Source organism: Gordionus sp. m RMFG-2023, chromosome 1, assembly GCF_954871325.1.
Source record: "Gordionus sp. m RMFG-2023 chromosome 1, tfGorSpeb1-WG-v2, whole genome shotgun sequence".
Classification (NCBI taxonomy): Eukaryota; Metazoa; Nematomorpha; class Gordioida; order Chordodea; family Parachordodidae; genus Gordionus; species Gordionus sp. m RMFG-2023.
The window spans coordinates 83,879,121-83,939,507 of record NC_088775.1 but is presented as its reverse complement, the minus strand read 5'-3'; the positions used below and the strand labels follow the sequence as shown (position 1 = coordinate 83,939,507).

Genomic DNA, 60,387 nt, shown 5'->3' with positions numbered 1-60,387 from the left:
TCTTACATTTTTTTTTAATTTTAATGGGTAAATATTTTATCAATAAATTTATATTTAATTTATTTCTACTAATAATTATTATTAGGACAGAATTTGCTATTAAGAATTATTTCTGAGACTTCCTGAACTACAAGAAAAAAGAAACTGATAAATAAGCGTAACAGAGTTTTTGCATCTAAAAGATATTTTGATCTCCATTTAAAAAATATCAGAATAACTTGAACCAAATATTTCATCGAAGCTGATATATTATTAGGTTCAATAAGACAGCCGATTTCTTTAGCATTGGAATGTATTTATAATTTACACAACAATTTTATGCAATATTTTTAAAAAAATGATTTGGCTTTAGGTGAGGTTATGAGAATTGCCAGATTATTATATTAAACTTAGAAAATTAATAAATAATATAGGCCAAGATTTTACGAGATTTGTGTGGTTGTTGAGGTGAACGACTTGCGCCCAGACAAACAAATCGTTCCAGCATTAATGCATACTAAATTAAGTATTAGTATAAAATAATCGTTATTATTCCACTTTAGGACACATTTTTCAAACCAATCATTTGTGAATCATAAAATGACTCCATTCAATTTACAAATACTATTATACCTATAAATCCATCTGAGGATTAAATATTTAGTACAATTTTATTCAAGGATATATATATGTATCTGAAGGCGGATTAATTTTAGAACTTAAATCTTGGTGTAAAAGATTAATATATCTTCCAAGAACCATGGAATCATTTTTGTCAAAAATGCCAAGTAGTATAAACATATATGAGAGAACCTTTTCTTCATTATGCAGAATAAAAACAACAACTTATCTCAGAAGTATGACATCAGAAAATCTTGAATGGACTAGTTCTGCTTAATGTACATATAGATATAATACCTAATACTGAGTAAATTTTGAAAAATTGTCACAATCGCTTAGAAATAGAAGAATAAATTTCCATTTATGACCGATAATTTGATTACCTTCTCGTATCAAAATTTAATATCTAATTCTAAATTTTTTGTAATTTACTTAAGGTTTTATATAGCTATAATATTTAAAATATTATATTAGCTCTAAAATATTATTTATTTTCCAATATTTTATTATTTTGTGTTCGAAATTGTCATTTTTTAAAATATTGTCTATAATAAATTTAATATAGTGAATATTTCTAATAAATTTCCAATGTTCTAACTATTTTAATATAAAAAAATTACTCCTCCCCCCCCCCTTCCCGAAACTTCTGACTACGCGCCTGATTCTTTTAAATTAAAAGGTAAGTCTAATTATAATAATTATTTTATAAAAGCCCTTTTCAAGAAAACACTTTTACACAACAAAAACCAAATTATATTGAATTTAAATCAAAAGGTACATCTAAAAAATTGATAGAAATTTTTTTTAAATTTATTAACACCATTTAACATCCTCTTTTATAAAAATCTAGGAACCCCCTTGTAATATATCTGATTCAGGTGAAATACTTGGTTCACATTTTTCAATATATTTCTAAGCAGAGTCAAAAACATTTATTAAAAGAATAGAATCTTTTTGAAAAGAGATAGTTTCCAATTAATAAAAACTTTAAATACTATCTCTTCAAAAATATTAAAAAAATTAATTTTGCCCCCTCCTTCGGCTATATGCCTGATTTTTATAATATTCAGCGACAAATCCAACATATAACTATGCCCTCCCCTTCTATTTTTACCGTTACTACCTAAAGTGTTTAAATAGATGTGAACCATCAATTCTTTTATTAATTAGCATGGAAAATATTCAAAAATATAAAATTGATTATTTTGGATATTGTTATGCAGGTATAGTGTTAACTGGAGGCATTGCAGGATATCTTAAAGCTGGTATCAAAAATTATTGAAATGTTTTCAGATTATTGATTAGGTAGTCCAGTATCGTTAGCAGCAGGTATATTATTTGGAAGTGTTTTAACTTATGGGGCTTACCTTGCTTCTAAAAATCCATCTAATTATCAATTGATATTTGGTAAGTTATTTAATTAAATTATTTCTTATTACTCTTTTTAGGTACTTCTGTAGCACTTACAGCTTTAATGGGTCACAGATTTTATAAAACAGGAAAATTTATGCCAGCTGGATTAATTGCTGGAATGAGGTACAGATATTATTGAGTTTGATAAACTAATTTGTATATATAGCATAGCAATGGCTTTGAGATATGGACTTAGATTAATGAACAACAACAAATGAATTTGTTTTATATATTTAAATCATGATACTGCAATTATTGTAACTTACAATTATATTGTTATATAAAAATAAATATAACATTCCTTTTTTGAAATAATAACTTATAAGAAATTTCTAAAAGGTTTTAATTAATATGCTATGGGTAATAAATATGTCATTTAAATGTATACAATTGCAATTGGTATGTTAAAACATTTTTAATATTATTATATAGTGACATAATATTTCTTCTATAATATCTTATTCTTCAGAAAGAAGATTTAATTAGAAGTGGAAAAAAAACGTTTATTTGGATAAAAACAAATTTCTTATTTTAACAATCATTTATATAAAATAAATTTAACAATAGCATGATGTTGATATTAGAAGTAAAATATCATAAATTTCTGCTTGAGCCTTTGTCATTCTTATACACTTTATATTATTATTTGTTAGTTTGCTTCTATTTGAAGGAGAAATGTGTTTTTAGTAAAATTTATATTCATAAATTCTAAATTTCTCATTTCCTCCAGCAAAAAAAGTTATAATATATTAGTGCTGTGCAGATATTGAATATCGGATTGGCACAAATATTTAGTGTTTTCCAAAAATATTGGATTGGGCCTATACTTTAAAAAAACTGATCCTATCTTTTACTTTTCTTTTTTTTTAATTTTTTTTTAAACAATGCAATTGCACAACACCCTCTAAATTTTATCTCTTTTTTAAAAATAGATTTATAGTATTTTAAAAGTTTTTTTATAAAAATAGAAAGGAACACCTATATTTTATTTATTTAAAAAAATTTTAAATGTGGTATCTGAATTATAGAAATATTTTATAAAAGACAAAGATGATTTTGCAAAATGATTATCTGTGGAATCATCTGAGTCTACCTTCAGTATGGCAGGGGATAAAGATAGTCCATATTATAGAAGCTTATTGCCAGAAAATCTAGAGACTCATATTAAAAAATCTAATATATTATAATTTTGTATATTAAATTTTATAATTCATACCAACATAAATTGGATATATTATTAAATATATATTTTTTAATTATAGTCATAATTGTATAAATAAAAAAATTAAATTCATAATTCATTTTTTGCATAAAAAATATTGATTTTTTTGGTTCAATGGGGGGTGGTGAAAATTCAGCATAAAAATCAGATCAGTTTTGAGGCAAAATTAGATCTGATCAGTGAAAAATATGTAGATTGGCACAGCCCTATAATATATATGATGATATTTTTATTGCAGTATCTTAATTTAAAGATTAAATATCAAATTAAGTGATATATTTGTTATATTATTAAAGAAAATTAATAAAATTTCAGGGTTCCATGTAAATTCTGTGAATGTTTATTATAGTGAATCCATATTAACAAATACTATTCCACAAAGACAATATCATGAATTTTTTAAAGCGAAATCCTTAGGATAAACCCTTTAGAAATCATTATTGTGAAAACCCAGCTAAGACTATGTAGAGAAACATATAACAAAGTCAATATTGCGATATTTGCTAATAGTGACTATTTTATTTTTAAACATTTATTTTTAAGACCATATAAATCACATAATAGTTTGAAAAATTGATTCAATGGAGTTTTTAATTATCTTTTAACCTTAATAAATTTATCTACTGGTAAAATTTATTATTGGAATATAATTTTTTTACCCTGCCCTATACTTTGCTCATAATCTATCAAGGACTTAATGGGATGATTTAGCAATGAAATTTTTTTTATTATCTTTCATTTGATATTATTACCTATATAGGTCCCTTATGCTAAAAATTAGGCCTAAGTATAAATTTTAAGAATGCATAAGAAGGTTAAATAAATTTTAAAAAATTAACAATCTATTACCCCCATACACCTATATAGAAAATTTAAGATTATGATGCTCGACCTGGCAAGATATTTTGCAAAAGTTCCTCACCCCCATCTGTTAAATTTTTTATCTAGCTCATTAAAAATTTACAAAATATCAAACACTACAATTTAAAAGTCTGACAACCCAACTTATTTGTAAGAATTTTTCTGTACCTTTTTAATATCTAATTTTCTCCCAATGTTAATTAAGGCATCCCTCTCTATGGTTATCTATTTTTACAACAACCGTTTTATAAATCACCCTGTTTGATATCTGTATTAGTATTCTGCACTGAGCCTAATTTCCCAATCCCGTCCAGAAAATTTTTATTTGTCCTGAAAAGCCCGACCCGAAATAAAAACTAGTTGCTGGCCCGGCCCAAATTTATTTAAAAATAGAAAATTTTAATATCTTGATTGTATAAAAAAAATATTCTACAAATAAAAAATATTGCCACCTTATTTCTTGCAAAATCTTAAAATATATTAATTTATCAAAATGTAATGATATCAAATTAAAAATTTAAGCCCGACCTGGTCAGTCCGAAATTTTTAAAAAGATATTAGGCCCGACCCAGCAAGAACCTAAATTATTATTTATAGACCTCCCGAAACTCGTTTGGGCTGGGATGAGTACAGGCCAGGTCGTGAATTATGCATAGCCTTAGATTAATATAGACTAGAAGTGGGCTCGGGCAGTGAAATTACGCTTGACACGATGGGCCACGGCTTGATTGTGTTATTAGGCGCGACGGGCCTTCCCAAAATTTCTGCCGGGCGTGAACATAAATTTCCCGTGAATTACGGAAATTTTAATTTTTAAAATTGTTTTTTTTTATGAATATAAATTTGCAATATTATATAATTAGTATATATTTTCTAATTTAATTTAGTTCTTTTTAAAGAAGAATAATTTTTGAAAACAAAAAAACTTCCTCATTTTATCCGTAAAATTTCAATTGAATGAAAAATAATAAATCTTTCAACTCTTGTTCAGTAATGGAAATTTGGTATTTAATAAATTTAATTTAAATATGTTTTATTTTATCTTTACTAAAAATTTTATCAATATTCAAAGAATGGTCGGATAATCTGATCTCAGATTCTCGTGCCACAATAAATGAAATTTATTTATGGAAAACAAAATTAGTTAATTTCTTCAACCTTCTGAAGGTGATAACAATAATAATTAAAACCCTAAAAACCGGACAATATTTCTTTAAAGGAGAGATTTATTATGCAGCCACTACATAAGGTAGGAGAATAGATAAATTACAAAATGAAAGAAAAATAGCCCCATATAATTCATGAAAACAAAAGTTTATTATTAAAAAAATAGAAAATATTGATATAATGAAGAAAAAAAAATATTGGCCTAAAACTTATATTTTTAATTAACTTATTTATCATATTTGTATTTAAATCTAATCTTTCTTTTCTCTTAAAATGATGATATAAAATGTTTTTATATATACGAACTATTTTTTCCCCTTTTTTAAAAATTTTTTCCATTTATTTTGTTGTTGAAAAACATGTTTGTTTTGATTTTTTCTATCCCTAGGACCTAGGTTTAATTGTCAGTATTAAGAAATAAGAATTTTTAATATGTCAATATTGGCCAAAACCAAATTTTATAATCAAACAATTTATTTTTTTAAAAAAAATATAGCATACTAATTTGTAATTTTTATGTTATTTTAAGTCAAATTGTAAATTAGAGTTAACCTTGATTAAATTATTTAGTAGATGCTTGATGGAACCATAAAAAGTTTTTATTTCAGTGTAATAATTAAATTTTATATTAGGATTAAATATTGGTAGGGGACAGGGATGGGCAAAAAGTAGCGCTTTGCCAATCCATAAATTATTTTCCAATTATTTGATATTCATACAAACCCGATTCGATATTTATATTGAATCTATCTTTGGAGATGCAATAAAAATTTCAACATTTTCTATGTGAACGAATAAGAAGCTAACTTTGGGACGAAACAAAAACACTTTGAAACTTTCCTTTTCCCGTAAATAGACCCTTATGCTAAATTTAATACGAAGTGAACACTATTTCTCAAAATTTTTTACATGCGAGACTTAAAGCTGATTTACGGAGGAAACGTCGTGCTCTTCCTACCCTACAAAAGCATTACACATAGCTAAACGCTCTTGTTCATGTCCATTATTCCAAAATATTGTTAATAGGTTTTTTAAAATAAAGCCATATGTAAAACAACTATATAAAAGCAATAATTAAAATTTCGCTTATACACTTGATTTTAGTCGTAAACATAGCCTTATAAAAAAAAATGAAATTTGCTGCCAATTTTTTTATAATAGGTTATTTTTTGTAAAAAAATTAGAACAAAAAATATTTGTATTTAAGTATAAAAATCAAAACAAGTGAAATTTTGATCACCGAGGTCATTATTATTTTCTATAAAAAAAGCTGCTATTCAAATAATTGGGTATTAAATTAAAATTTTGGAAAAATATAATTAATTTTTATTTTACCATATCTATTTCATATCCAGTCTTGGCTATTAAAGGTTTTCTCCCCTAATTTCATTTTGGACACGTAACATTGGTCCCGTGAGAAAATTTATAGCGAATCTCATTGAACTAATGAAGACTATTATTCAGAAAATGACTGTATTGACGACGCTATGCCCAAGCTTGCTAGTATATTATTTTTTTACAGCTCTTAGCCACTACCTATCCTCAACCAGATTGTTCATAGATATAAATTAGATTCTCTAAAATCTATCTAAATTTAACAAAAATAAAGGTACATTTAATATATTATAAAAAAATTAAAAATTTTCCGAGGGCTTCTCCAAGGTTACAAGGAGCTTGAGCCCTTTCCTTTAAAAAAAATTGTTTTCTTTGACTTGTCCAAAACTCGTAGAAGAAAAAACGACTAAACTCTCGAACTTTGTAAATTTAACAAATTTTTTAATAGACTATTAGAATTAAATGAATGTTAAAAGTTTCAAGGAAAGTTGGAAATTTTTTTAAGTTTGCTAAAAAGAAAATACAAAATAGGTGTTATTGTTAAAATAAAAAAAAATATATACAAAATCTTTCAGAAACAAAACGATATAAAAAATTTTTCAATTTTTATTCCGATCCTAAAAATTTTAAAATCGTGCCGATCTAACCTAGTCCAAAGGAATGGTCAGTTCGGGTAGTTGGTAAGGATCTGATTTTGATACCGATAACCCGATTTTAAGAGTTGGTAAGGGACATGGCTGGATATTTTTAAACAAATATTAATAAATAAAATTTATGACTACGAGATGTGATAAAATGAATTTTATTTTTCTATTTGCTTTGTTTTTGAGAAATGTCAGCGATGCGTATCACTTGAAGGACAGGCGTTTACTATAAATTAGGTTAAAGTTATTTAATTCTGTGGCATAGAGTAATTCTTAATTATTCATTTGATAAGAGGTTGCCTAGGTTACAATAATGCCGTCAACCATTATTTAACCACTCTTACAATTTCTAATATTAGGTTGATAATTAAATGTCAGATTAAAACTACTTTCTGGTTATTGTAAATGGCAAGTTGTAATATAATGCTATAAAAATAATAGGAGCTCCTGCCATCAAAGATAAAAGTTAATAGGTAGAAATCTAAGTCTATTAATTTAGATGGTGTTTGGAAGAAATGTCACTTAAATTCTTCAAGTTTAATATAAAATGCTTTCTAATATTATTTTTTTAAATTTTGTGAAAACGATGAATAATTTGAAAAAAGAATGAGGAACTAAAAAATATCTAAAATTTTAAATGAAAACAATTTTTTTTAACCCTTACTTAATAGCATAATCGAAACTATGCAGAACCCAGTAATTAAAAACGTTATTACTCAAAATTTTTCGATATTTTTGACTGGATCTTTTAGTTACTTAATATTTTTAGGTAAAGTATATATGTATCGTCCTGTAGTTCATGGCTATAACGGTGGTTGGAGGGTAAGCATAGACCACCTGGGTAACTTATTTTCATATGTTTTGGCATGAATAAATTATACATAATTTTTTTAATTAAAAATTATATTCATTTGACCCTTAGATAAAAGCACTACATCATCAATTTTATATAAATATTTTTTTTTATATCAATGACATTAAAATAATTTGTAACTTTTTTGACTCTCCTATTTGATATACATGTTTAAAATACGAAAGCTATGAGTAAATTTAATTCTAAAATATAATATATTAGTTCATGCTTAGCGTTGTTAAACGGCTAGATTCTGAATCAAGATTTTAGCCAAAATAATATTACGCCTAGAGGTTTTGTTACTAGATGTCCAAACCAATGAGCAACCAGTCTTTCGAACCAAACTGATAATTTTCTGATGGTTAGTGTTAAACAAAAATTAAGATTTTAACCAAAATAAAATTACACAAGCTTCGAGGTTTCGTTAATAGATGTCAGATATCCAAACCTATGAGCAAAATCTCCAATCTTGCATTTATCTAAAAACTAGTATAACAAAACTACATATTTTTAATATATAAGTCCAAATTTTATAGGATATTATGGCAATATATTTTGTTCTTATTCAAGATATGCATATAATCTAAGGGCAATATTTTTTTAAAAAAAAAATCAATTATTGTCAAATTTTTTATAAATAAAATATCAATTTATCATAATTAAATTGGAATTACAAAAAGTTTAACTGAATCCTGAACCTAGGTTGACATGGTATAAATTTTTTTTATAGGATAACAGCAATGGAATAAACCCGTTAACTAGAATCGGAAAGGAAGCATTATACCATACGGTTCGAATCGTATTAAATACTTTTCCATAAATTTCTCAAATGAGAAAATAATCTTTCCTTATCATTTTAAAACCCAACACTTATGAAGGGATGGGGGGAGGGGGGTGCTAAGTTGAGAAACAACATGTATTATATGTTCTCTAAATTTAAAAGGGGAGAGTTAAACCATTGATTGTAGTGTTGTGTAGAGTCAACTATGCCATACTTGAAATAAATCATAAGCTGAATAATTTGCTCTTCAAATATTTCACTTAAAAAAATATATCATTACATTTCAGTTGATGTTGATTCAAAAAATTGTAAACATTTTATTTTACTCGAAATATTGATACATTTATATAAATTTATATTTTGATAAAAATTTCATTGATTGACAAAAAAAATGGGTGTGATATTCATAATTCTATGGTAGATCAGTTTTTTTTTTGAATTGTTGATTATAATACTATAGCTTTTTGTGAATAACAATAAAAGATAATAACGTGAGATGGGTTTGTAGAAAGTTGAAATTAACGCAAAAAATTATGGTTATAAAATTCAATTTTTGATAAGATAATAAATGAGAAATACACATATTTTAGATAAGAATTGACGAAGAATAATCAAAAAAGGTTTGCAAAGATTTCTTCTACGAAATAAAAATGGCAGATTTTGAATGTCTAAATGTTTTTTGATAAGCCTACAATATGATTTTGAGATACAAGGTAAATTTTATATAGGGAATCTTATTTTTTTTTAAAAATGAATTTGTATTCTAGTCTAATAAATATTTAATTTTTTTTTCTTAATACAACCATAAAAATACTTAAAAGGATCTAGTCACATAAATAATAATGAGGCAAGTAAACTTTCTTATATTTGAAAAAAGGAATAAAAAAAACAACAATGATAAATACTATGTGGGAAAAGTTTACACTTTAATCGCCGCTGTTTTTGTTTACACAATTATTTCGATCAATAAATATATTTCAAAAAAATATTTAATATTTTTTTTAAATTTCCTCACATTATAAAAACAAATAATAATGCATTTTGTGGGGCTAATAAAATACGCGGGATAAACATGATTTTGGTTTATAAATTATAATTTAGAGCTAAAAAAAAATTTGTTTAAGTGATTATAATAAATTAGTTATTTATATAATATTAATTTTTTATTAAAAAAAGAGCATAAATAAATTGCATCGTATTTTTGTGTCATGAAGAGAAAGAAAAAAGGCTAAAAAACTGGTTGTGCTTACTCCTTCTTAATGTAGACTTGGAAGAACGAATGTTTAAATGTATGATTTTTTAAACCGCAAAGTCTATCGTTAACGTCTAGAATTAAGAAATTATTTCCTCCTTCATAAAAAGTTTCCTGTCTACTACTGATTCGCACAAAATAGGTAGTTATAACTTTTAAAAACATATTCTTAACCCGTTTTTACATATATTTTTTTATTTATTAATTCTTTCCGTAAATATTTCTTTATTTTCGAGATATTGGATATCCATCTATAAAGCATTTGCAAATGGAATAGTTCATTTTCCAATTTTTTCATTTGCAGTGAAAAATTCCAAGAAATTTTATTATTTACAATGATGTTTTTTTAAGCATCAAAAAATAATTAGTTGTTTGATTACATATATTATAGGAATTTTTTTGACAAACTATTATTGGCAATGTAAAGCACTTCTTAATACACAGGGGTTATCGATAAAATCGTAATTCTTTTAGTTTCTATTACCATGTTACATGAGTGGAACAGTGAGCAAAATGGGTTAAATAAAAACGTGTAAGAATTAACAATTTCTGGTCTGAGGGAGTGAGAAAATGACAAGGATAGAATAAATACATATAATTGGGGTTCAATTTTTGGATAAATGGGAAATTATGCTATTTTTATAATAAATATAAATTCAGGCAAAGTACATGACTTTGTTGGTATCGACGTGGACGGCTATGGGACGAGTAAACCCCATTTCCGAGGCTTGTTGGCATGCTTCGGCTCTGCAAATATTATTTTAATATACAAATGTGTATATTTAAATTATATGCAATAAATAGAATAAACTTAAAATCAATTTTAAAAAATTGCAACAAGATATAAGGGTACCCCTTCCCTTTAGCTCCTTTCTCGTTAACTAAAAAAGTTGTGTTTTTTAAAAATTACAATTCGTGGTCCTTGTCAATGAGATGGTACCGAGCCCTAAAGGCTACCAAATGGGCGTAATAAGCTGGGGCGGGTATGCTCACACTACGAGTGCACCTCACGTAAGTGTGACACAATTGGTAGGTCAATTGTTGGAGTTCGTCCGAGTTGAACAGGTTGTCGTCCCACAAGACGTGGTAGTGGGATGGTCGACTCGTGCCCTTGTATTTTTTTTAAATAATAAAAAGTAACATTAGGTATAAGAGATAGATGGAAAAAAATGGCTTTCGTCCTGAATTTATTGTTAAAACAAGTGGTAGTAAACTATAATACGATTTTTAACACTTTAAAGTCCTGTGAGCTAATTTGACATCATCATATTGAGTGTTATTTTTTAACGTTTAAAACCACTCAATGATTTAATTTAACATTTTTAAATAAATATAGAATGTATTCAATGGTATTTCATCTATAATCAAAAAAAAATATGCTTTTGTTTATATTTTATTATCATGTAAATTTTGACTATATTTCCTTTTCGATTTTTTCTGAATCACTTGATTTTACATATTATTTAAATATATTTTAATTGAAAAATTTTGAAAACTGTTTATTTTATAAAGAAGACAAATATATTTTTAAAATAATTATTTTTGTAAATATAATTTTAAAATTATGATGCCAAATTAACTCATTGGGAATTCAATAAGTTATTACATTAAATAAATTTTATTTTTATGTATGTCAAGTAAAATAATTATAATTGAAGGTGATATTTCGGAAACAGATATTGATAATAGTGAAGATAATTTTAATTATCCTATTGACAATATAGATATAGATTCGCCCACAAATGCACTCCACATAGAACTTTATAATATTCATGAAGGTCCTAGTTTTCCTAATCTCATTAATAATTGGGTATTAAAAATATTGAATCATTTGGTACAACATTTTCTAAAAAAAATTCTAATCCCCCAAATAATATTCCAACACCATATTACTTCGAATAATATTTCATTTGATGGATACCTGCATTGTGAATGCATGGTTATTGTATCGAAGACATTACTTCAAAAAAATGAAAAATCTTTTATAAAATGTATAACAATTAAATCTCAAATAGTTCCTGCCTTGTTAATTGGCAGGTAAAATTAGTAAAAGAAAAATAGGGAGACCATCAAATGAAACTCCTAAAATACAAAAAGGATCTAAGTTACCTCAGAAAATAACTGACGTTAGATATGATAATTTAGGGCATTGGCCAGAAGCTTCTAAGACTCGAAAAAGGTGTAAATTATGTTTTATCGCATATTCAAAGACTATGTGTGAAAAAATTTATGCTATAACTAGGAAATAAATTTTAAAAAATTTTTCATAATAAATATTTTTTTATACATGCATTTCGCTCAATGATGCCAAATTGTATCATGATTTTTTTTTACCTGTATACTATGAAATAAAAGTCGAAATAAAAATTTTACATCCTTGGTGTATATAAATGAAGATTTTTAATAAAAAAATTTTTTTAGTTTTATTTTAAAAAATCGAGCTTTAAAGGGTTAAATACTTAAAAATTGAGTTAAAGTCAAAAATAGAACTTGTACTTTCCATTACATAAGATTTATAAACTCAAAGTTGAGAGAATACAATCGATTTTCATTATTAACCTGTATTCCGGCATGACTACAAAGGTAAAAATCGAATTCTGTTGGGTGAGTTATACCCACGTCTACAGTAGTGCCGGCAGGAATGTTACCACTTTTCCCAATCTATGCATAATAATGACCAATTATTCAAAACTATTATAAAAAAAGTATAATATTAATTTCAAATTTATCGAATAAAAATAAAACCTAAGAAACAGAATGAATTATGCTTTATGATAAAATTTGAAAATAATTAAATAGGATAGTAATTGGCCTTTTTAATAAAAAAAAATTTTAAGCAGCTGAAACGACATATTATTATTTTTTGCATACTTCTAAATTACCCTTATTATATGATTGAAAACTACATAATTCACTCTTATTATAAATTATAAATATTCGCATATATTCGGGAATATTATTTGGATACTTATGAATACCTGTTCTTTTTTGTCGGCGCAGAATAGACGGGTGTGATGTCTTTTTTGAACGACTATGAAGGTTATACCTGGCTGATAACCCACCTCTAATTTCATGCAGGCTTCCCTAAGTGCGCGAAGTTCGTGCTGCAAAACCTAAAATTAAGCAAAATAAAATATATTATTTATAGATATGAATATATATTCTTTAAAAATAAATAACCATTCCCAAAATTAGAGATGCATAAAATATATACTAACCTGGTTAAATTGACCCTCGCTCACTCCATCCCTATAAAATATGATACGAGTTGGCTTGAACCTCGTTGACCTGTAAAATTGAATTAGTAACTCCTTGACCATTTTAGATAAATCGGTAATTATTTCTTGTCTGTGAGTTTGAATCCTAACTGATGCAGCATATCTTGAAGGGTGGGCGTCCATACTGCCTACCAACTATTCATAATTTATAAATAATTGATATATAAATGTTCTTTCAATCATAAAAAAGAAATTCTCGAGTTAAAATTTTCTTATTAATGTCAGTATATATTTTTTTAAAAATTCTTATCACAAATACTAATCAAATCGCAACTGACAATTTAATTAAGCTTTAAAAACTGTGAATTTTATTTTACAATATATTATCAAAAGTTTTATAAACGGCGGCTATGGAAGGTTTTTTGCTGTCCCCAGCTGGCGGGTGTGTCACATCAGCGCCCAAAAATATAACGGGCTCGTTGAAAACCTTTGGCCTTATATTGGGGACGAGTATGTTGTTAATACCTCCCAACTTGACATTTATCTTGAGACATAAGTTGGAGAGGGTCTGGGGTGAAGTTTTGTTGACATTTTTGGCCTGAACACATTGCGTGGCCATACCGAGAAGGGTGTCGCCGACTCGCTTAACTTCGGCTTGAACGAAAGTGTAAAAAAAATGTAATTTCTTTTGTATTAGAAAATAAAAATATTCTAAAAAACATGGATAAGTCCGCTTGTATTGACCGAGTGTATGTTTTACTAGCGGACTCCTCTGAACAGGCGGACCAGGTTAGAATTACAGAAAATGTAGAGTTTGCAGTGAACCGGTCTCCAGTCTCTTCTGACTATTGGGTCTGACGAGACGGTCCGGTTCAACCGATTAAAAAGATAAAAGTTTACAATGATTTAATCATTAATTAATATACACGATTTAATGCCTAAAATTTATTTAATTCATTCATTGTTTGTCTTTTCTATTCTTTTAAATAAAGAAACAATATATATATATAAATATTAATTGATTTTTTTAATCAATATATTTATCTAAGGAAATATCTTTAAGGGAGAGAAGAGCCAGGATAAGGTTCACGATGGCTGGGACATCATAGGAATTTGTGATTCAAAGCTATTTATTCAATATTTTATACCCAATTAATTCCAACATATTATATTGATGGTAAGGGAATCAATATCGATTCGCAATTCTGGCCAAAATAGCTAGAATATCTTTCGCAACAGGCTACATCAGTAGCATGTGAATTGATCTTTTCTGAAACTAGTGATAAAATATCAAAAAAATGAACTAGAATGCATCCAAAGATGGTTCAAACTCTAATAAAATTTGAATCGTGGATAAAAAATGGAATTCATCTGATTTTTTTAGAAGATTATTAGAGTGTTTATATATGAATCAATTTTATTTTATAATCAAATATCTACCACATATTATATATATATCAAAAAATCATTTTGATTTATATTATATTCAATAAATTTATTATTTAAAATTATTTGATGATATAATTAAAATATTGATGATTTAACACATTTCATTTTTAATAAATTTAATACAAAATAAAACTTTTATAGCATAAAAACATATTTTAAATGGGAATCGACCTTACTGCACCGCCGGTCAAGCCTAGTCCGACATAACGGCCCCATTTTAGAAACAAGACCGGACCTCTGTTAACACTTAAAGATGACCATAGAACCTATATTGTATTATGTAGAGATGTAAATACTACTTTTTTCACGATCTAATGCTCCAATACCATATACATAGTGTCTAGGCCACGTATTAATTCGATTTAATTTTTGTTCTTAATTCTGAATTATATTCAGAATAGAAGCCTGGAAACCTATTTCTGGATTTTTTTTTTAAATTTAAAATCTCAAAAATCATCATTCAGAACAAATATTTTGAATTCTAAAAAGGAAAAAGACGAGAAAGATGAACAGAATATAAATAGACTCAAAGAACCCTTGCTATAAGAAAAAAAAAATTTCAGATAAATATTAATTATTTGGTTGTCAGATTATTACACTTGTATAAACATAATTTTATTTAAATCTAATTCATCGTGTTATTTATAATTTTATTATAATATTATGAAATCTTAAAAAAAACAGGCATAAAAAATCTATAAATGTTCTTAATCTTCCCATGGATTCGGAAAAAACGGAGGCCAGAGGAATAATCAGAGAAGTTATATGATATACGAGAAGGTAAAAGAATTAAAAAGTGCGTGCTAATACAGGTACTGTGTATGTGCATCTCTTGTATTTATGTAACAAGTTTGAGATTATGAGCAAATTTATTTTTCTGAAATTTCGATTTCGTCAAATATATAATTTTATATAAAAAAACTAAATTATTCCTAAATTAAAACACGGAAATAAGCAGATAAAAATTGTTAATTTCACAAAAGAAAAAAATATATTACCATAAACAGGCGTTTTGCCTGGTAAAACTACTACGACCAGTTGTAAGCCTTGGAATGTCGTTTTGAGAAACCGGAACATTGGTTCCACTTGTTCCGGACCGGTAGCGTATTTGCAAAAGCAGGGTTGACCTATGAGTTAAAGGTAACAGATAAAAAAAAATCTGTGTTAAGTAAGAAATGGATGAATGCGTTATTTGATTGCTTTAACAGTTTGGAAATGGAATCGCATCAAATTTAGGAATTGGAAACATTTTTTTACAAATATTCACAACTGTTTTCTTTCTTTCTTAATACATTCCAAAAAATTTACCTATAATGGGCATTCCAGCATCGTTAGAGATTTTTTGCAATTGTTGGGTAAAGTTCCTCAGGGCGTCCTCACGACAGGTCTTTTGAGGGGCAAAACACGCGATAGCCCAGACCCTAATCTCGATGCCTGTATGAAATTGTTTACCCCTCATGTCCCAAACGCCCTGATTTGGTATGGCCTGTTGTTTGGTCTTGGAAGAAAAAAAAGAAAAAGAATGAATGTTAATTTTGTGTGCGAAAAAAATTATGTTATATAAATGATAGCCTCACTTTTAGTGCCAAATTAAAAATTTAGCCCTTTATATGTTCCCGAAAATTGAAAAAAAACCAGGGACATGAATTAGGTTTTTACACCTTCCGGGAACAAAACCTAGGGAATATTATGAAAGGATGGAACGGAAACGGTGATATCGGTAACGTTAGCTGAACAGTTCTGGAAAGTTCAGATAATTAATATTAGGGATGTACCGATATTTCATCCATTTTAAAATATCGGTTATGGGCCAATATTATAAAATTTTCAATTTTTAAAAAAGGTTATATTTCTTTTTGTAAATAAAATCGAAATCCATTTTTTTTATGTTTATTTTTTTAATAATAATAATAATTAATTAACATTTCTGCCATAGTTATTTATTTTGCGCATTCTGTTTATAAAAACGTGCGATAATATATTTTAAAATAATCTTTAGTTTTATTATTATATGAATATGTTAATGCATATTATAAATAAATAAATTTTATACATTACATTATAATAATCTATTGTTTCATTTCACACATTACATAAGTCTCCGGTATTAAATTAATAAAATATTTTTTGATGGCTTCCTATTCACTTACATGGGAATATTTTGAATTGGATTCGCCAAGCTCTAATTGTGCAAAATGTAAAGTGGACTCGTGTATCGATAAAATTTCAAGAGGTGGAAAATCTTAAAAGATATATAACACTACTAACTTGAAGTATAGCGACGCATTTGCACTTTTATTAACTAAAGAAAATATTAAAAAAATGGAAAAGAATTAAATTAAAATAAAAACTTCTAAATTTAACCAAATAACATTGCCAGGTCTGATAAATGAACAGAAAATATGGGACATTGAAGACTCTAGATTCAAAGCCATATCGCTACTTATCAAACAAATGATAGCATTAGATAATCAGCCATTTTCGATTGTAGAGGATATTGGATTTAATCGATTAATAAATGTGAAAACTACAAAATTCTATCTAAGACCTTTTTTTGTTCCAGGAGTCTTTATAGCATGTAAAAGGTTGAATCCTGTCAACATCTTGAATAAGTTTGTGGGTGGGTAAATTAAATTGCTTCTGGATAATTTTGAGTCTATTGTTAGCAATAGATTAAAATGACCAGCTTGCTCAAGATAACATATCAATAATAGCTCTCTGCGCAAAAACTCCTACTTTTACTACTAATTATAGTGAGTGAGCAAAACATGAAACAGATGAATAATTTCCTAAATAAATCGACTAATAAATAATTTATGTGAAAACTACAAAATCTCATCTAAAAAATATTTTACTGAAAAATTAACTAATGAAATATATATAAATCAAAGAAAATTAAATGCCAATTAGATAGGGAAAAAATTTCCTTTAGTTTTACAAGTGAAATATGGTCCAGATGTTCTGGGTAGGATTCATATATCAGCATGACTTATCATATGGTCAATAAAAATTTTGAACCAATGGCAAGATTGCTTCATGTATTCACACACAATACAAAATATTGCCGATACTATAAACAAAATGATGACCAGTTGCAACATCAGTAAATGTAAAATATATGCTATTGAACGTGACAATGCACCAAATATAAAATCTGATTGCAATTTAGATAATTAAATTTTATAAATATTTACAAACCTTATTTAGGAAATTATTTCAGTTTCATGTTTTGCCCACTCACTACAATTAATAGTAAAAAAAAGGAGTTTTTACACGAGCTATTATTGATATGTTATCTTGAGCAAGAAAGATTACTGATCATTTTAATCATTTATCTATTGATAACAATTAGAATTCAACCTTACATGCTAGAAGACTCCTGGAACAAAAAAAGGCCTTAGATTAGATTTTGTAGTTTTCACATTTATTAGTCGACTAAATCCATATCCTCTACAATCAAAAATGGCTGATTATAACGCTATCATATGGTTGATAAGTAGCGATATGGCTTTGGATCTAGGGTCTTCAATTGTGCCATATTTTCTGTTTATTTATCAGACCTGACAATGTTATTTGATTAAATTTAGAAGTTTTTATTTTATTTTGATTCTTATCCATCTTTTAAATATTTTCTTTAATTAATAAAAGTGCTAATGTGTCGTTATACTTCCTCAAGTTAGTAGTGCTATATGTCTTTTGAGATTTTCCACCTCTTGAAATTTTATAGATACACGAGTCCAAATAACATTTTGCAAAATTAGAGCTTGGCGAATCCAATTCAAAATAATCCCAAATAAGCGAATAGGAACCTATCAAAAAAATTTTTAAATTTAATACTGGAAACTTATATAAAGTGTGAAATAGAACAATAGATTATTATTATAATGTAATGTATAAAAAAATAATTTATCGCGTAATTATTAAGGCATTTAAATTTATAATGGTTCATTAGTAAATATAATATTTATAACATGGCTCATTCATACCTAATCATTTTTTTCTTAAATTCCATTGTTTCACCCAGCAATATTACTCATTATTTAGTATTAAAACATTTTTTTTCTACTTAACTATTTTATTCAAAAACGATTTCAATTAAAAGATTTGTAATGAACATATTTATAACTGGGATAAAAAAAATAACAGAAACACTTTTACGTTTATTTCCTATTTCAATCATTTTGAAGCAAAAAAAATGATAAATCTAAATAATACTAATATTACTTTAACAATCGATATTTATTAAGAATTCGGATATGGATGAATAAAAATGTAGATTCCTAAAATTGAATTTATTCCATATGCAAATATTTTAAATTGATTTTATCTATCCCAATAATAATTTTGTATATAAATTCATAATCAAAACTGTTTTTCTATTTGTTTTAAATTATCGAATATAATTCATTTTTTTTCCTAAAAAGATTAAATTTTATAAAAAAAAAATATGAAAGGTTTCTTTTAAATTCGGAAGGAAGGCCCAAACACTAGAATCGAATAATAATTTTATTATTCATTAGAATAAGAAATACCAAATTATTAAATTTGTACAAATTCAATTTGAATTTTTATAGGTATAATGCTGGTGGGGGGAATGAAATAATCAAACTTAAATTTATTAATTACCCTTCCTCCGTATTGTATTTTGGGTGGTGGCAATACTCTTCCTCTAACCTCCGTCATTTGGTTAACCACGCTAACGCCAAAATCTTGTATGAATATGTCATTGTTAAAATCGGCTTTCACGATCTACAATAAACAAATCGTTTATAAATTATTTTAAGAATTCGAATATAAGAGAAATGAATAGCACAAAAAATAATCATTTAAACATTCTTCTCCCTCGTGTGAAAAATCACTTTAAGATGATTATTTATAAATTTTAAGGGTGTATGCTTTGAGGGCGTTAAATGATTTTAAGATGCTTCGTTTCAACACCGATATAAGATATGCATGTCTAGAAATTTGATAAAAGTATTTATTTGTTCACAGAATAAGGAGTGGGCAACACGATACACCTTGTTTACATACAAAGACAATTAAAAATTATCCAAATCTATAGCAAATTATACTACATTTTGTAATAGCTTTACACAAACCGATAAGTTAGATCATAATATATTTTTTTTTAAATACAACAGAATATTATGTTTTACCAAATTGTTTATTTCTTTTTCTCTGTCGGGAGCGGATCTGGCAGTAGCCTAAAATAAATTTAATTTTTATTTAAAAAACATAATTTTTATAATTATTATATAAGGTTTTCTAACTCAACAATAATATATAAAGAAGAATTGGTCTTCCGACTAACATCTATAATTGTTTTATAGATGATGGGGAGACTAAAATTTAACGAACTGCAACATTTTTTTTTAATATTCAAATGTGTTAAAATGTCTTTCCTACCTTATAAAAGTTAATTTTATTATTATCAGAACTGGTTCTAATAAAAGTCATTTAAAATGTAATAATATTCTAGAAACAGTTAAAACTTTTCAATTTTTCGAATTTGTTTTTTATCCGTCGCTTTATTTAACAGAATTTGGAAAACCGCCATTTTGAAAAATATTCCGAACTGGAAGCCTCTTTTTTTAGTCCAGATTGAAAAAAAATAAATAAATGAATGAATGATACATACTTTGATCATGGTAGAAGTTTGCATATCGGTCAATTTTTTAATGCATCTTTGTCCGGCTACTATATTGCATACCTTTATTTTATTTTCAAAAAAATTAGTTATAATTAAAAATAAAAAGGTTCCTTTTCTTTCTTCCTTTCTTTCTTACATTTATGTATGTCAATCAAAAAAAAATTTTTACTTCGAGAGGTAGATATGTGTGCTTTTGTTCTTGCCCGACTTGTAAACATGGTAGATGTGGATATCTTAAAAATTTTAAAAATTAATGCGTGAATAAGTAATTTCGTAAAAATTAAAGTCCATTTTAAAAAAAAATTTATAGTTTATTTTGTAATCTTTTTAAAATATTACAAATTTATTTATTTGAATCGATGTCGTCAGATTACATTATATAGTAATTAAATGGTTAAATTTATTCTAAGGTAATATTTTGTTCATTAATTTAAATATAGAATATAATATATATATTTTTAAAATAGATTTATGAAATTACAATAATTTTCTCTTGTATTTGTCCTGGAAATATTTGGCCACGGTGCATTCCACGGTCTGACCATTCTCTAATTGGAGTGGAAATCTGTCGTAATCAATATTAAGTTAGGAATATATAATAATCGTAATATATTTTAATAATACATAATATTTGTTTTGTAAAATATAGGCTGTGAGTAGAAGATGGTTCGAAAAGGCTAAATATGGTAGGTAAATCAACTAGCAAAAATAGTGTATGATATTGATAAAAATATTTTCATCGAAAATCGATCCAGAAACAAATTATAATAGTGTTATTTTATTTCCATAAAATTAAATAAAATTATAATTTTTAATTAGCATAATTTATGTTTTAATTATCATTCTATTAAAATATATCTAACTTAATTTGATTTAAATAGTTATGCAAAATAGCTCTATTTGAGCCGATTTTTAAAATGACTAACTCAATATTTTAGACAGAAAAATATTATCTAAGCCACGAGTTTTCGTTAATAGATGTCCAAACCTTTGTGCCATCTAGTGTTGTTAAATAGCTCGTTTTGAGCCGATTTTAAAAAACGGCTAACTCACTATTTCATCCAGATAACGCAAGCCTGAAGATTTTGTTTGTAGAAGGAACAAAGGTTTGGACATCTATTCGCGAAATCTCAAGGCTTAGGCAATATTCTTCAGGCTAAAATATTGAGTTAGCCGTTTTTAAAAATCGACTCAAAATGAGCTGTTTAACAACACTAGTGCCATCTATAAGCAAAATCTTCAGGATGGCATAATATTTTTCTGGATAAAATAGTGAGTTGGCCGTTTTTACAGATGGGCTCAAGAGCGATTTTGTAACACTACGATTAAGTATGAAAAAAATGGAGGTCATTATTAAATGCATCGAATGCATGATTGAAATCTCTCAATTCAAAGTATTACATCATCATCATCATCTGAAAGACTTATTTCCATGATAAATAATTTTAAAATATTATACATCATAAATATTTCCTAATATGTTATGCTAATAAATTGTTATGTTTAGTTCTATATATAAGTATTATATGTTTTTAATGTGTAATAAAGAGATTCAAAATTTAAAATATCAATTCGATAAATAAGAATACAATTCTAAAAAAAATATTTAAACCATAAATTCAAATGAAATATAAAATCCAAATACTAATTTCGTTGGTTAGTTCATATTTTTTTTCACTATAAGAAACTGTTACAATAGTAATAATAATAACAAATAAGATAATTTTTCTTATTAGAATTTTTTTTATTTAATACTATAAATAAATATGTCTAATTATATTATATAGTGTTGTTAAACGGCGAAGATTTTCGCCAAAATAATATTTTCTAAGCTTCAAGATTTCGCCATTAGATATTCAAATCTTTCTACATATGAGGAAAATTTTTAGTCTTGGGTAATATTTCTTTTTGGCTAAAATCTTGGGCAAACCGTTTTTAAAAAATTGGCTAAATCAAGACCGTTTAACCACATTATGTAGTTATGATTTGCTACAAGAATATTATTCATAAACATCGTTTAATGGCCCCGCTAGTTTTTCCAAGGGGGAAGTGGCTCATTTTTTTAAATATAAATTAACAATAAAAAATAGTAATTTTTATCTAAAATGCGCAGTTTAACAACCATAATTTGTAAAAAAAATTTCAAGTGCCCTCAAAAATTTTCAGTAGCTTGAGGCCCTGTATGCCCCCTCCCCCCAACGACGCAAACAATGATAATATTCGAATTTCTGTGAGGTATAATTCTATTTAAAACTGATTATTAATCCATAATTATATAGTTAAAAGAAAGAAAAAATATCAATTTACGATTGTAATTGTGCTGGTCTTCGGGTAACGTTACAAACCCTATACTTCCTCTTCATGGCTCCGCAGTGCGTAATTTCGATCTTCAGCCCTTAAAAATATGGCGGAATAAATTTTTGATGAATCTAAATGAATACTCTACTGTAAAAGTCGGCGTTCGTTCTTAACAGTCTTACGCTTGGATCGGTTAACGGACAGGTTTTAGTGGTTAAGCCTGAACTATTTTTTGGATTTTAGTTTAGCCCGGATTAGAAACCGAGATTTTAACTAGATTTGGCTAAAACTGATTTAACGTTTTCTTTTTAAAACCTTGGAAATATTACATTACTACCTTTTTTATCAAACTTCAGTAGAAATATAAACTATGAAAATCACCTTTAATTTCTTTGGTAAACTTGACCCTCTGGACATCGGTTAGGGGGCGTTTTTGTTCGTTAATATCACGCACGTCCAATACTTCGCACATGAAATCGATCACGGACTGGGATTTGTAAAAAGCGGTGGCGGATACTGTTTAAAATTTGTAGAATTAATTATAACTTTGTTGGTTTCCTAGCCTTTACTTTAATTATTTCAACTAGGCAAATATTCATGTCAAATTTTCCTTGAACCTTGTTCTAAACTTCTTTTTTTTATCACTTTCTCAAGAATTGCATTTCTTTTAACCCTATGTTCAAATCCGATTTTTATCTTTTATTTTTGTAAAGCGGTAAATGTAAATAATCAGCTTTGAACATAAGGGTAAATCATACAATTGAGTATCATCTTATTAATACTAAGAAATCATCAAAATAGGGCATTTAAAATATTAACACAATAAATATTAAATCACATTTCTTTAAAAAACATGTTTTTGTATTATGAATAGCTGACCATCTATGTTGAGCATCATCTTCCACTGGGACGGTCGTACGCTCTGATGGAATCCGAACCACACCTCCCTTCCACCACCCAGTGGATGGTAATAATCGGCGGGAGAACTGAAAAATGACCTACCCACGGGCGTATAAGTCATGCTGGGTAGGTGCCTCATGACAACGTCCAGAGCTTGCACGGCGTCATGAGGTATATTTCGGGTGCGACCTTCGAGGCATTCCTCCAGGGCGTAGAGCGAAACCTGGGCGGTCCATTTAAGTGCAACTTTGAAAACGCGGTCCTTTCCCTCGCCGGGGAGAATAACTTCGAGTTCCACCTTACAAAAAAAAGAAATCAATTTGTCGGACTCATCTCTCATTTAATATCCGCCATTTAATTTAAAACAAAAAAAATGGATGTTTTTATAAATTTTCTTATTTACTTTAAAGTTTTAAAATATTTTCGTTGGTTTTATGAATGATCGAATATTACTCATTTTTTTTTATTATAAGTGATATTGACATTAAAATTAGATAAAATTTTTAATATCATACTTTCAGCAAAACTCAAAAAATAATGGAAAAGAGTAATTTTATCCCATAACAGAGGATTGCTTAAAGAAAACATTGTAAAAAATAAATGGCTTTACCTTATCCCTCCCAATAGGCAACGGATCTCTGGTGTACAAATTTTTTTTACCGTCAAAAACTGGCTTCTGGCCATTGAATATTTTTGAGTATTTACCGACGGCAGTTTGAATTATTTCCCTGCGTAAATATTTAGAATAAAGAAAAAAAATATACAATTAAAGCATAAAATTATTTAAGTTGTATAAGTAATTATTTTAAAAAAAAAAATTGTAAAATAATTTTAAATATAAATTTTAAAGAGTAATAAGAAATGAAATGAGAAAAGAGATAAATAAATGAATTTCTTTATAAAAAAATTTAAATAAATAACTGTCCCATCTTATATTTTTTTCGTGAGTCTATAGTCTATGATTATCGGTGCATGTTTTTAGGTTAGACAAATAAATCGTTTCAGGATTTTAAAGAATAACGTAATCTTAAAAATACTTAAACAGAGTATTTGAAACTTAAAGATGTGGCGTGACAAAAATTAAGAGAACAAAAATGAAATACATATGAGGATGAGCAAATTGTAGGAATAACCTGTTTACTCTCCTAGGGCATTTGTCGGGGACTATACTGATGTCGTAATGTTGAATGTTACCCCTCGGCATCCGGACTTGAAAATGATTGGCCCTGAGCAAGATCGGTCTGCCTTCCATCCCATGGTTCGGTCTTAGCGGGCATACGAATTCGGTCTGTAGTAAAGGAATTTGTGTTATAAAATTGTTACAAAAGGTTACATCACATAAAAAGAATATCTTAATTCAATTTCAATCTTACCAGAACCTGGGACGATCCCATGAGAAGGGATGTAGGCGTAAGAGGAACCATGCCTTGAGAGTGTTGGGCAACGATAGAAGTGGGCAACATCTGACCCCCTACGACTAGCGCCGAAGGAGGTGGAGCTTGAGGAGCCCCGCCCATATTACTCAATCCTGACAGGTTGCCATTTCCGTTATGGTTGCTGTTATTGTTAGAAATGAGGGGGTGAGGGTTGAGGGTATGGGGGTGGTGATAGGGACCCCCTATAGGACCACCCCCTATCATGGGTGGTTGAGGCTGGTAGGATCTGACCACTGGGGGACCTATAATAAATAAAATTATGTTTTTAAAAAATAAATAAATATATTTTAAAAAAACTTGCAAAACTATAATCGCGATTTAAAATAATTATAAATATTATATAATGCAAACTAGATATTGAGGTTATCACAATTTTTTTACATCAAATATTGATAAGCGACGAAGAGCTTCTTTTTTTTTAGCAAAACAAAAAAACTCAAAACTCGCATTTTTTTATGAATGCTTTTTTAAATTGTAATTTATTTTCTAAACCAGAGTACAATGTTTGCAATTACTACTTATTATTACATTTATAAAATTTTTAAGCATTCATTCAATGTGTTACGAAAATCATTTTATAAAAACTAAGGTACCCCAAGGAAAATAAAATCACTATATTGAAAATTTAAAAAATAATTTAACAGAGTTCTGATAGTCTTGCATTGAGTGACAGATTAGCCATTTTTCTTTAAAAAAAGAATATAGGTGACCATTCTCCGCTTGACAGACTGACCTTTGAAACCTACAAAATTATGACCAAATTTTTTAAAAAAAGGGGGCCGAAATTATTTTGATTTGAAAAACAAGGGGAGTCGAGTCGGTTTGAATTTATTATTTTAAACGCCTAACCCAATATTTTACCCAACAAAATATTACGCAAGCCTGAGCATGTCGATGGCAGAAAGGTTCCAACATCTATTAACCATATCTCGAGGCTCGCGTAATATTATTTTGGTTAAAATTGATTAAATCGGGCGGCTTCCCTACAAAAACAAATATATTCGATATTTATTTTTAGATCGTATTTTTATTGTGCGGTCATATTTATTTTTTAGAAATTTGTTAGTTATCAAAATTAGTTTTTTGTTCTAAATTTCCCCCGAATTAAAAATTAAGGAATGTAATAAGGATGACGATAAAAAAGGCAAAATAACGAAGGAAATGATATATATAATTATACCTACAAAAATAAGAATCGAATCGAATATTTTCATCATTCGTATTCGTTTCGTATTTTCGAATCGAATATTTGCATTATTCGTATTCGTACGAACCGAATAATTCCTTATTTGTTTCGTACGAATAATAAAAACATTATTTGATTCGATTCGAAAATTGAATTCTTTAAAAAAAATTTTAATGAATCTTTGAATATTTTTTTTTAAATTTGTGATTTCATCCTGAAAGATTTCTTGTCCAAGAAAATTATAAAAGGTTTACTCATAAAATATTTTTTTTTATCAAACATATTGGAAATTTTAGGTAAAAATTTGATCAAAAAATCTTTCTTCTTTAAAAAAATCTCATATTTTTGCTAAAAATATTTTTCAAATTATGGAAAAATTAGACTATTAAAAAAGTGATTTATAAATGTAGAAATAAAGTTTAAAAAAATAAAATATTCTGTAAGAAACATGTTAAATATTTACAAATAATTTAAATATTTATGAAAAAGTTTTAACATTTACGAATAGTTTCGAATATTTACGAATAGTTTCGAATATTTACGAATAATGTCGAATATATACTATAAATTTTAAATAATATGAAAAAAATCAAATTATAAAAATAATCGATGCGTTTTTTGTATTGAATTGACGCAAACTGCGAATGCAGGGTTAATCGTTGTAATGAATAGGTTATTTTTTAAATGAGGCAAAAGATTTAAATCGAAATTTTTGCATTTTATTAGATTACATTTGACCAGCTTACTTCTCTATCCGATTCTTTTTTTGTCAATCATGAAAGATTTTTTTAAACAAAATTGAGAAAAATTTAATCAAAATTTTTTTTATGATCTTCAAATAATCAATATTGAAGATTTTTTGTTTTAATGAGAGTTCGCGAAACTTAACAAAAAATAATTTAATAAAGAAAATATCCACCCATTCGTTTAACTGATATTATGTATGGGTATATATTAATTATTTCAAAAAACAAAAAAGGCTATCGCAGACTGAAAGTTTTAAGCATATATCTTTCTTTCTTTCAAATAATACGAAAAAAAAATAACTGTTCAAAAGCGAAGAAAACCCGAAGAAACCCCAAAGAAGAACATTAGCCAAGCATTTGAATCTACCCTGGCATAAAATACTTACCCTGAATTCATAGTGAAAAATTGCGCGATTGCGATTTAGACGCGATAAATACAAAATACAGTAAATATCATATCGCATTCATAGTTATCGATCGCGCGATTTGAATCGAAAAGCAAATCGCCGCGATTTTTTGAAAACACAAATCATTTTGTATTTATCGCGAGATTTTGAAATAGTGCTTCGTTAAATACAGATTTTGGTGAATTTAGCTCAAAATTTTATTTAGCACTAAATTTAAAATAAAATGAATTCAATGGCAACATTTTTCGAAGATATCAGGAGACCCAAAAGAAGGCGTCTACTTACGTCAACGCATAGGAATTCAGATTATAAAATCTAATTTCACATGCTTCATAGGTTCATTCCCCGAGGAGCCCGATTAATCTAGATTTTCTTCTTCTTCCCTAAATCATTTAAAATTACCCCCCCCTCTTCCTCGTATTATCATTTGCACTAATTATATTCCCATTATTATACTTTGTATTATGAAGTCGTTGGTTGTTAAATTTCTTAAAATTTCTAGAAATGTTAAATTATATATTTTTCTTAAATTCCGTTATGTAAAAATTACTTATATTTTATTGTAATTATATATATTAATTATTTTCATAAATACAGTATTTTTTTTGTAATATTGAATATTTATTATTATAGTTATATTTACCTTTTACAATTACCAATTTAAAAATAATAATCAAGTTAAAATTATGATTATTTAAATTTAATTTTTTTTTAGAAAATAGATAAATCTTTATTTATTCTTTCAGTTAAAGAGTATGAGTGCTTATATAATAAGCACCATCATTTGTATAAAAATGTTATTTATAAGAACAAGGTTTGGGGATTATTAGCCCAAGAGTATAAAACTACTGGTAATAATTATGCATACATATTATATTTATAAATTTTTTTAGGAACATCTCTCAAATCTCTTTGGAAAAATTTGAGAGATTGTTTCATTAAAGAGAGACAAAAGATAGTAAAATTGAAAAGTGGGTCAGCTGCAGACCATCATATCACCTGGCCTTTCTATCAGGATATGCTATTCCTGGTAGAAACCTTAACACTAGATCTCAAAAGTCCTCTTTAGATAAAGAGGACTCTAATTCTATAGAGGTTACTAATATTTTTAGTGAAATGATAGGAGAGATAGATGAATGTAAAATATAGCATTTTAATTGAAAATATCGCGATTTAGACGCGATAAATACAAAATACAGTAAATATCATATCGCATTCATAGTTATCGATCGCGCGATTTGAATCGCAAAAGCAACTCGCCGCGATTTTTTCAAAACACAAATCATTTTGTGTTTATAGCGAGATTTTGAAATAGTGCTTCGTTAAATACAGATTTTGGTGAATATAGCTCAAAATTTTATTTAGCTATTTTAAATTTAGCGCTAATTTTTTATTAATTGAAATGAATTCAATGACAACCTTTTTTGATGATATAAAACCAAAGGATCAAGTTAAAATTATGATTATTTAAATTTAATTTTTTTTTAGAAAATAGATAAATCTTTATTTATTCTTTCAGTTAAAGAATATGAGTGCTTATATAATAAGCACCATCATTTATATAAAAATAATAATTACAAGAACAAAGTTTGGGTATTATTAGCTGAAGAGTATAAGACGACTGGTAATAATTATGCATACATATTATATTTATAAATTTTTAGTAACATCTCTCAAATCTCTCTGGAAAAATTTGAGAGATTGTTTCATAAAAGAGAGACAAAAATTAGTTAAATTGAAAAGTGGGTCAGCTGCAGACCATCATATCACCTGGCCTTTCTATCAGGATATGCTATTCCTGGTAGAAACCTTAACACTAGATCTCAAAAGTCCTCTTTAGATAAAGAGGACTCTAATTCTATAGAGGTTACTAATATTTTTAGTGAAATGATAGGAGAGATAGATGAATGTAAAATATAGCATTTTAATTGAAAATATATTTATTATTTAGGTGATTTCATTGATACTGAAAATATATCAAATGATATAGTTATTCCTAAAGATTCTGTATCACTAAATCTTAATGATTCTGGTAATTAATATTATCTTCAACAAGAGGCCTTTAATTATCGGATATCTCGTGCTAGGATACAAGTCGCAATTCCAATGTTATTAATGATTTTTCTTTTTCTAATTTAATTATGTCCCTATATTCATCTATTTAAAAGTTATTAAAAAATATAAATTACCCATATTATTATTCTTTCTCTTAGGATTTTTATAATAAGAACTAGATGCAACACTGGGTATAGATTCTTAAATTAAATAATATAAGTTTTTAGATAATATTAATTACCAGAATCATTAAGATTTAGTGATACAGAATCTTTAGGAATAACTATATCATTTGATATATTTTCAGTATCAATGAAATCACCTAAATAATAAATATATTTTCAATTAAAATGCTATATTTTACATTCATCTATCTCTCCTATCATTTCACTAAAAATATTAGTAACCTCTATAGAATTAGAGTCCTCTTTATCAAAAGAGGACTTTTGAGACCTAGGTGTTAAGGTTTCTACCAGGAATAGCATATCCTGATAGAAAGGCCAGGTGATATGATGGTCTGCAGCTGACCCACTTTTCAACTTTACTATCTTTTGTCTCTCTTTAATGATACAATCTCTAATTTTTCCAGAGATTTGAGAGATGTTCCTAAAAAAATTTATAAATATAATATGTATGCATAATTATTACCAGTAGTTTTATACTCTTGGGCTAATAATCCCCAAACCTTGTTCTTATAAATAACATTTTTATACAAATGATGGTGCTTATTATATAAGCACTCATACTCTTTAACTGAAAGAATAAATAAAGATTTATCTATTTTCTAAAAAAAAATTAAATTTAAATAATCATAATTTTAACTTGATTATTATTTGTTATTGTATCTTCGAAAAATGTTGCCATTGAATTCATTTTATTTTAAATTTAGTGCTAAATAAAATTTTGAGCTAAATTCACCAAAATCTGTATTTAACGAAGCACTATTTCAAAATCTCGCGATAAATACAAAATGATTTGTGTTTTCAAAAAATCGCGGCGATTTGCTTTTGCGATTCAAATCGCGCGATCGATAACTATGAATGCGATATGATATTTACTGTATTTTGTATTTATCGCGTCTAAATCGCTATCGCAATCGCGCTAATTTTTCACTATGAATTCAGGAAGGCTTTAAAATATAGGACTTCAAAGGATAGGCATCATCAGCCACAAAAAAATGTGATTTTGAGTTAATATAAAGTCGTATCCGCAGTAAACAGTGCCTGTTTTAACAATCGCTTTGCAAAATGAATGAAAATCGCTGCGATCGATCAAATCGTGATCGCAATCGCTCTTCACTATGAATTCAGGGTTAGGTCCCTATATTCTGTAAAAAAAATACCGGCTCCCGATCGAAAAAGAATTAATCAGGTTTAACAATGTTTATTGAATTTTGATAGTCAATCTTAATTAATAGAAGCCTGCAGGGGTATCTAAAAACATAAGCCAGGCCCAAAAACTTTTTTTAAAAAATATAATTCTTCCCCATCAACCAACAGTAATTCATTAGCTTCCCGTATGAAAGCAGTTACAAAAATAGAGCCAAAAAATATAAAATAACCGAATTGGGGAAAAAAATTGAAATCCGCGCCAGGTCAAAAAAATAACTTTCTGCGTGCCTGATTATTTTGTGCATTAGTCTGACCACTCAGGAAGCATTAGATCGTGAAAATTGTCCACGTGAGAAAAAACGAGATATATACGAACCACTGTCCATAAACAAAACTGCCATCGAGGTAAATGCATTTTTACAGAAGATATAAAACGTAATTCAACCGAGATTATCCTGCAATTTAAAACCTTAAAAAAAATACTTTCTCACGTAATTTTAACAAATTTCATAGTATTTTTATTTTTGATCCTTTTTTGGACCAGCCCGGAATAATTTCTAAAATAAAATTATTTTGAACAATTTTGGATGTATTTTGCAATTTGTTTTTGTAGTAATATAAAATTATTACATTGTATTATTTTAATGATTTGCTTAATGTATTCGATTATAATACTTAAGTTTGTTTTATAGTTGCAAAATACATGCATATACTTTTTTACTTTTAGATTAACTTAATATAACATATTATCTTTCGCATATATATATATATATACATATAAATTATTGTGATCAACAGCTCATTTTTATTTTTATTTAATAATTATAAATATATCGTAACCCTCGCATGTCAAGTTACAACTTTTAATTTCATGGTGGAGGATAGGGGCCTTAAAGTGCCAAACGATATACTTGTAGTCCATACGATATACTTCCAGGGCTAGGGGCTGATGCATATAATGGCATCGTTTCATATGTCATCTGCCCGAAACTAAACAAGAGTGTGGCTACTATCGATGTATTAATTAGCTGCAAGTGAATAAGGACTATTTTCCACCATCTACTACTTGGGTCAGCAATATGACCATAGATATATATGTATTAGTTGAAACAGCGAAGACGGAGGTAAAGCATGAGCAAATATCTTGGATAACTGATGAACATTTGCGCCAATCGGATGTTGTTCCCACAGTAAGATTATTTAATAACCCCACATGGACAGGACTTATTTATCGCCCGAAGTGTTCTTAATAATATGTAGTTTAAGTTTACGATAACTACTTTCGACTTAAATCCATTTTTCTTCCTATTATAAATATAAATAATAATAGGAAATAGTATGAGAGATCTGAAAATATTCCATAGAAATTATAATGTCTGTGAATAAGAACTCAGAAAGTACAAATTCTTGAATGGAGTGGACAATCACACAATTATGTATATAATACAGCTTTGGGACTCGGCATCCAATAATGTGGATCATAAGGCCAAGGCTTACTCAAAGAAGAAGAAGCCTATGAATAAAGATTATCCATCCAGGTACTCTCAGAAAGTTGTCCAACTAGACCACTCACCCAGGACATCTGAGAGTCACCCCAACCACAATATATATCTTCAGTAGATGCACCATTTAGAAATGATCCTAGTGAGCAGGAAGAGGCCTTAGTCTTAAGACTATCTGGCTTATTATACACCCAAACCCCACTTTTCTGGATATATGAATCTAGTCGTAAGTACTTTTCGTAAACCACTTTGTTTCGATAGATACTTCGGATGATACATAAGCCCATCCATTTGGGATATCATATATCTTACTTGGAAGCAAATTTACACCATCCAATTTGCACAAGGCTGAAGCAAATTTACACCATCTAATTCGCACAAGGCTATAATGCTCAACTGTTATCCTAGGTATTTCTTCATGCATTACTTCCATCTTAGCTATTTTGATTAATATGTGCATATCTATCATGCAGGCGCGTACGCAGGAATTTGGTCTGGGGGGATGGGGGGGGGGGGGGGGGTAATAAAATTTTTTAAGAAATATTATTGTTAATTAAAAATACTAAGCATAAATTTATTAGGATTAATAACTTTTCTAATAACTTTTCTAATACACAATTTTAAACTAATGTGAATTAAAAAAATTATATATATAAACCGGCATTGAAAAACTATAAAATAAATGTGAATTATAAAATATAAAGTGAATATAACCCACGATATGAATCACTTAAATGACCCAAAATTGAAATTTGAATTTTTTGAGCTTTTAAAATATATAAAGTATAAAAAATTTAAATGTTGGAAATATAAATTAATACACAAAAAGTTTCTTAGGAATAATTGTATTTTGTATGTTTTGAGCTAATTTTTCAATTATCTATCCTTGCTTGGCGTTAAATGCCTTTGAATATTCAAAAGATCCAAATCATTCAATCTACTTTCAGATGTTGTATTTCATAGGTATGTTTTTCACAGACTTGCAGACCCGGCCCCCGAGCCGGACCGTATTTTAATTTTTTTAAATATACCCGGGCCGGGCCCGTAATTTTTTTTAAAAAAACACCCGGGCTGGGCCTGAAAATTTTTTTAGAAAAAATATCCGGGCCGAGCTGTATATTTTAAAACCAAATATTTGAAATCGCCATTATTAGCTATAAAAATCAAAAATAAATATAATTTATTTAATAAAAATTCGGGCCGGGCCTGAAAATTTTTTTTAAAAAAAACCCGGGCCGGAAAAAATTTTAAAAAAAAATCTGGGCCGTGTCCTGCAAATGGTACCTCTGCAAGGCTCTGTTATTCTTCTTAAAAAAGAGAATGTTCTCTCATTAGTTTACTAAAGAGCTGCTAATATATATATAACCATTTTAATACACTGGAGTATAATCTAAAATGTGTTTGAAATAATGCAAAGCATCCATAGCATTTTTTGGGACTGTATCAACCATAGTTAATCTTTTAATCATAATTCAGCTAATAAGGCATCATAAAATATTTTAACATCTTCATGATAAAAATCTAACAAATATTTATATTTTTTTTCTATCACCATATGAAAAAGGTTGGGAGAGGGGACATTTGTTTTATAATACTCTTCTACTGATCCTATACTAATGTTTTGACGATTAGCTTGCTTGCTGCAAGTCGAGGGGGCCAAATATTAAACATGTATAGCTCTGCTTTTGACTCAACAATAAAATATGAAATTCTTCATCAACATTAGCCCTAATTTCCTTGAGTTCTGATAAAATTCTCTCATCTATTCTCATCTTCTTAATCAAGTCAATGTTATGTTTTTGAAAAGTATTACATAAAATAGTTGTATAATTAAATAATACATTCTAATGAGAAAAAAAATTTGGAATAAGTATTGAATCCAATAATTTTCTTGCTTCTGAGGAAATATTTCTTTCAAGCCATTATGATATTTCAGCAATAGCATTAATAATTGGCTCTTCTAACTCCATAATAGCTGTTACTGCTTGATGGTGGAGACTCGATCTCGTTGGACAAGCTTGCAATTTCTTTCTCCCTGTTGTACAAGGAGTTTCAGAGATAATTATTATTGACTAGAAATTTAGATAAATATTACGCCACTAAAATTTGAAAATAATAGGTAAATTACGCCAAGGAAAACTTGAAATCGAAATTAATTGATAAAATAACTTAGTAGATGAATGTGATAAATAAATGTAATTAAATATATATATATGAGATAGGAATAAATATTAACAAATATAAATTAATATTAACAATAATATTTTTGAAAAATATAATCCGGCATCTGCATTTTTTGGCTTTGGGGGGAATTTGTCCCCCTGCCCCCCCCCGCTGCGTACGCCAATGCTATCATGTATTGGCGATATCACTGACTCCAGTAGACTGTGGGAAATACTCCTTACTCACTTGCAGCTAACCCACCTATTGTAGAAAACACTCGTGTATATGGTAGTTTTGGATATTAATCAGTCCCAGCCCAGCCCTGGCAATATATCATATTGCCTACGAGTATATAGCTGGCACACCTAATGCCCCTTACTCCACCATGATGAAATTAGAAGTGGTGACTTGGCATGCATGGGTTAATATATATTTAACTAGTAATAATGAGTTGTTGGTCATCATAATTTAAATGTAAATATATATGTAGAAGTAAATATGTTATATTGAATTAATCAAAAAGTATATTGAATGTGTTCTGCATCTATAAAACAAACTTAATAATATAACTAAATACATTAAGAAATCAATAAAATAATGATAATTAGGGATGTACTGATAGTTTATCTTTTTCAAAAATATCAGTTATCAGCAGACATTATAAAATTCTCTGATCCAATCCAATAAAATGGCGTCTTAGTTTAAAATTTAATAATATATTTGTTTTTAATAGATTAATGCTATTATATATATAAGTGATTTATCAGAATATTTTTACTTTTAAATTCATGAATATAAATTGTAACTGATTATTTAAATGTCTTTTGTTATGGTATACTTAAATTATAGATGTTCTTTTACTATTAAAAATATATGAAATGAGTAGATAGATGTATGCATTAAAAATTAATGCGATTAGCATGTTTACAGAACAAAATCGGATATGATATTGGATCAGTAATATCAATTTAATATCAGTAATTTCGGATTGGCCTTTAAAAAGTTGTATCGGTACACCCCTATTAATAATATTATATCACTACATTTTCAAAGGAAAATTCAAAATGCAAAATATGAATATTAAACGTATATGATTTTCCAACTCATTGATTGATTTCATTTAAATTTTTAAAATCAGCCCAGCTCAAATTTTTAATTTATTAAAATTTTTAACCCTTTCGTGCCTGGAATATTTTTATGAACAAAAAATATTTGTATTTTGATATAATAAAATAATGATTTTGACATTTTGATATAATAAAATAATGATTTTGAGAGGTTAATGATAAAATACGAAATAATAAATATTGTTTTATAAATTAATATCTCTAAGTACCAATCCATTAGTTTCTTAAATATAAAAATTAATTGATTAAAAATTTTGATGACAAATGATCTCGCTGGGCGCGAAAGGGTTAAGCCAGTCCAAATTTTAAATCTTAAGCCCAGTTTAGCCCAAATATTTAAAATCATATTATTTTTGGCCTTTTCTGAACTGGGGTTAAGGGGTATTTCAGGTTTTACAGGTCTATAGTAGATATGACCCTGGCTAAAAATAAATGTGTAAATATAAGGGATATGAACCTAAAGCCTTCGAACTCTGATGTACCATGAACCTTTTTTAAATTTAGGGTTCAGGGTTCAAGAATTTTTTTTAATATTTATTTATGTATTTTTTTTTATTTTTACAAAATTATAAAAAATTCAAAGAGTATTTAAAAATATATATTAAAAAAATAACCTAAAATATTTATCTAATAAAACAAAAAATTGTTTTTTCTAATTTTCAATATTAAAAACATTTTTTGTGATTTTTATTTAAGAGTATCCAATTTGTGTGAAAAAATTCTACACCATGAACCCTGAACCTGGTTCAGAGACTTTTCACTGAACCCAATCACAAACCCATGGTCCTGGTAAATATATATTTTAAAGTGTTAAAATTATGAAATCTAATTTCAAGGTCAGTAAAAATTGTGCAGAATATTTTTTATGGGTTCGACTAAATTAGGCTGGTTATGCAAATTTATCACTTTTTCCTTCATAAAAATATTATTAATGGCTGAGCTAGGCAGCTTGTAAAAAATATATTGGGTTATACTAAATTAATTAAGGCTGGTTATACAAATTTATGTCATTTTCCTTTATAAAATATTATTAAAGGCTGAGCTAGGCAGCTTGTAAAAAATATATTTTATGAATAGGGGTAAAAATAATTAAGGCCATGCCAAATAACTAGATAAAATATTTCTATGGGCCAGTTCAGGCCATGGTAGCCAATGGAACAACCTCTAATATTTATATCTTATTTTGATATGGCACCTCTTTGCATATATTTAAAACAATGTACATAATATCTTATTAAGACCTTGAATTCCAAATATAAAAGGTGGTCTTGACATTAAATTTTAAGAGGTTCTATTTCTAAGATTTGATATTGTTCAGGATTCATTTTTGGTTCAAGTTTCTGAATCTGATTTCCCAGTTCAAATTCTGATTTATTTTTACCATAAAAAACATGCTCCATCCTCTTATAAAATAAAGTAACAGTAAAATTTAACCTAAATCTAATTAGACTGATTACAAAGTAATATAAAACAAAGTTATAAGAAACATGAAGAATACTTACTCAAAATAAAATGGTATTATACAATAAAGTGAGAAAAAAATGAAATAAACAATGGTTATAAAAAAGAATTTAAGTTGATCTAATTATGTCAGCTAATGACCTGGATATGATAATAAGATATAACCTAATAGTATATATTTATATTTGAATTAATTCAATATATTGCAATAACTACATAATAATTAGAATATTCTGCAAAATATATGTAATATATAAATTAGAAATTCCCATTCTAATATATTCTAATTTACTACACATGTTGTAAAACAGATTAAACTATAATAAGTTGGACATATATCTATTATTATACAATTCATAATTAGTTAAATGTAAAAAGGAAACATAATATTATGATAAAATAATTGGAATCAAGACTATTTAAATTCAGGAGAAATCCAAAAATATATTGTTAATAATTTATCATCTTTCTACAAATACCATAACATATTAAAATAACTTAAGCTTATGATATTGCTAATATTCTTAGGGAATTTCTATAAATGCAACTGATATAGAATAAGACATTCAATACATAACTTTAAGTAAAAATTCAAGCTTATTTAAATGACACAATAAATAGAAATATTATATAACGGTAGAGTTTAATTCATATGGATAGCGTGTATATTAAATTTTAATAATATTTCCATATATTTTTTATCTTAAAAATATTGGCTTTTATGTCTGATACTAACCTATTGGAGAGAATTTTTGCATTATAGAAAATGGCAGAATTTTGACATAAACAATATGATTTTTACAGACGATACTAAAACCCTAAATAGATATAATCCATTTAAATAATAATAATTTATAAAATATACAAAAGGATAAAAAATGATAATTTCTAAAATAATATACACATAATTTATTCAATAATAGTAAAGATAAAAGATGCATCTCTTTAAATGTTGTAAACCATAAATTATTATATAAGACTTCTATCTACTCTCATATATCGAATATATGAAGTCTATTTATCATATTTCATAGTAATAATAGCCCAAAGACTTCATATTTAGATTAAAATATTGACGCATGAATTTAAGGATAAATTTTAAAATTAGGACTAGGTGGGTCTGAGGGAGCGTATATCAGAATTATTTAATATGAAGTTTTTAAAATATAACATTTTTAAAAATAATATAAAGTTTTGTCTGCATTAGTTTCAAAAATTAGTTGTAACCTTATAAAATTTTTGTAAATAGTGTTATTGTAATAAATGCAATTATTATATAATAATAAAAAATAGAGCCTTTTGAAAAACGATGATTGTTAATAATTCTTAAATCTTATACAGATTTCGACCCTAATTCCTATATTTATGGATGTGTAAATATTGAGCATAATAAAAAATATGAGATGAATGAGATTTATTTTGTAATTACAAATTTGGATTGAGTGAAGAAACTTTTATTCATGATTGTGAGATATATATTTGGTGGATGTTATATTTCTTTAACCAGATTATGATGATCTTCCTCTGGCAAATGCATCAGGAATATAAAAATTTTCAAATTTTTATAAGTTAATTTGTTAAAGTATATAATTAATGGATTAAATTATTATAGTTAAAATAACATATTGTGCTAAGAAAAATTTATATTAAATTTTCTTTTGTGCAATTTTTGCTTCCTCACCTATTTCCCATTTTCAGAGTATTTTTCATATTTTTTTAAAATAAACTCCATAAAATGATTTATCATTTTTAAGCTAGTATTAATCTGATTGCAAATTCATTACGAGTATAAAAGAGTATACTTTTCAAATTGACTTAGTCTTAAGAATATAATAAAATAGAAAATAAATAAATAAACAGTTCATTATATAGTCTAAATTGCTAGTTTTTTGGTTAGGGTCCACTAGATCGTATGAACATTTGTGAAAAAACGTCAAATGACCTAAAATGGCCACAAATATATTTGAAGCGATTATAAAAGTGTATAATTTTGAAACGTTGTAACAGATTTGGCAAATAAATTAAAAAATGCTTTTTATTTTAAATTAAATTTAAATGGCTAAATGGTAATTAATATTTATATTAATACAAGAACAGTATATATTAAAAAATAAATAGCAGATAATTTACAATATTTTAGCAAACTCTTAATGCTCTAGATCCATTAATATATAATAGACAGCACAATTGTATTATAAATATATCTTTGATATAACATCATTAAAATTTATATGAAATATCTCATAATAAAATTTTTAATTAATATATAAAAATGCAATCTCTTTTTTTTGCATGATAATGTATAAATTGAATTAAATTTTTCTTAGAATAGATAATATTATTGCTAACCATTTGATTATTAGAATTTGTATAATAGCTTTGTTTAAAAATGATATAAATAGCAGATAATTTACAATATTTTAGCAAACTCTTTATTATAAATATATCTTTGATATAACATTATTAAAATTTATATTAAATATCTCATAATAAAATTTTTAGTTAATATATAAAAATGTAATCTCTTTTTTTTGCATGATAATGTATAAATTGAATTAAATTTTTGTTAGAATAGATAATATTATTGTTGTATTTTGATTTGATCAAACTATATTGAACCATTTGATTATTAGAATTTGAATAATAGCTTTGTTTAAAAATGATATAAATAGCAGATAATTTACAATATTTAGCAAACTCTTTATTATAAATATATCTTTGATATAACATTAAAATTTATATGAAATATCTCATAATAAAAATTTTAATTAATATATAAAAATGCAATCTCTTTTTTTTTGCATGATAATGTATAAATTGAATTAAATTTTTCTTAGAATAGATAATATTATTGTTGTATTTTGATTTGATCAAACTATATTGAACCATTTGATTATTAGAATTTGAATAATAGCTTTGTTTAAAAATGATATAAATAGCAGATAATTTACAATATTTTAGCAAACTCTTTATTATAAATATATCTTTGATATAACATTATTAAAATTTATATGAAATATCTCATAATAAAAATTTTAATTAATATATAAAAATGCAATCTCTTTTTTTTGCATGATAATGTATAAATTGAATTAAATTTTTCTTAGAATAGATAATATTATTGTTGTATTTTGATTTGATCAAACTATATTGAACCATTTGATTATTAGAATTTGAATAATAGCTTTGTTTATATGCACTCTTTGTTTTGCCTAGTTTTCTAAAAAAATTAATTATTATATGCAAATTAAATAATATATACTTTACAATTTTCTTATTGATAATTGTTGCGATTTAGCATTAATCTCTTGGATTTTCATAATTATTTTGGGAACAAACTACTTTGGGAACGAACTATTTTTTTTTGGGAACGAACTATTGCAATTACGACAAAAAACCTATTTCCTAAATTTTCATACGAATTAGAGGGACGATACCAGTTTTTTACTTTGTTATCTGTTTAATATTATTTAATAAAAATAATTTAAATAAAAGAGATAAAATAATTAAACATAGATGGCGTTACTAATTTTTATAAATAAATGGCCTAAATATAATTGCGCAAATTATATTTTATTAAATAAATTCAATAAATTTGAAATCATCATTATTTCTTAAGAATAATAACTTCACATAATTAAAAATTAATTAAATTTTGAATTTTCTAATATTAAAAAATTATCGATAATGAAACTTTTGCTTGAATAAACTTCATATCATATAACAAATTATAATCATTTTCTTATTTATACAATAATTGTAGAAACATAACATTTATTATTTCACGCTAATTATGTTCTTGAAGTAGTACTTAATTTTTATTTTCCCCTTTTGTTTAAGAGTTAACGTTTAAAAATTTTCTTTTTTTCTTTTATACACATTTAATTGGCACCTTGCTCAATTACCTGCTAAACTTGGTGATATCGACCTGATCCCCTTAGAATTACTCTCCCTATCTCTTTTTATCTCTAATCGCCTTTCGCTCAATTCCGCGATCTCATCTTTCGTAACCCCCAATGACGATCTCTTAACAGTAGCAATCGAAAGATGGAATCTACTTACCCCAGACGGTCAAACATTCCCAACCGAAATTTCTAATAAATCAATCTTGGAACCCCTTATAAAGAAACTATAAAATTGTCTTACCCTTCCGATATCAGCGATTTACAACTTCTTCAACTAAACGATAAATACGGCGGGCTTGAATGGCTCGAGGCACTTCCAAGCCTAACCCTTGATAATCTCTTAACCAATGACCAACTGAGAGTTACCATAGGATTTAGACTAGGTGTTCGCTTACACATTCACACATTTGCCACCTTTGCAACCTACCCGTTCAACTAAATGCAAAACACGGCCTAAACTACTCCCGGAGCCAAGGTCGCCACCTCCGGCATAAAGCTATAAATAAAATCATCCATAACGCTCTTAATAAGGCTAAAATACCTAACATCCTAGAACCAACAAACCTCTCTTTACAAGATGTTCTCAGACCTGACGGTTTAACCTGCACCCCATGGTTTAATGGGAAATCCCTAATTTAGGATGATACCTGCGTCTCTTCCTTTCCCTTATCAATTAATTCAAACCCTCTTACTAGCGGGGAAAATAAAAAAATTAATAAATATTCAATACTAAATAACTTTATTTTTCAACCCATAGTCATTTCAACTAATAGCAATTTCTCATAATCAACATTTTTTTTAAAAAATTTTAGTAAAATTTTTAACATTAAACGAAAAACGGGTATCAATTTTTCTTAAACAAAAACTCCAATTAGAAATTTTTAAACATAATCATACCTGTTTTTTAGTAACATTTTTACTATAAGCTCTTTTTAGAGCCATCGATATTTTTAAAATATACATTCGCTTTTAATATATATATATTCATTTTTTATTTTTATTATCTACTTATAAATTTATATATTCTATTGTTAATAAACTGGTTATTTTATTAAAAAAATATGTTTTTCATATTCATGGTTAAAATTTATAAATTATAATTATATAATTAAAAATAAAATTCTATAATTGAGTACCCAAAAAAGAACCATAATTGCGTCTAAAAATTTCAATTTGAATTTTTTGGCCAATATAAAGAAACTGGGTTCATTTGTAAAAAGCCGTATATTATTTTCCAGATTTTTTAAAAACTTAAATGTTTATGGTGAAAAATGCCCGTTCGTAGTGATCACTACTGGAGTGTGAAGTTTTTAAATTTATATATTTGTTGGTCTTTTTAATTTCTGCCTGTATTATTAGATTGATATTTATGTTTGAGGGGAATGACGAGACACATGTGTAATCCCATATAAGTGATTTACCGAGGGCCCAAGGTATGGTTGCCATACCATCAGGTCTTAAGCTGTCTACTTGAGATAAGTTTGTTGGTTCAAAATTGTTCGGAATGTGGGCAGCTGTTAGGCTTCTATTTACTACATGGTTTACTGCTGTGTGGGGCTAGTGTCGCCCTTGTAAATTGACCATTAAGGCAATGCCTACCCTTTGAATCGGCAGGTGATTTACATTTGATGAAAGCATTGTGCTGTACGATGTCACAATCTAGACGTAAACCAATGGTTACTCTCAGTTGTTCATCTGATAATAGATTACCAAGGTTACGACAAGGGAGTGATTCAAACCATTCATGACCAACAAGTCTGTCAGATAATTGAAGGATTTGAATGCAATCTAAAATGGATTGACTGATATATCTGTTTGCTATTTCGAGATTAAAGGTGTGAAAATTTTTTTGTGTGTGATGATTAATGGTAATACGGTGTTAATGGGTGTGTTTGCCTTCCATTTGTCAATAGCGTCGTCTAATAAACGATCGGTAGGGCATATGAAGCCAGAAATCATAGAATTGTTAGATAATCTAGATGATACGAATGTTGATAAGGATAAAAGATTGAGCGGAAAAAAATCTAAACCGCCTAGTATAGAAGGTAGCTGAGCAAGTGACCAATTGAATGAGTTTAAATTTATGTTAAAAATTTTTTCTAGAAATAATTTAAATTTATCCTGTATTTTTGATAAAAATCGTTGTTTTTTAAAAAAAATGATGATCGGAAAATGTAAATTTTGGTATAGGCATTTGCAAATTAAAAATAAACTTTGGTGTGTCAGTAAATAAGTGGCATAGAATGTGCTCCATGCTGTAAAAGCTTTTAAAAATTATATGAAGGAAACCTTCTGACTTGGTAGCATTTAATGGGGACCCAAGTAGGGTTAAACTATCGGAAGCAATAATTTTGTAGCCTTCCAACTTTCGTGGCTTATTGTTTAAAAAACATAATTCTGTTTTATTTATATTGAATACCAGGCCGATAGCTTAGGAATTGATTTCCAGGTGTTTTAAGGCGCTAAGTACATTAGCTGAGGGGCCACAGATGGTCCCATCGTCTAAAAATGACGGGGAATGAGTATTTTTTCTTTACTTTTATAATAGTTGTTACCTGTTATTTGAAAATAATATCCAATTTTTATTCTTTAAGCCCCCTCACCCCTTCAGGCCAGGTCCAAGCCATTAAACTAAGTGTAAATGCTATGTTAGGAGTCAAAATAATTTTAAAGCTTTTACTTGATACCCATATCAATATTATTTGTTAAAATATTACTGATCACCTATGATGCCTAATATTTAATATTGAAAAACTTCCCAAGCAAGGTCCAAGGCCATAATAATTTTGAAAAAATTTCCCCAACCTCAACAAAGATCATGATGGCAGTTATAAACTGGAATAAAATATGGGCCTTGGTTTTTGATCAGCCGAGCACAGGCCTGCAAAAAAATTTGATTTAAATCAATGTCCGATCCATAATTAATAATAATAAATCCCAAGCGTCCAAGCTGATAATAATTTGTAAAATTTTCCCCAAGACCAGTCCAATATAATCTATGAAATTTACAAGCCCAGCCCGACCCATTATATTTTAAAAAATTTTTCTCAAACCTAATCAATAATAATTTTGAAATTTTTTTCCCAAACCTGGAGAATAAAAATAATAAATATTGATATAATTAAATTATCAAGTTTCATATATAAAAAGAATTGTATTACAAAATTCAAAATAGAAGAGGGCTGAGTTGGAAAGAAAGTTTACTTATATAACGTTAAGACTGGGAATCGAATCTCGTTAATGTATAAAAAATATTTTTCTTTTTTTAAAAAAAAAAATTTAACATTAGAGGTATATAGTCACCTTTGATTTATTTATTAGCATTAGGATGATAGGAAAATTGATAGAAAAAAATATAATTTTAAGATGATAAAAAAGTTGATGGAAGAATTAAAATTAACATTAAGATGATAGGAAAGTTGATAGAAAAAATAAAAACAACATTAAGATTATAAGAAAACGTTCATTTCTTGATTACGGATATTATATATATGTCGTATTGGGATATGGAATCATGTGGGATTCGGAATACTAACGTGGGGATCTTGAATCCCCACGTTTTATTGGGGATCTTTTTTTTAAAATATATTTTTAAAAAATATTCCGAATCCCCATGAATAAAAAATAAAATAAAATAATATAATTACTTTTTCTTCTCTTTTTTTGCGGCTGGCACCAAAGGCCAAAATAAGGGATAAAAGAGAATTTTAAAAAAAGTAAATAGTATAAAATTAAGGCATATAATGAATGAAAAGGGATGAGGTTAAGACTTTTTTGTTTTAAAAAATATTAAAAAATATATTTATAAAAAATCCGAATTATTGCAACAATTATTCAATGCAATATGGCATTTCATTGAACATTTAAGCAGGGACCCGAACATTTATAACGGTTCAGTTTGGTTATGGTTCAGTATAAAAAATTTTAATGGTTTATTTTTCTGGATGTGATATTGAGTTAGCTGTTTTTAAAAATCAATTATGAATACGGAAAAATAATATGTATCTTTAGGTTGAGCCAAATAAGGTCAGACTCATTTAGAGATTGTTAAAACTAAATTATTTATCACAACGAACAAATTTTAAGTTGAGATTATCAAAATGTTTTTTAGACCAATATATATTTTTATTTAGTAATTTTATATATTTTTACATATTTTTATATAGTTTTAATATTTTAGTGTTTTATCATTTTTTTTAAATTATACCAATATCAATATATATCAAAATAAAATTTTAAAAAATAAAACAAATAACAATGGCAATATTTTGAAGTTTTGGAAGCAGGAAAATTTATTTCCTCTTTTGAGAAAATTAGAAAGCAAAATTTTGTCAGCCCTGGTAAGTTCGGCTTCTAGTGAAAGGTTATTTTCTGTAGCCAATCGTCTATTAGAGGAAAGGGGTACACAATTGAAATAAAAAAAATAGACATTCTTCTATTTCTAAGTAAAAATTTGGATTTATAATATGTATTTATTTTTTGTTATTATGGATTATGGAATTAAAGAAATAAATAGAATAAATTCAAAAAAGTGTAAAAAATTATAGCATTAAGGTTTTGAAAAATTTAAAAACACCGTGAATTTTCGGGCGTGAAACAAAATATTGCCTATGAGTATTTAATGATTTAAAGCATAAAAGCAATACATATTAAATATCTCTAAAAAATAAAATTTTCTGGTGCCAGCCAGGTGGCAAAAAAATATAATTTAATTGTTTTTTAAAAAAAAGATTCCGAATTCCCTTAAATATTTTTTTTTAAAAAAATTATTTTTGTTATAAATATCTGAACTATAACCGTAACCGAACCGATATAATTATTTTTTGAAGGAGTAAAAAGAACCTTTATAAAAAACGGTTAAACCGGCTCAGTTTTTATATTTTAGAAATGGAAATAATTTGAATATCCAGAATTATATAAACGTGCTCTTATAGTGCTGGCTGTTCCCGCAACACAAATTTATGTAGAAAGGGCTTTTTGTCTTATCGTCACAACGAACAAAAGGGAATCCATTTATACTAGAAAATATATTACTTATAAGTTCAAATAATATATTTAAAAATGAGTTATTTTGAATCTTATATATTTTTTTTATATATAATTCATAGATGCTTATAATAAAAATAAATTATAAGATGGTGTTGCTTCAATAAAAAAAAATTTCTAACCTTAATGAACCTTTATAAACCTTTATAATTAGCTGAACCGAATGGAACCTTTATATAAATTTCTTCTCAAGAACCGTAACCAAAAGGTAACCATTATAATTTTTTATATACTAAACCATAACCAAGCTTAACCGTTATAAATAAGGTTCGGGTCCCTGCTTAAATGTTCAACGAAATGCCATATTGCATTGAATAATTGTTGCAATAATTCGGATTTTTTATAAATATGTTTTTTAAAACAAAAATGTTTTAACCTCATCCCTTTTCATTCATTATATTTCTTAATTTTATACTATTTACTTTTTTTTAAATTCTCTTATTAAATCCCTTATTTTGGCATTTTAATTATATGGTGCCAGCTGCAAAAAAAGAGAAGAAAAAATAATATATTTTAATATTTTTTAAAACAAAAATGTCTTTACCTCATCCCTTTTCATTTATTATATGCCTTAATTTTATACTATTTACTTTTTTTTAAATTCTCTTTTTTTGGCCTTTTATATATGGTGCCAGGCCAGCTGCAAAAAAAGAGAAGAAAAAGTAATTGTATTATTTTATTTTTTATTCATGAGGATTCGGAATATTTTTTAAATATTTTTAAAAAAGATTCCGAATAGTTGGGATTCCGAATCCCACATGATTCCATATCCCAATACGACATATATATTAGATTACCAATTTTGTATTAAAAAAACTTAAAGAAGCAGTTGATGTAAAAAAAATCATGAATAATTTTTTCGATAAAATTTTTTTATTTTTCCATTTATCCTATTAAATTAACGTTATTGTCATATAAATTGGACCTGAAAAATTTCGCAATTAACCGATTCGCAATTATAAATGTAATTTAACATAATTCCATAGTTACTTTTATCAAAATCGTGGAGTTTTTTCGCATTTAAAAGTGTTTACACTTAAGCGATATGCAATTATAAGGTTTTGACTGTATAAGAAATTATTATAATCAATAAAATTTTACAATTATAACAGTAATATTTTTGTACATCTATTAAGCTGGTTTCCTTTTCCTTATATTTACTAAGAGTTAACCAATTTTAAAATTAGATCACTTATGCTTATATTGTGAGAAATACAACCTGTGCAATTGGATTTTTTTCATTATCCCTTAGATAGTAAATCTATTAGATATAATTATTCTTTCTACAAACGGTTAAGTATTTGACAGAGTTATTAATTCACTTCTGTGGATTCAACCCTATGATTCTAATCTTTCTTTTCTGGGATCTGTGATTTGTCATAATAAATTAATACGAAATCTTGAAAGAATAAAAAAGATTTGCTTTCATTTCTAAAAATATATGTTAAAAATATAAAGAGTTGTTACCGATGCTTGGTAGGCCTGAAGATTCGTATGTCAAATGATAAAAGCCAAACATTTGGTATGTTAAAAATATAGAGTGTATCAAAATACCCAAATAATATAAATCATAACATCAACAAATTTATTTTTTAATTTAATCAGATTACAAAACTTCTTTTAACAAAAATAAAAAAATAACTCTTTTATAAAAATTTTCCTTTCCTTTTATGTCGCTCTACATTTATCTACCAAAATAAAAATTTATTTCTTTAAACACAAAAATAATAATCACTTTATATTTGAATATTAAACTAATCGTATTTTTTTTAATTTAAAACCAATGACATATATAATACCTAGACTGACGAATCCTCCATTAAAATGCATTTTTAAGCGTCGTTGAATGCAAATCAGCTGGACCCGCCATTTTGGAAACACATATAGTAATTATTCTCATGTTAAAAACTACTATTAAATTGATCACTTTCCTTATTATCTCGATGATCTGGTAATTCTTAAATAAAGTTTGCATCAGATATAGGAATGAATTAGGCTCTCGTTTAAAATTTTAATAATGATTAGTGTAACCAAGATGGCATCTCCAGCTGATTTGCATTGATGTACACTTTTAATGAATGAATCGTCAGTCAAGGTATTATATGTCATTGTTTAAAACATCCAAATAATTATTCAAATTTTCCTTTAGTCACTACTTCCAACATAAAGAATTACTATCATTGCTATAATTAAGCTGGAATCTTCAATTGTATTTAATAAGTGATAATAATTGCTAAAAATTGGTTTATATGATAAAAATATAAAGAATTATTAACTTTACTTTTTTTTATATCTTTAAAAAATATATTTGTTCGGAGTGTAATTATTCAAATATCTACTTATTTTATTATCTTCATAAAACTGCAATGATTTATGTCGTATGAGCAAGATAATAATATAACATTTTTTCCTTGCCAATAGGCGTATGGCGCACGACTATTATTTTCTTTTGATAAGGTAGTTAATAAAGTTATACTTTTGATAAAGATTATAATAAAATAAAATGTTATAAATGTGGGTTTAATCATAATCGGGAAGAAAGATGTCCAGCCACAAACGCGGAACATGTAAAAAAATTGGTCATTATCAAAGAATTCAATTAATATAAGAGTGGCATCAAGTGATTCATACATAGAAGATTTATCAAAATCGACAGAATCGAGCAAAGTTAACAATTAATGGGTTTCATTTTGAATTGATTTTGACACTGACGTGAAGGCGTCATTGATCGGAGTTGATATATGGACATGGACAAGTATTAGACGATCAAAAATTAAGCCACTTACCCATTCATCGCATTTGGTGACCATCCGCTATATGTCAAAATCGAGACCATGATTATTAAGGTTGGATTAATGAATACAAATGGAGTATTTATTTTTGGATTATAATGGATGTAGCGTTCAATTTAAGATTGTCTCATTAAGTTATAATAAAACAAGTGTGGAATAAGGATGTTCTGTTATTTATACCTATCAAAAACAACGAATCTCGCAATGACTAGTTGCGTCGCAGTTAGAATTCAAGAATTGGTTACCAACATCAAGCAATTTTGCACATATACGTGATTTTGTGGTACGAATACATTTAAAGGATACACCTGTAACATGATCGTTTCAAATAGGGTAAATTTCCCCCTATTAAAGAAATTGAAATAGAATTAAACCGACTAGTAACTGCGGAAATTATCGAAAAGATTGATTCGAATACAACTATGGCATAGTCGTTAACTTTAATGCACAAGTGTAATGATGATATTCAATTTTCGCTGATTCTAAAGTTACGCCCAATCTGTTGAGATCATCATGTTATTTCTATCTTAGATAATTTGTTAAAGAAAATTTAATGATAAATTTACCATGACAGATCTCAAGGATACGTATTTACAGATGCAAGTATTAAAGTCTCAGGAGTTTCTAACGATATTGACTCATATGGAGTATTTTCGTTATCGATGAATGTCTTTTGGATTGACAAGCCAGCTGTTAAAAGATTGTAAAATTAGCGGGGCATACTTAGATAATGTGATTATTTCTGGTTAAAATAATAAAGAGCACATAAAAAAATTGTGAATTGTGTTAGAAAGCAGATGGTTGGTCTTAAGACGAAATTGAAGAAAGTTTGATTTTTACAAAGATCCATATCATTTAGAGGATTATTGACAAATCCTGCACACATCCTAATCTAGAAAAAGTTAAGGTTAACAGGAATGTACCACCAAGGTATTTATATTGAAGTTTTAACATGATTTTTTTTTGTTAAACGATTTATATATAAGCAGAGAAAAACGGGATTATAGACGTACAAAATGTAATATTTAAAGTTTTAAAATAATTATTTTTTTGTATTTTATATATGTAACTTTATTTTATCTCGTATTTACATGATTCAAAATACGTATTTACATGATTCAAAATACGTATTTACATGATTCAAAATAAAAGGATCAACCAATAAATTAGCTATTAACCCCGATTTTCTTCGATGAATTATCATGAACGTATTGTTCAAAATCTATATAGTATAGTAGCGATATTGTATTAACTAGCCGGAAAGTACCGGTAGACAAAAGAACAAGATTCCTTTAAGGAAGTTAAAAAATTATTGTCATTCAAGGAAACGTTAATTCTTTATATCTAACTATTAAGCAAACCTGAAGATTTTGGTTATAGATGCCATAAAGGTTAGGACATCTTTAAACGAAATCTCGAGGTTTAGGCAATATTTTTTTCTGGCTAAAATATAGTTAGCCTTTTTTAAAAATCAGCTCAAATTGAGCCGTTTAACAACAATAAATACATTATTTAATTATACAAAACTATCTTATTCAATATTTTTCAAAAGATTATAAGATTTGGAAGAAATCATGAAAGATATTGTATCGCAAATTCGAAAAGTAAAGTATCGACTAAGAATTTTACGAAATATATAAGATTAGTGAAGCGAAACCAAAGTTATATGCATTTAAGATTTTGGCTTATAAAATTTGATGCGTACAACATTTTTTATTATAACTTTATTTTACTTTAGAACATAAGTGAATAAATAAAATGACTCCTTTAATATTAAAATATATTTATACAATAAAGTAAAATAATTCAAAGTCTTTTTAATAAAGCTTTTTGATGTTATAATCAATGTGGGGGAAAAAAATTATTGTTCAGAGAAGAAAATCAATATATTATGTGTTATACGTGAAATTAATAAGAATGTTTTTTAGAAAAAATTAAAATTTACAAGCTCCAAAAATAAATATAAAATATGTTATTTTAAAAAAATAATCTGGTTTATTTAACGTTTTTCTTAAAAAAAACTAATTATTTATTACAGAATAATTCATATAAAGTGTCCAACAATAAATAATAATCAATATATATTTTTTAAAAGAAGGTAACCAAAAATATTACAATATTTATCACTATAAAAAACAAATATCGTGGGAGGGACAGGGAATGATTAAATTATATAATTAACACACCAAATCTTAAGCCGGGTACAAACTGAACGAAATTCAAGAAAATTTTACGGCGAAATAATTTTTAGGTTGTTATTGTCAACAGCTGCTCTTAGCTTGTGGTTGGTTAGCTTTAAAAGCTTATATTTTAAAAATAAATCTTTTAGGGGCTAATAAGGAGCTGGCAACGACATAAAACCATGTGACGCTATAAATAATTCCTTTTTATTTAAAAAACAATAGAATAGAAATATGTTAAATCATGCGACTGTGACACCAATTATTTTAAGGTTAATGATACGATACTACCTAAACTGATGATTCGTTGATTTAAATATGTATAAATATAAATCGCTGGTCATATGCCATTTTGGTTTTCCTGTAAAAAATATCAGAGTTCCAGATGGTGTATAAAATAAATTTATACAAGAAACCGAAATGGCGTGCCACCTGCTGATTTCTATTCAACGATGCTTCGTGATACATTTTTACTGATCTAATCGTCAATCCTAGGTAAGCATCATGCCATAAATTTAAATTTAATCAAAAATATATAATCGAAATAATCCTAATAAATTTTTAATAAATTATGTAGTTATCAATATATCTAAGTTTCGTCAACTTCGCCCACATATATATATAAAAAAAAGAATAATCGTTTACAAATTATTTCTGGAATTTTGTGAAAGAATAATATTAATTAACATATTAATTCAATCTACAAAAATTTTTAGGCATCAGATGAACACATCGCCCCTGGCTCATATAAAAGTTTAGGGGGGGATTATAACCGTAAATTAAAAACATATTAGGAAAAAGAATCAGTTTGGCTAATAAATTTGTTTACTAAAAATTATGATGGTATTTCTATTTAAAGCTATTCACGCGTACCACAAAAAAAAAGAATGATAAATAGTCTTTCCATTCAAAAAAATAATAAAGTGGTTGATGTATTTCAATATCTAGCGGCGGTTCCGTAGCTAGAATCGCCACCTGAAGGTTGCTGCATTGCGGAAGTCGCCATGTTCCAACCAGCTTGCCTAACCGTGGGATTGGAAATAAAACCGGAAGTGAATTCCTGTTGAGCTTTCGCAAAACTAGCGCCGGTACTCCTGTATAAGCGATGAACCTTTTAGGGGAGATATTAAATAAAATATTTATTATATAATAGCATTTTACCTGTGAAATTCTCCTTAATTAAAGTTTTGGTTTTTTTTTAAAATCATCGACAGAAGAAAATATATAAAATGGCGAGTGCACACGCTCTTTTTTTTAAAAGGTTAAACAAAAATTAGCATATTATATAGTACATATAAGTTTTTAAGATTATTATCGTTTGTCTCATTTAAAGGAAGTCAACTTTATAATATTAATCTATTTTTCCTAAATTATTTTATGAAAAAAATTAATCTTCTCTCCCTTTTTTTCCATCTTTTCTATAATATAAATATTAATTTTTAAAAAAATAATTGCGGGCCAATACATACCCTGATGAGGAGTATAAATCCTAGGGTAGCTATGGCTGTAAAACCGGAGGCGACCAAAAACATGAAGGTAGCTGCAGCTTTGTCGTGCCTCATATGGCCCATAGAATTAACCCAACCACTAATATATTTTTTTTTTCAAAAAATAAATAATAAAATCTCCGGTCATCAAATTTCGTATATTTTTTAGATCCCCACCCATATTTTTTTATTTGCATATTAACAGCACTTTCCCCCTTAGTTCTCTTTTAGAGTCTACATCAGACATATTTTTTTCGGCTCTGGCTTGATCCAAGAAAATAAAAATTTTTAGCTGATCCAACCATTTTTTTCCCTAAAGAGCATAGTCCAATCCGATTTCTTAAAAAGTCTGAGTTTAATCTAACGCAAAAAAAAATGATATATAAAAAAACAGAAAAATTATATATGTCCGCTCAAATTTAAATTTCAAAATTTAAGCCCGAAATTCTAAAAAAATGTCTGTTCTGATTTTTCTTTGTTTAAATCTACGACGCACTTTAAAATTTTATAAAAGAAAAATATATATAAACTAACCATGTTCCAAAGTTGTCTATCCCTATAGCTTGTATTACGTTGATGCAAAATTGACAGAAAAACACGAAAAAAAAGAGGAAGAAATTGAATGAACTGTCGCTCCTGGCAAATAAAAATAAAATTTTTTAAATATTAATAATATTTTAAAAAAATTTAACTATAAAAATAGATTAAAAGAAGGGTATAAAATAAATATTAATAAATAAGGATGATTATGATATAAATTCTAGGTATTATCGGTCAGTTATTAGTACACCCAATGTTGCAAAATCGACTTATTTCCCGCGCATGATGTATTAATTTTAAAAGGGGGATTTAAATTTACAAGGTTAAATCTTTGATCAAAAGTGCAATGCAAACGTTAAATAAAAAATATGCTAAAATGGTGATTATGATTTGCAAATTAGATACAGATAGAGGGTATAAAGAACCCATCTTACCACTTCAATTTTTTTTTAATATTATATAAAATTTAAGTTTGATTCTAATGTACCGAAAATTTGCCAATGTTAGTAAAAACTTGACAATGCCGTTTTAAAATAGGTTCAAATATATAAAATGGTAGATCGATTAAATACAACGGGGGAATTATTCGTAAAATATGAAATTTTTTATATATCACCATCCGTACAAATAAAGAAGTAAGTTGATTTTAGATATACTATAAATGAATATCATATGATTGATTATTACTTACCTACAATCCAAGTTATTTTGAGTCAGTTACAGCTGGAATTAAACGATGAATTAAAAAAATTAGCCTTAAACTATTTGACCTTTCGCCATTAACCCTTTAGAGCTCGTAGTTACCTACCATATTTAAAAGAGCCCACGATTCATTGTTAAATGACTTACACGGAATATGATATTATATAGATTATATTATTGTTGGCAGAAATAATCATACCGAGTAATGATTTAAACCTACTTAGGGTGCTAATGAAATTAAACTACGAGAAATGAGTCTTTATCAAAGAAATGGAATATTTAGAATTATTCATATAGCCATTCACCATCCGCCTAAAATCTTATGAAAATTCATGGATACTCTATAACACTAGCCCTCAATAAGTATAATTTTATTTATTTATTATTTAAACCTGAAAGCCTTATAGGCGGGTCGGAACCAACACAAAAAGGAGCAGGGGGTAAACATAATGAGCCAAAGTATGGAAAGGCCGAACAAAGTCACACTTCCGCCCGTTATGAAAGAAGCCAGGCTAGCTAGCATGTTTAGGACTATAGTAAGAACGTATCCTAATATTATTTTTTTTAAATAGTATAGTTTTATCATTATAATTGGGAGAATAAATTTCTATTAGGATATTTAGATAAAACGATATTTTTTAACACTTGTGGAAGATAAAAGTTATAGACATGACGTCACTGATTCAGATGAGAATATTCCGATGTAGTACTATTAACATTAGATCATTAGCATAATGAAGTGGGGTATTAATATGTTATATGGCAAATATTTTTTTTACCTAGCCAAACATAATACAGGGTTTTGACGATCTTTTGAAATTCGAGGGGTATTTCTACTTCGATATCCTGATAGAAGCAAGGTTGAATAGGTATAAATTTGGGGAGAGGTGGCCAATTATTTAGTCGATCTAAAAATAAAGGAAAAAGAATATAATAAACTTTCGCAAATCTTGTTCCCTTTTTCCTCACATTTTCTTAGGTCCCTCTAACTATTTTATTTACATAATCTTAAATATATGTGGCAGTTTTTTTCTTTGGAATAACCACTTATCCGCAATCCTAGTCCATCAATTTTGAATCATAGAAATGTTTAAATTTCATTAGCATTTACTAGAATATTACAGTTCCCGGACATGTAAAGTAGCTTAGAGGTCTACAATAAACCTGTTTCGGGGAGGTAAAAGATCTTAATTGGGCAGGTTAGTGGACATGCGAATTTGTAATATTTTTCTGGCGAAACGAGCAAGAATTCTATTTATTAAAAATCTTTTTCTTTTCATTCCATAATATTGCATATTTTATAGGTTTAAGTAAAAAAAAATACATTAAAATAAAATAAATATAGAGCAAATCAATAATTTTTAAAACATAGGGCGGGTGGGTGTAAAAAAACCATGGGAAGATAAGCGGGTTAAAAAATTTTAAGAACAATTGGTGGGCGGGAGTTCGGGTAAGATCCGACTATTGCAGACCTCTAGCTATACTACGAATCTTCGCCGTGAACTTTTATGTGTTTATATATTTTTAAATTATCTAAATATAAACTAATTTGAGCTTAACACCTACTTGGGGAATATTTATTCCAGAAAAATGGGATCTTTTTCAAAGCGGTTTTTGGGTAATGTTACCAGCAATCTTTTTTTTATTTCCAAACAAAGGATAGTAACTTGTCAACTTAATTTTTTTTTTATAATGTAATATTTTTTTTTTAAAAAAAACAATCCAGATCCCCATTTTTTTAATCGGAAATAGAAAACAAACTGGTTTGGCTATAATAACGATTAAATTGGCGTCTTGAAATGGGGTTCGGGAGTTTTTTTTAAAAATATAATATTATATAAAATAAATTATCAGACAAGTTATGTTAGGAAGTAAAAAAAATATTGCTTGTAACATTAACCAAAAACCGCTAAAAACGTTCTGTCTGGAAATGGCCTTAAAAGTAAATTAAGATTCTGAATCATAATATAACGAATATTAGAGATCTGCAAAGTTAGGCCCGGCCCGTACGGGCTTCGGGCCGGTCTCGGTTCTAATTATATTTAAAATAATCGAGTTCGGGCCGGGTCGGCCCTAATATTTTAAATAAAATTCGGGCCGGGTCGGGTCGGACCTTGGAATTTTTTTAAAATACATCTTAATTTATCAATTTTATATTGAATTTTTTATGTAAAATAAAAATATTTGATTTTATTTATTGAAACTAAACGACATATAACATATGTCTTTTATTTTGAGTAATTATAAAAATTAATTTCTATATTTAAACAAATTCGAGCCGGGCCAAGTCAGTAAATTTTTTTTAAAAAAATTTCGGGTTCGGGCCGGCAAACTTTTTTAAAAAAATTTCGGGCCGGGCCGGGCTTGAAAAATTAGGCCCGATGCAGATCACCGAATATATTAATCATTCCAAATCGTTTTTGTAAGGTTAGATTTCTCCCCCCATCTCAAGTAGTTTGATTCAGGCTTACTATAGTCAACACTCCTCTTAATCACTTCTTTTTTTTTGAAAGTCTTAATATTTAATCTACTAAAATTTTATAGGTTCCGCTTCATATAAATTCTAAAAAGAGAAGGCGGGGGGGGGGGGGGGGTTACCTTAGTAATTATTAAACCTTTTAAATAATATATACAAATAGTACAAATGAATTATTCTTAAAACAAAATTTTAAAACTATAAACAGTTGTTAGTAATAATTCTGGGATAAATATACCCATTTATAAGCCTTAGACATCTATTTATAAAGACCTGAAGTTTCTTAGTTTGTGTTTTATTTATGTCCCAAGTGTCACCACCATATAATAAAATGGGTATAATTATAGAATTAAACATTTGAAGTCTACTCTTTACAGATATTTCTCTGGCGTTCCATAGTTTAAAATATTTATAAAAAACGAATTTGGCATGCTTTAACCTCATTTCAACCTCATATTTTATGACCTGTCATTTATATGTAACTTCCCGAAAACTCTAAACCCACTCGTCTTTGATGACTATAGAACTATTGCACTTACCTCTATGGCATCTAAAGTTTTTATGGTGTTAATAAAAAATAGTTCTTTCTTCCACTAGACACCTACTATCCAACAATATCTGTGCGTACAGACCGGGGCGGAATATCTTGCAACCAATTCTTGCATTAAAAGTTACTTTACAAAAATGTTATAGGTACAAACTACCACTTCTGTTTATCTTTGTAGATTTCCGAAAAGCTTTCGACAGTATTAAACACGAAGTATTATGGAAAATTCTGGCTGATAGTGGGATTGACCTATTATAAAAATCCTTAGAAATCATTACTGTTCTCTTTTTTCTTCTTTTAAAATCGATAACGTTCAATCTACTTCCTTCAGAATACGTAAAGGCGTTAAACAAGGATGTGTCTTGTCACCAATCCTATTTAATATAATCATGAATAAAATCATCGCCGACACTTTAGGGGCTTTTAATTTACTCAATCTATCCTCTAGGGATGATCTTTCCCTGAAACATCGCATAATCTCTTATGCTGACGATATAGTTATCACTACCAAATCATTAGAAGAATCTTGCGACATTTTGAATATACTAAAGCCATATAGTGAGAAAACTGGATTAACTATTAATCTAAGTAAAACCGTTTGCCTTCCCCGTGGGCAGATGTCGACCCAAATCGTTCCTTTGATTTGTTAGGATTAAAATTAGTACATGAATTCAAATATCTGGGAATAAATCTAGATAATAAGGGCCACATAAAAAATGAGGTTGAAATGAGGTTAAAGCATGCCAAATTCGTTTTTTATAAATATTTTAAACTATGGAACGCCAGAGAAATATCTGTAAAGAGTAGACTTCAAATGTTTAATTCTATAATTATACCCATTTTATTATATGGTGGTGACACTTGGGACATAAATAAAACACAAACTAAGAAACTTCATGTCTTTATAAATAGATGTCTAAGGATATAAATGGGTATATTTATCCCAGAATTATTACCAACAACTGTTTATGGAGACTCTCGAGACATGCTCCTGTTTCAGTTACACTAAAGAGGCGAATTCAACTTTTTGCACACATAATTAGGAACCAAGAAGACAACTTAGCATATGATGCTCTTAGTTGGCTTCCATCCTATAAGAATAAAAGATACTGCAGCTACAGATCCTATTGGTTAAATAAAACTATTTCAGATATATTGCATCTAAATATCAGCTTAACACAATTTGTCCACATAAACAATAACAAAAACTCTATTAACAAACTTCTCAAATTAAAAACTAACTTCCTTCTGGAACATTAATTATTAATTCGTATCATCTTTGGACATTCATATGACATTCCTTTTTTAGCGTATCATCTTTGGACATTCCTATGACATTCCTTTTTTTTTAGAAATGACGTCCTCAATATTTAGCTTATTTATTACATTACGTTCAGATGGTTTTAATTCTATACTTTTTATGTAAGTCTTAATTTTATCTTTTTTGTTAATGGACATAATTTATTTTATTCTTTTTGACCAAACCTTTATACTCTATACCTAGTCCATACTCCCTCTCCATTAATGTCTAATATAAATATGTACATTTTTAATCACTTTTTGGTTTTAGTCCTTTTCCTATTTTGTTTTTAATACAAGATACAATTTAATTTTCAATACAAAATTAAAGATAAGTAGTAAATTTAAATAGTGACATACTGCTAATTGATCTTCAAGATACTTGTAAAGTATAATTTTTTTTTACAAATAATTTAAAAGTAGTTTTACAGTTCTATTTTCTTTTCAGTTTTATTTTTTCTTTTTAGTTCAGGATACTGTATAAGGTAATATTTAAAATATGTTAAGTATTAAATGTGTACATTTTCTATTTTACTTTTGGTTTTAGTCTTGTTCTATTTTATTTTTAATACAAGATACAATTTAATTTAATACTAAATTAAAGATAAAATGTAGTAAATTTAATAGTGACGCACTGCTAATTTATTTTCTAGATATTTGTAAAGTATTATTAATTAAAAGTATTTTACAAATAATTTAAAAGTAATTTTATAGCTTTATTCTTTTCTTTTTTCAGTTTTATTTTCCAGTTTAATTTTAGTTCAGGATACTGTATAATATCAATTACAAGTCATAATAAAATTTAATCTATGTATATTCTATTTCCCAGTTACTCCTAAGACTTAAATTGTAAATTGTAACATTGCCAATATGACCCTTCCATAATCAAAACTTACTTAATCGGGCATGGGCTTTTATCTGTCCCTTTTACTTCCCATGGGCGTTTAAGTGAGTGGCTTTGCCACTTATGCGCACAGGTAACTGCGGTCTGCCCAAAAATCGTGGATGGTCCTCTTAATTATTTTCCCATTTTTTATCCCAGTTTGATGGGTTTTTATAAGAGAACCAAGCGTTGCTCTGTTGTATATATATAACTTTTGCTATATGTACGACGTTTAGGGCTAGTGCGCTTAATATCACGTATCACGTAATATAAATCCCACTAGGAGGTGCTCGCTTATTTATTTATATGAATTTTTAAAAAAGAATTTTCTCAAAATAAAAATGTCCCTTACCAAAGTTATTTTATTTTTCGTTTAAACTATTTATTTATTTTTAAAGTATAACCCTGAATTCGCGTAACTGTGAATACAGGAAGAGAAGCCGCCTGGGTATTTTTATTTTTCAAAGGCAAGCGAATAGATGCGATGAATAGAATTACATCGTTATAAAATTTTAACTCATATTTGTTTGTTTTTGAAAAAAATATTCCGCGATACGTCCCACATCGCTTTAGGGATCGCCTACTATAATCGAGGCCTAGGGCCATATCAGAAGCGTTATAACGTTTAAATATCCTTCAAAAAAATTGAATATTTTAAAGCGTTTGCATATTAAAAATTTCTTTCTACTTACTAGTTCGTATTAATTCCAAATAATTTATCATTTTAAATTTAATAAATGTACTTTTTTAAAAAACTATCATGTATAATTTTCAACTATATTTATAGTTTTCCATTTTTTTTAAAAAAAAGTCTATAAAACAGCTCAATATCGCAGACGCTCTTCTCTGGTATAGACTTAGCCTAACCCTGCATTCATAGTTAGCGTAAATTGGCGGCGAAATATATATATAAATATACATAAATATAGTATATTTTGCATAAGCCGCGAATTCGTGCTAAATTATAAGTGCAGGGTAAACCCTAGTTTATATTAACGCGAATTCGCGCCCGATAATACATAAATACAGCATATATTTTATTTCGCCGTGAATTCTGGCAAACTATGAAATGAGGGGTAATATATTTAAAATTTTCATTTCGAGTTTTTTTGTTAACGTTTAAAAAATTTGTTAGAAATTATTAGTATAACATACTGGCAAATCCTTGCTGTCTTTTAAGCTCGGTTTCCTTTCGTTCTAATTCGGCAGCTTTCTTTTCGAGTTCCTATAGATGAGTTTATATAATCGAATTCCGATTTTTTCAAAAAAAAAGAAAAGGTTACTTTCGTTTTCGTTATACTCTATTAAAATAACGCGGGGCGGAATGTTTTTAACAATTAACGGCAAATTTATGGAATGGGTTTGATTTTATATGACCCTATCTAATTGAATAAACACCCTCCCCCAGAGTTATAATATATTTAACCAATTCATGAACAATAATTTCGCGTTAAATTTACTTCTCAAATAAAA

At 27.3% G+C, this 60,387-nt stretch overlaps 3 protein-coding genes and 1 long non-coding RNA gene across 4 annotated transcripts in view; 2 read left to right on the top strand and 2 right to left on the bottom strand.

The window, feature by feature from the left end:
* The first annotated feature begins 1,730 nt into the window (after positions 1-1,730).
* On the top strand, positions 1,731-2,318 carry LOC135932018 (transmembrane protein 14C-like). Its single transcript, XM_065469356.1, has 4 exons — positions 1,731-1,865; positions 1,906-2,007; positions 2,049-2,136; positions 2,180-2,318. The coding sequence occupies exons 1-4, from the start codon at positions 1,772-1,774 to the stop codon at positions 2,229-2,231; spliced, it is 336 nt and encodes a 111-aa protein (XP_065325428.1). The 5' UTR covers positions 1,731-1,771; the 3' UTR covers positions 2,232-2,318.
* Positions 2,319-6,487: 4,169 nt separating this feature from the next.
* Positions 6,488-21,218, top strand: LOC135922256 (uncharacterized). Its single transcript, XR_010570815.1, has 4 exons — positions 6,488-6,552; positions 6,619-6,872; positions 20,913-21,029; positions 21,095-21,218. It is a non-coding gene; the product is annotated as an uncharacterized LOC135922256 (long non-coding RNA).
* On the bottom strand, positions 9,907-37,899 carry LOC135922255 (protein argonaute-2-like). Its single transcript, XM_065456670.1, has 20 exons — positions 37,794-37,899; positions 25,017-25,321; positions 24,777-24,931; positions 24,254-24,371; positions 23,623-23,941; positions 23,125-23,259; positions 22,753-22,840; positions 20,927-21,010; positions 20,615-20,678; positions 20,434-20,505; positions 19,952-19,999; positions 19,422-19,544; positions 16,104-16,293; positions 15,794-15,922; positions 13,750-14,000; positions 13,347-13,541; positions 13,107-13,241; positions 12,688-12,789; positions 11,039-11,238; positions 9,907-10,875 (listed from the first exon to the last, which is right to left on the bottom strand). The coding sequence occupies exons 1-20, from the start codon at positions 37,813-37,815 to the stop codon at positions 10,785-10,787; spliced, it is 2,826 nt and encodes a 941-aa protein (XP_065312742.1). The 5' UTR covers positions 37,816-37,899; the 3' UTR covers positions 9,907-10,784.
* A 12,691-nt stretch (positions 37,900-50,590) lies between these two features.
* Positions 50,591-60,387, bottom strand: part of LOC135922588 (secretory carrier-associated membrane protein 5-like) — a 15,303-nt gene continuing 5,506 nt past the window's right edge. Inside the window, exons 4-9 of the mRNA XM_065456993.1 lie at positions 60,070-60,139; positions 54,489-54,617; positions 54,102-54,258; positions 53,002-53,103; positions 52,450-52,567; positions 50,591-52,091 (exon numbers count right to left, since the gene is read on the bottom strand). Coding sequence (XP_065313065.1) covers positions 51,918-52,091; positions 52,450-52,567; positions 53,002-53,103; positions 54,102-54,258; positions 54,489-54,617; positions 60,070-60,139 — 750 coding nt within the window. The 3' untranslated portion in view covers positions 50,591-51,917. The remainder of the gene's footprint in view (positions 52,092-52,449; positions 52,568-53,001; positions 53,104-54,101; positions 54,259-54,488; positions 54,618-60,069; positions 60,140-60,387) is intronic.

Excerpts from the sequence above, each read along its gene's own strand:
- LOC135932018 (XM_065469356.1), top strand. The coding sequence starts at position 1,772 with ATGGAAAATATTCAAAAATATAAAATTGATTATTTTGGATATTGTTAT. Across the intron at positions 1,866-1,905 it reads TGCAGGATATCTTAAAGCTG|GTAGTCCAGTATCGTTAGCA; the intron begins GTATCAAAAATT and ends ATTATTGATTAG. Across the intron at positions 2,008-2,048 it reads TAATTATCAATTGATATTTG|GTACTTCTGTAGCACTTACA; the intron begins GTAAGTTATTTA and ends TACTCTTTTTAG.
- LOC135922255 (XM_065456670.1), bottom strand. The coding sequence starts at position 37,815 with ATGCAAAAATTCTCTCCAATAG. Across the intron at positions 21,011-22,752 it reads AGACCAGCACAATTACAATC|ATTTCCACTCCAATTAGAGA; the intron begins GTAAATTGATAT and ends TGATTACGACAG. Across the intron at positions 12,790-13,106 it reads GCGCCGACAAAAAAGAACAG|ATTGGGAAAAGTGGTAACAT; the intron begins GTATTCATAAGT and ends TATTATGCATAG.